The following is a 72,089-nucleotide window of genomic DNA, read 5'->3' on the forward strand; positions in this document are numbered from 1 at the left end:
CTGCTTCTTGAACAGGCTCACTTGCAGCCACAATGAGTACGGGCTCGGCCGAGTTACCCAACTGGCGAAAAGCAGGCGTAGGAGCCCTCTCCCTCCTTGATGCCCTCCAACCTATAAACAAAGAGAAAATAAGAGGATAGAAATGACGGCATAAAAGTCAACAATTAACGCCAAAAGTGACTCACCGGCCGCAGGTCTACGTCCAAACCTCTCATTAAAGTGCGACCACGCGCGAATCCCCACAGTATGGGGCAAAACTTGACTCACTCAGTTGCGAATGTCAACAACTGGTGAAGAAGGCTCCCGCTCGGCTGCAAAAGTAGAAAGAGAACGATCAGATTACCTCAAAATAATCAACGAAGTCATTTTGGAAGGGAAACACTTACGAGCAAAGTTCCACTCCTCGGGGAATCCGCTGGGTTTCGATACTACGTGCTCTGTCTTCACATAGAAGAAATTTTCCTAAAATCGACGATTAGTTTTATCATCCTTCTTTACCACCAACCCATTGGTCCCCCGATGGTGCATATGAATTATTGTACCCATGTGAAAACTTGGGGAGAAGAGGTGAAGCACATGACAGAGAGAAATACCACGGTTGGACATCTCCGCGTATTTGATAAGCATGAGTAAAAGCTTGAATATGTACGGAGAGGGCTGAGCCGGGCACACATTATAAAGATGGCAAAAATCCACTTCCAAGGAAGGAAGAGGAAGCATGTAGCCGATGACAAACGGGTACGCGTAAAATGCGCAGTACCCCGGGTGATGTATTTGTACTACATCACTACCAGCGGGAACGATTTCAACATGGGATGGGATTCGCCACTTAGCCCTAAATGTAGTAATCGCCGCAGCATCCATTATAGAAATGACAGGTTCAGGTTCATCCTCACGTAGGTTTTGGAGTCTAACCTAACCTTCCCGGAGCGTGGGATTATCTCGTCCATGGTGGGGAAGTTTTCATCTTCCACCATGGCCGCCCCTTCCTCATGAGGAGGTACATCCATAGTCGACGTCACAGGGTCAGAGGAAGCACTGGTCGTTTTTCTGATTGTGTGCGAAAAAGAAATATAAAGATAAAGGAGATGACAATAGCAAAAGATACTGAAGGGAGAGAGAAAACATAGAAGCTAGAAACTCAAAGAAGAAAAGAACTCAGGTTTTAAAGGCTCTAGAAATGCAACAATTCAAATGAGGAGTGCTTATCCCTATTTATAAGAATGCAGACACCCCAATCGAGAAAGCCAAATGCCGCCAGATTAACTCCAAAACAAAAGAAGCACAGAAAACAATGTAACGTATAGGGAACATGCGCCATAATGACGCGTGACAAGTTGACGTCATTTCAAACTGACGTAACGGTTAGGTATGGCTCTCAAAGTGTCACATCGTCATCTCGCTATGAAGGGTTCGCCCCTCGACCAAGATTTTCAGATTTATCAACTTGCAAACTGGCGGGGTTCGTCCATCGAGCTCGTCCAAAAACGACCTTGACAGGCGGAGGGACTAACTGTATAGGTCAAAATCTGATCAAAAGAATTCTACTTAAGTAAGAACGACCAGGAATCAACCAAGACAAAGTCACGTACATAAAGCAATATACTGGCGAATGATTTGGCTACGGTCGAGGTCGAGCACTCAGTTCAGCCCGAACGGCTAGTTCAACACTTATAGATATTTTAGAGAAATATTCTACAAGATATTCCAAGAACTTAGGTACTTCGATTAAAGGACACTAGGTAAGAAAAGTGTTTTGTATAAATATCGTGAGAGAGAGTAACAGAAGGGGGGCGAATGGAAACACTCACAGACACATACATCTCTCTGAAGGAGAAGAGTTCCCTCCTCTCAGGCTCTTCGCCGAAAAAGGAGAAAAGAGCTTAGAATTTTGGTATTCATTTGTAATTCAACTTTATCAAACGTACAGAGGTCTGTCTTGTTCAAGAATGGTGACTCTTTTCCTTTATGTATTCCTCGTTATTATTTGATATTATAGGAGCTATTATCTCTTTCTTACATTATGGAATTCAATCGCAACTATAATCAAATTTTTTGTTCAGCTATGTTTGTTTGTTCATATCTTCTATCTCAGATCTAGAATAAATTATCTCTGGGTAGAATATACCCCATATCTTCTTATTTAATTAGTTTAATAAAAAGGCTTAAAACTTATTTGTCAAACAGTTACATTACAGTTCTTCCTCATAAAAATTTAGCTAAGCCAGAACTTTGGCCTCCAAAAATATTACATCTATTTTGGTCAATTTTTCCCATTACAAGGGCAAATGTCCAAGTCCTTTTCTTTTTCCTTTTCAAGAAGCTAGTAAAGTAAAACTCAAAGCCACAAGTAAATCCCTTTGAGAATGGATGTTCCACACCCATGCAGAGATTTTTCATTAGGGCAAAGGTCACTTTTAGCCACGACCAAAACTATTTACATCTGGTAGCCGCAAAATCATATAAAATTTATCTATTTTTGGCGGAATACATACAGAGACACCTAAAGTTGGCACCATTTTTCATTAGACACTTAAACCAGGCCACTTTCCATCTGAACTCATTTCGTAGGCATATAATATACTAATTAGACACGTTTTGTGCATGTGGCATATAACATGAGTTACATCCTATTTAAGCGCGTGAGAAGGAATTTTTCCTTTCCCAATTAGACACGTAACAGTAACATCTGTGAAGTAAATATCTCTCTATTTAAACCCTAATCGCTTTCCCAATTGTTAAAAAATACAATTTTGCTGCTCCAGCACTTCTTCTTCTCTTCTTGGTGTCAATTCTTTTCATCTCTTCTCTTCTTTCTCTCATTTCCTGTTGTTGCCGAGTTTACTTTTCTTCTCTTCTTTCTCTCCTTTCTGTTGTTGCCGAGTTTATTAAGGTCTAAACTTAGATAATATCTATTAATGTCGAACTTATCGGAATTGACGAACTCGTCAATGTCATCTTGCGCTGCCGCTCGAATTTGTAAATGTGGTGTTTCTCCAAAATTGAATATTTCATGGACCCAACTAAACCCAGACGTAGGTTTTTTGCTTGCAAAATCGGAAAGGTAAATTTTTTGTTCTTAATTATATCATGTTTTATTTAAATATTTTCTTTGATAATAATTGATCAAATGTGTTTGTGATTTTTGTAGAAAAAGGTGGATGTAATTATTTCTGCTGGTATGATGATGAGATACCTACTCAAGCAAAGAAAATCATTTGGGGTTTATTAAATAGAGTCAAAGCTTTTGAAGAGGAGAAAGTTCGAGCACAAAGAAGACTGATCTTTTTGACCGTTGTTGTTGTATTGTTGCTCGTTTTATGGAAACTGTAGGGCTGATATCCGGCCATGATCTTTAGTTGTTGTTGTTGATGTCTTTAGATGTTGGTGCATTCTTGTGTTTTGATGTGGTTTGCAGATTAGTTTGGTGATTTTAGGTATTGTTGGTTGTTTTAGGTGTTGTTACTGCTGCACTTTTGTAATCTTAGTACTGCGATATAATGTTGTATTTTGAAAGTAATAAATATTTCAGGTGTTGTTGCTACACTAATTTTTTTGCATAGCTGACTTTTGTTAAAGTGTTGAAGATTGTTGCACTATGTTCTACTAAGAAAGTTGGCATAAGAAAGCCATCACAAAATCATCAAGTTTATCCAAGATTGTTGCTTGAAGCATTTGGTTAGGTACACTCAGTCCAAATAGAAAAGAACCAATTATAGGGTGTGTGCCCAAAACAGAACAAGGGTAGGCAATTGTGCATATTACAGCCCAATGGATGTTAGTTGTACTCCCTGTGACTACATAACCTAGTGCCAAAATAAAAAATGCACCAATATCATTGATTACTGCTATGTAACATTGACACAAAGAAATAATCCTTACCAAGTTTAATAAGAACAGGAAGATTACACAACTGAATGGAATCATAAGAGTTTAGTTCTTCAAAATCTAGATCCCAAAATATAATAGTTTGCTGCTACCTTAGAGTCAAGAATAGACCTTGACTATAGATAATTGTTTGCTACTGCATAATCATATAGTCCAAAAATAAGTTCCTAAGATACTACTTCTTGCTGAAGTTTGCCTTCATCTGCTGCAACTGGGAAATTGTGACAGCATCATAACCTTTCCACCTCTTATAAGTTGAACCACTTGCAAGAACTCTTTGGCTTGATGTTCCTGGCTGTAGTTTGCCAAATAATAAAGTACAATTAGTAAGTTATTCTAAGTCATATTATAGATGAAATATGTATGAATATATAAATTTAGTATTTGAGTTCCACTTGCATCTGTGTAGATGCCAAATGCAACATTTTTGGACCTTTTTTCTCCTCCTTTTTCAGCAACTTCTTTACCTGCACCCCTTCCTCTCTTTTGGACAGTAGTTCTTTACCCTTTGGAGGAAGTTGACTACCTAATCCTCTTCTAGCAGGCCTGCACGAATATGTTGAAATTAGTGGTGGTTGACTTGAGCTTCTAGCTTCATGAACCCTTCTAACCCTTGTTGTATCAAAGCACATAGAGTTTGTAGGTTGGCTTGAGCTTCCAGCTGCATCAGGTTGGCTAGCACCTTGTGAGCTTTGGCTACCTTGCTGTGAAGGCATCCAATTTTCAGCCTATATAACATTGAGCAACAACAAACCTTTGATAATGACAATGACAAAGGTGCATATAAACAATAATTCAGTAAAGATACAGAATAATTTACTTTACAATATCTTTTGTTATGTCCTTGTTGATGGCACTTGGAACATGTCATTTTCACTCCACACTTGGACAACTTTTTATATTTCTTTTTTGGTTCATCTTTGCCTTTTCTTCTATTCCTCTAAGGTCTACTAGGCATGGGTTTAGGTTTGGGAGGCTCTATCTTTGGATTGTTGGTTTCAGGCCACATCTTCATATTTGTCATAGGCTGGATGAAATACTTGTATGCTTTTAAGAAAGTATCCCTCTTATACCATTGCTCCACTGCCTGTTCAGGTTCTTTATTTATATGATAGTATGCAAGAACAACATGTTGGCATGGAATACCTCTCAACTACCAAGCTCTACAAGTGCATACCTTATCAGTCAGATTAACTACATGCTTATGCAGTTCTTCTCCAATCTCAAACCCTACATCAGCATTCCAAAAGACAATACATTTTCTAGCAAGCTCTTTGCTATCCTTTAACAGAAGCCTAGCCATAGGTGATATATCAGATATTCAGGTATCATTAAATTTCAACATATCCACTTGCCTAGTCATTATTTTCCTCCTAATCTCCTCCAACATAGTTATAATTGATTTATGTATAGAAGCTAAAATTCATGAATTAAAGGTCTCACACATATTACTTTCAACAACATCGCACTTGGAATGCACTTCAAAATATGCTCTAACCCATGACTTTTCTGGATAATATTACAAATCCCTACAAATATCCTTACCAAGTTTGTCCATTTAGTGAAGCTTCTCGTTAAACTTAACTTCATAAATAGCTTTAGAGCACCTCCAAAATTATTTTCTCCTTTCCTCTCCTTTCTATTTTTTATGCCAATTAGACCAGATGTGTCTGGCACACATTCTAAATTCAGCATTGGGTAAAATTTCCTTCAAAGTTGTAGCAAAACCCTACACAATAATGAATTCACATAATTGCCGCCATTTAAAAAATAGGAGCAGAAATTAGGGGAAAGCATCTGCCAATGCCAGTTGGGGTTTGGAAGGGGGAACCACACAAATTAGGAGTAGAAACTAAGGATGAAACAAATTAGGTGCAAATCATCTTTCAAGTAGTTGATGAAAAAACTCAAGCTATGCTTTGTCTCTTGGTCCACAATTGCCCATGCTATAAGAAACATTTGTTGATTTTCATTCTTGAAAACAACAACTAGAAGCTCACTTTTACAAGCACCCTTTAAGAAACAACCATCAATACATATGATTCTCTTACATCTTCCTAACCAACCTTTCTTCAATGCATCAAAACACACATAAAAGTAAAAGAGATTTTTTCCTGGCTCAGTTTCTTTGTCCATCCTTACCTAACATGAGCTACCAGGATTGGTATGTTTTATCATATCAGCATAATCACGTAACCTTGCAAACTCCATATTCCAATCACCCATGGACTCTCTGAGAATACACAGTTTAGCCCTATAACAAATTGTCTTGCCAACATACAATCCTAGCTTGTTCCTGCACAACTCCTATATTTCCCATATCCTTATGTAGGGTTGTTTAGTTATTTTATCTTTGAATTTCTTTGCAACAAACTATGAAGTACACAACTTATTCTTGTTTGAAGTATCACATTTGTGTACTGGGTAGTAGTTCTTTACTTTAAAACTGCCAGAATCTCTATCAATACAAGCATAGCACACCCATTTGCATCTCTTTGATTTACACTTAGCCCTCACCCTATGTGGTTCATTTGGTCTTAATTTAATCTGCACTTTGTACTCAATTGCATAATTTTCTAATGCTTTCCGAATCTCTATAACATTCTCAAAAATCATCCCAAGTTCAAATATAGCAACTTCACAATTAGGATCATACCTGACTTTTGTACTCCTCCTTCTTGCTAGTATATCAACACTAGGAATAGCTTCATGATCTAACTCTTCTGTGGTATCTTCACTATCAGCCTCTGAACTATCAATAAACTGCTCATCCCCACCTAAATTACCTACATATCTGGAAGCCTTTTTTCTTCCAATATCCTCAAATACTCTGTCAATGCCTGCTTCTCCTAGTGATATTTCCTCTGTTGCAATTGGTTTTTTCCTCTGCTTACCCTGCCTCTTGCTCCTCCTTTCAGCCCTTAAAAATCTCAATTCATCATCAACCTCTAAATCATCTTCTTCAGGAAGAGCATCTGCTTGTGAGTCACTACTGTCAACATTTTATTGCACTCCATTTTCATCAACATTATGATCTTGTTCATCACCATTATGAGTTGGTTCAGCACCATTCAAATTTGATTGAGCATCATTGAGATCTGAGATGTTTTCTAATTCTTCCTCAGGTGGCTCAATAGGTTCTTCAGTATTTATATTACTCTCAGGTGTTGCCCTAGCTTTAAATTGGTCATTACCACCCCCACCTACTTCTGTCCCACATAAAAGACCAACTACATTTTCGAGTACTTCAGGCTGACTCACCACATGATGCAAATAAACACCCAAAATATCATCATGTTGCAAATCTTTCACAAATTCAAATAATTGAAAATCAGATGCAACTTTGAAAAATTCACCATTTTTTTCCTTCTGACAAAAAAACCCTTCAACAACTGCATACCCAAGGTCTTTAGCATAAGCGGACAACTCAACAATACTGAAATGGTCTTTATCGATAGCAACAGAAAAGGCATCTAACTCCCCTTTTTTATATTGGGGCAGGTTCTTCCATAAATATAACCCCATGGTGAAAACGAGTTAAAATATAGTCATCCATAATATTCCCTTACATAAACTCCAAGGGACCACGCAAAGAAAAACCCCAAAAAAACCCTAGCTTTATCAAAAACTTAAAAAAAGAAGCCCTAACTGCAGCAATAGAAAATAACGAGAGACTGGACCTTTAAAGTGTTGGAAATACCGTAAGAGATCAGTAGAAAATAGTAGATTCCAACACCATTGACGGAAAGAAGAAGAAGCTTGTTAAGTAACATAGGTTTTTCTTTGTTTTCATCGATGGAAAAGGAACATGGATAATTTTGTTTAGATCGTTTTTTCATTTGTGTATTTGATTGGAAATAAGACTATATAAGTGAAGTGGACAATTAAATGATGTGGCACGATTTTAATGGTTATTTGTTCCACGTAGACGGAGATTGCAGACACGTGTTTGGTGAATTCATAAGCCGGCACAAAACATGTCTAATTGGTATATTTTATGCCTACGAAATTGTAACACTCCTCAAATTTATAAAAGTTTCAAGATACGTTAAATATAGAATTTAATTTTTTTTAATCTTAAAATTATATTTCTATTACGGATTTAAACCCTTGTGATTGATTTTTGAGTTACTTTTCTATTTATAAATAATTGGATATACAATTAGGGGAATATTAATAATTTTAATATTTTTAATTAGTAAAGGCGGATATCATTAATTATTAGTTAAGTTAAAACAAATAAAAAAAGAAAGAAAAGGGACTAAAGCCCATAAAGGGCTATTGAAGAAAAAGGGAAGGCTTAAGGCCTTAACGCAGCAGCTGGACGTAAAAAGGTCCAAAGAAAGAAGCAACAGAGTTATACGCACAAGAAAGAAAACACTGTTCTTTTATGCAGACAACAAAATAAAATTCTAGGGTTCTTTACCAATCACTAATTCTTGAACTTAGGTATGTAAATTTCCCTATTGTCAACTATCCTACAGTGGTAATAGACAAGAATTGATAGTTAATTCCCTTCTTTCTCTATATCAACAGTAAATTCCATGTTTAGGTGTAAAACTTTAAAATTAATTAAAATGCACTGGTTGTTGTAGAATCGATTGTTTGATTGGTGTCAACTGGACTGGGGCCTACGTATTGGCTCGAGAAGTTTTGAGGTGAGTTGATATAACCCTTTACTAAAGTGGTTTAATTCACAAAAGCACGCATACAAGATGTTTGATGAATTGCTTAAAAGAGTTTATATTTACTTAATTGGAGCGAGTGAGTGCCTATTAACTTAGAATTGTTCTAGCAAAAGTTTAGATGATTTATTATGATATATGTGTATGAATTTTCAGATTTTTGTGTTATTCTTATATGCTATTTTCATATTGAAAATTTATGAAGAAGCAAGAATCTTTAGAAATACTTTTACATATTTATTTCATTCTTATGCCATGCTTTACATTTAAGGATACCATCATGAACATATACATGATGTTCTATAAAGAAAAGATTTAGACTTGAAAAGTGATCACGCCCAACTATGACTTATAAAAAGGACAATGCGGACGTTGCAAATATAACCTGAGTATTCTGCCCAGGGTCGAATCCACAGAGAATTAACCTATAAATCACAATCTTTAGAACTACTAAACTCTTGAGAACCAATTTCCCCAAACGTTTGAATCACAGTTGATGGTTTCTTTACTAACTAAGATTGCAAGTAAATAACAAGCTGTAAACTAAAATGCTAAGGTTGTAAACAATAATGAAAAAAAGCTAAGGTAATGACTTCCCCTATTGATGGAATCCCTTCTGTTTATGCTTCATACAAATTGACCAACACACCTCTATCAATCATGAACACTTTTCTTACCGTAAATCTCTCCCGAGTAATCACAGTAATATACTATTGCACTCTCCCGAGATACACTAGCTAGCTTTAATTAACACAGTTCACTTAAGATTGCACCCAAGGCTTCATTATCCCTAATCCCGCCTTTAAACCCGCAGTTATAGATCCCTCTTATACTTTGGGCGTGGTGTTGCTCAACAATAACCTAAATATGCACTCTCTCCTGAGTTATGCACACTAAATAAGCACAGCTAATTGAGGATCCTGTCAATTAACTACAACATACACAAAGTTGAACAAATAAAGATTGAGACTAGCAATTTGTATTAACATAAACAAGAAGTTCATCCCCAAATAGGTTCCATCAAAACCTTAGACAAAGGATTTAGCTACTCATAACTATGGGTAAACAAACTAAAATAATATTCATCATAAAACTTGCAAGAAAAATAAAGAGAAGAAGAAACCAAGATGTTTTGGGTGATCTCTCACACTTGTTCTTCTTGCCAAAAATACTCTCTAAAACAATACATGCCTCTCTTGGCCGAAATCTAGTGCTTAAAGTAGGGTTTTAGGCTAAAAATTCCGTGTTTTGCACTTTAGTCCCTGAAATTTCCTGCCTCCGCCGCGGTTTTGCCGCGGTCGCGGTCAAACCGAGGCCAAACTTGCTCTCTGATTCTCACTTTGTCTGCAACCCTCTTCTACCGTGGTTCTGCCGCGGTCGCGGTGGAACCGCGGCAGTACTCTTTCAGTTCTGGCTTGAGCTGTTTCGCGTGGTTTACTTGACGGAATTTTTACGATCAACCTCTTTTTCTCCATATTTGATCCCAAAAGTACTCCATAGCCTTCTCTGGTCATATATAACCTGCAAAGCATGAAAAACACTAATAAGAGCATTTTGTTATCACTTTTATCATCCAAACTATACAAGAATGTGGTTATTTAGGGCCTAATTATAGTTAAATTCACCTCTTATCAACACCCCACACTTAAACCTTTGCTCGTCCTCGAGCAAGTTACACCACACTTCCAGCCCTAATTGTTCGATGCATTACCCAATTTTTATGCCCCACCCGCCATTATGAAGGCACAACCTAAGCAGTGCAACAATCACACCTCAGATGAAGACTCTACACCATGACACACTCATGCTCACTCTAGTTACTCTAATAGAGGTGAAAACTCACTTTTTTTTTCTTCCTGAGTCACATGCCCTCACATCATAATTCTGAGAGAAGTTCCACACACATAAAATTCAAGCAACAAGGAACCAAAGATAGGCAGAATTCACTCACTCTCAACAAAGAACATTCACATGCCACACAGACACACCATAAGCTTGTCCCTAGTGTAGTACTCTACTACTCGAACTATTCAGTCAAAGATCAAGAGGTCTTTATTTGGTTGTAATGGCGGCTAAGGGACGAGTAAGATATATTTGGATATAGTGACTAGCCTCCCTAAGAACTTTTAATACACACTTCCTTTTATTTCAATTTTCATGCTCAGCCCACTCGTTCTTCCACATTTCAGTTCATAGGTGATCCCCCACTTTTCTTTAGGTGCAATTGTTTTTTAATTTTTTATTTTATTTTATAAATCCATTGCACCATTCAAGTATTTCTTTCCTGATTCCCCTTTTTTTTCTACTTCCTTACCACCCCACACTTTGACTTTTGTATGTTCTTTAGCAATTCAAGTGCTTCTAGGAGGTACAAGGTCAAACAGTCAAACTATTCAAACACAGGGATATAGGTCATTATAGGGTTATCAAAGAACAGGCTTCAGGATCAAAGGGGTTAACTATGGAAATATATACAGGTGGATTCACAAATATACAGGCTACACAAAGAAATGCCTCAATCATCTCTAAAACCAAACAGCTTCTATTTCGCTTTGCAAACACACATGGCAAGTTCTAGGTATCACATGCAAGCATAGAATACAGGTAATAGCTCACACACACTTGGCATGTAACTCATTCCGAATCAGTTTATCAACACACTCATACGAGCGTTCAAGCAAGACAGGATGTGCAAAATTAAGGCATAGATTTATGAGTCTATAAACGAGCCTAGACGTCGTACCCTCATGTTCATTTTTTGTTATTCTCAGGTGTGTACATCAAGGGTTGCATTCTAGCCTTCACCCATTTTGGTCCTAAAACTACAAACAAAAAATCTACCTAACCCGGTTCAAGAAAAGCCCTTGGAAAAGAACCGTGGTAAAAAAAACCAAGGGAAAATTACTACACTACCTAGTTTTATTTTTTAAACTATATGGACTACTTCCCACAAGAGTACTATCCAAGTGGTCCGTCCTCAGGAAGAGTCCTCTAATTTTTTTTTTTTAAATCCGACTTTGACCCTCAAGAGACCCGTCGACAAGTGTGCGTCGTTGGGCCAAGTCGGTTACTTCTATTGTGAGTACAGTCAATTATACACAACAACACCAATCAAATACTACAACATACACCATGTCTATATACACTACAATACATTACCCGAGCAAGTCTCCCACCCCACACTTAAAATTATGGTATGTCCCTATGTCATATCAAAAATAACGAGCAGAAGGGTAAGAAGACTTTCCTGAGCCTCAATCAGAGCCAGAGACGATGCTGGGGTCCACATGGCACCCCTCCCCAAAGTACAGAACCAGGACATGAACCAGCTCTTAGACCTAGCTTGCCGCTAAGACATGGCATCCATACGTGTGTGTAGGCCCTCTACCAAGGTGCGAAGATTCGCGACCTCGTCCTCCATAGTACGCAACATAGGCTGGGTGGACTGTGATCTGGATAAGCCTGTCCCAGCATGGGGGCGCCGAGAGGGTCCGACACTGTCATAGGATCTCCTGGATGGTGCTATGGGAACCGGGTCATCCTCCTCATCTTTGATCTGAATGGTGGTGCAGGTACTCCTGCCCACTCTTATGCTGGAAGCTCTAAAAGCTGCTTTAGGGGGCAACTCTCCATCAATAGGATGGGTGGGGACATTCTTCAGTAGGCATAATGTAGTCACCAGGGAGGGGAAGTAGAATCCCTTTGACCTCAGCGGGGACCGTATGATCATTTCATCACCAATAAGTCTTGCCGCATCAAAATCTTTCTTTGTGACGAAACACCACGTCAAGAGGGCTCTTTGGAAGTTCACGCCAATCGTGTTTCCGGAGGGCAAGAACCGGCTGCAAATGACAGTGAGCCAACACTTATCCAAATGGGTAAATGAATTGGAGTTCAGGGTGATATGGTCACGTATCCAGATTGGTTGCCCCCCTGTGCATAGTGCATCAGTCATAATATCCCAAGTGACTCTTGGTGCGTCCTGGTAATAGTCGACGTCACCAGTAAACCGGGGCAGCCGCAACACCTGTTGAATAGTGTCAACTGAGGCATCTACCAATTTGCCTCGCACATACACCTCCCGCAACGTATGTGACGGGCAGTTCGCGTAGAACTCCCTTACAAGCATCCTGTTCACCGTTTCAGGTTCATCAAATAAGAACTCCATTTCCCTCCACCGGATTTACTCATACATCTCCTCCTTTTTTGCACGGAGGGCCGCCCTGTCAATCGGAATTTCAGGGATGAAGCTCTTTGAAGCCTTGGCATGAAAGTCGTCCTCTGCCAATTCTGAGTCAAACCTTGAGGCATCATATGTTGGCTGTTGGGACGTGCCTGCCGATCTCTTTTGCTTCTTACAAGCCATATGACCTGGGCCGATGGGGTCTACCGCGGTCGCGGTAGAAGCGCAGTAGATGAAGTTCAGAGAGAGTCTCTGACCGCGGTTTGACCGCGGTCGCAGTGGAACCGCGGTCTGGGCAGTAAAAAAAAAAATATATATATATATATATATATATATATATATATATATATATATATATATATATATATATATATATATATAATGTGTTACACTTACAACAGTTTTGTGGGTTGCCTCCCACGCAGCGCCTGATTTAACGTCGCAGCACGACGCAGGATGAGCGCATTTAAGGCTCGCTCGACCTCTGTGGGTCAGTCAGGTGCATCTCAGACACATCTTTTTTTTTGCTCATGCCCACATATGGCTTCAATCTCTGACCGTTGACTCTGAATGTACGAGAGTCATTCTCTGTGGAAATCTCAACAGCTCCTGAAGGGAAAACATCAACTACTCGAAATGGTCCAGACCATCGTGACTTAAGTTTACCTGGGAACAGACGTAGTCTTGAGTTGTATAGCAGTACCATGTCCCTGGGTTTGAAATTTCTCTCCACAATGTTCTGGTCGTGCAGCCTTTTCATTCTCTCCTTGTACAATTTTGTGCTCTCAAAAGCAAGATATCTGAACTCCTCAAGCACATGCAATTTAGTGACTCTTGACGTGCCCGCAGCTTCCATGTCTAAGTTCAGCTGTTTCATTGCCCACCACGCTTTAAGTTCAAGTTCCACTGGCAGGTGGCAGGCCTTCCCAAACACCAACTTGTATGGTGACATACCAATTGGAGTTTTGAAGGCGGTTCTGTAAGCCCAGAGTGCATCATCTAGCTTCCTCGCCCAATCAGTTCTTGTGACGTTTACAGTTTTGGTTAACGCACTTTTGATTTCTCTATTGGACACTTCAACCTGTCTACTAGTCTACGGGTGGTAAGGAGTAGCCACCTTATGGCGCACATTGTACTTAGCAAGCAACTTTTCAAAGGCCCTGTTGCAGAAATGAGTGCCTCCATCACTGATAATTGCTCGTGGTGTCCCAAACCGGGTGAATATGTTCTTCTTTAGAAATCCCACCACCACTTTTGCATCATTGGTGGGTAACGCTGCAGCTTCCACCCATTTGGACACATAGTCTACAGCAACAATAATGTACTTATTGCCATAAGAGCTGACGAAGGGACCCATGAAGTCAATCCCCCAGACATCAAACACTTCTACCTCTTGAATTGGGTGCATGGGCATCTCGTGGCGTCGGGAAATGTTCCCGGTCCGCTGACATTCATTGCAGCCCTTCACCCATAGGTGCGCATATTTAAACACTGTCGGCCAGAAGAATCCAGCCTCTAGCACCTTTGCCGCTGTCCTAACCCCTCCAAAGTGTCCACCATACGCTGATGTGTGACAAGCCTGCAAAATAGAAAATTGCTCTATCTCGGGGACGCATCTCCGGATCATATTATCAAGGCATATTCTAAACAGATAAGGTTCATCCCAGTAATACTGGCGGCTTTCACGAAAAAATCTTTTCCTTTGGATCGATGAAAGATCGTGAGGGACTATACCACTGGCCAGGTAGTTAGAAAAGTCTGCATACCATGGCATTTCCTGATGAGTGGTGGCGAGCAGCTGCTCGTCTGGAAAAGTTTCCAGTATTTCTTCAACCTCAACTACATTTTCAGCTCCCTCAAGTCATGAAAGATGGTCAGCGACTTGATTCTCAGTTCCCTTACGGTCACGAATCTCATGATCGAACTCTTGCAATAGTAACACCCAACGAATCAGGCGTGGCTTAGATTCTTTCTTTTCTATTAAGTACCTGAGAGCTGCATGGTCAGTATATACATTTACCTTGGACCCTATCAGGTAGGATCGGAACTTGTCAAACGCGAACACTACAGCCAACATCTCCTTTTCAGTCACAGTGTAGTTCAACTGGGCTCCGCTCAATGTTCTACTAGCATAGTAGATTGGGTGCATCAGTTTCTCTTTCCGCTGGCCCAGCACTGCTCCCAATGCATAGTCACTGGCATCACACATTAGTTCGAACGGTTGCTCCCAGTTGGGGGCAACAATGATGGGTGTTATGACCAGTCTCTTTTTTACCTTCTCAAATGCTACCCTGCAATCATCAGAAAACAAAAATGGGTGATCTTTTTCTAACAACTTATAGAGGGGGTTGGCAATTTTGGAGAAGTCTTTTATGAACTTCGGTAAAAACCGGCATGTCCAAGGAAGCTTCTGATGGTTTTGACTGAAGTTGGTGGGGGCAGCTTTGTTATTACATCAACTTTCGCGCGATCCACCTCTATTCCCTTACTTGACACCCGGTGCCCCAAGACTATGCCTTCTTGTACCATGAAATGACACTTCTCCCAGTTCAGAACCAAGTTAGTCTCGGTGCACCGTTTCAACACATGCGTCAGATTTATCAGGCACTCATCAAATGAATTCCCTACCACTAAGAAGTCATCCATGAACACCTCCATTATGTCCTCAACCATGTCAGTGAATATGGCCATCATGCACAGTTGGAATGTGGCAGGTGCGTTGCATTGGCCAAAGGGCATCCGTCTAAAGGCATAAATGCCATACGGGCAGGTGAAAGAGGTCTTCTCTCTGTCCTCTAGTGCAATGGAGATTTGATTTTACCCAGAGTACCCATCCAAAAAACAGAAGTGTGACCTCCCTGCCAATCTGTCCAACATCTGATCAATGAAGGGAAGTGGGAAGTGGTCTTTCCGGGTGGCTAGATTCAACTTTCGATAGTCCATACAAATTCTCCAGCCTGTGACGGTTCTTGTTGAGATCAATTCATTGTTATCATTTGTCACAACCGTCATGCCACCCTTTTTAGGAACACATTGCACTAGGCTCACCCTGCTGGTGTCAGAGATTGGGAAAATAATTCCCGCATCCAACCACTTTATCACCTCCTTCTTCACCACTTCCTTCATGTTGGGGTTCAGCCTCCTCTGATGTTCCCTGGAAAGTTTGTGCCCCTCTTCCAGCAGAATCTTGTGCATGCAGTAGGCGGGGCTGATCCCCCTGATGTCTGCCATGGTCCACCCTATGGCAGTTTTGTACTCCTTTAGTACCTGTAAAAGTTTTTGAACCTGCACATCTAACAAACTAGATGAGATAATAACAGGTAATGTGGAGTCAGGTCCCAGAAATTCATACCTGAGGTGGGCTGGCAATGGTTTTAACTCCAGCTTTAGTGGTTCTTCAATGGATGGCTTGGCTGGCGGAGTTTCTCTCTTTTCTAAGTGCAAGGGATCCCACTCTATATTTCTCTCCAAGAACTCTCTTCCTTCCAATGCCAACACCCATTCCGCCAAGTCCTCACCATTTACTTCATCTAAGTTCATCAAACATGCAGCAAGGGGGTCCTCAATTGTCAACACCTCATCATCAGACTCTACAATAACATCCACGACATCAATAAGAGAGCAATTGGCGAACTCGCTTGGTCGCCTCATAGACTTCTACACATTGAACGTTATTTCCTCATCATTAAGTCTCATTTTGAGCTCCTCAGTCTCACAGTCAATCAGAGCTCTCCCCGTGGCCAAGAATGGTCTTCCTAAGATTATAGGAATCTATTCATCCACTTTGCAATCCAAGATCACAAAATCTGCAGGGAACACAAATTTCCCCACATGAATCAGCACATCATCAAGGACACCGAATGGACGCTTCACAGTCCTATCGGCCAGCTGCAACAACATGGAGGTGTGTCTAGCTCTTCCAATGCCCAACCTCTTATAGATAGCCAGGGGCATGAGATTAATGCTGGCCCCTAAATCATAGAGTGCCTTAGCAAAGGCGAAATTCCCAATAGTGCATAGAATTGTAAAGCTACCTGGCTCAGACAGCTTTTCAGCAATAGGTCTCGTCACCACTGCACTACATGTTTGAGTAAGTGTAACCGTAGCCAAGTCATGAAAATCAAATTTCCGGGACATCAAGTCCTTCATCATTTTTGCGTACCTAGGCATCTCCTTTAAAGCTTCAATCAGTGGAATATTTACCTGGATTTGTTTGAGCATTTCAAAGAACTTTTTATACTGCTCCTCCTTTTGATGATTGGCCAGCCTCTGTGGAAAGGGTGCAGGAGGTCTCTTCTTCCCAATCACTTGGGACCTCTCTTTATCAGATTCTATTTCAACTACTGGCTCTTCAACTGGCTCAGCTACTAGCCCGGTCTCCTACTGAATGTTCTTTTCTTCCTGAGCAGGTTGGACTATCACTTCTGTCAGTATCGTAGACTCATCCAGCTCAATGGGCACTAGAATGAATATCTCAGCCTGTATATTTTCTCGAGCTCTCTCTTGTTCTACATCTAGATCCCTGCCATTACGGAGACTCACCGCCATCAACTGCTTTGGGCCCTGATCTTTTGGATTAATCTGGGTGTCTGCAGGTAATGTCCCCTGAGGACGATTGTTCAGAGACATTGAAATTTGGCCCAATTGCACTTCAATATTTTTGATTGTTGCGTCATGTGCATCTACTCTTTTATTTATTTTTGCATTGGACCCAATCACCTGCTGCATCATTGCTTCAAGTTTTGTGAACCTATCTTCTTACCTTCCACCATACTGTTGCTGAGGTGGGAGATACCCTTGCTGCTGATTGTTGTACCCCTGTGGTCTTGGATAAGGTGTCATATTGTTGGGAGGTCTCATACCTCCCATGTTTCCAGCGTTGTACTGTGGCTGAGGTGGTCTGTATGGCTGCTGAGTTTGCTGACCCCAGTTCTGATTGCCTTGTCTCTTGCCTCCATTGTTTGACACATAGTTCATGTCCTCAAGGTGCTGCTGATGATGATCATGTTCAGCATTCCATGGATTACTAATTGGCTGACTAATGCAAGATGTGCACAAGCCCCCATTGGTAGTATCTACAATGTGCACTTGCTGTTTCTACCCCGATTCCTCCACTTTTTTGGTGAGTATGCTCATCTGTGTCAAAAGGGTCGCCATATTTTCAGACATGGAATTTGATGGGTCAAAAGGCACTGAGTGTACCACTGGAGTGATAGGTGCATTCCTCGTCGTCCACCCCAAATTCTGAACCATTTTGTCAAGCAGACTCTGACCTTCTCTCCAAGTTTTGCTAAAAAATGCCCCACGAGCTGAGACATCTACAATGTTCTTCATGCTATCTGACAGTCCCATGTAAAATCGTTGTCCCAACATCTGATCTGGAATACCATGGTGTGTACATATAACCAACATTCCTTTAAACCGGCTCCATGTCTCATGTAGTGTCTCCATTGGTTTCTGTTTAAAGCTCACGATCTCATCAATTTGTTGAGCTGTTTTGTTGGGCGGGTGGAACTTGATGTGAAATTGCTTGACTAACTCATCCCAAGTTTCTATAGAGTTTATGGGGAGTGAGTTTAGCCATACCTGAGCAGCTCCTATCACAGAGAATGGAAATAATAACAGTCTGATTGCTTCCAGAGTTACGTTGGGTTGCCTTTGAGTTTTGCAAATCGACAGGAAGTTCTTCAAGTGCTGCTGAGGATCTCCGGCTGGTGTCCTAGAAAATAGTCCCTTGTTTTGCAGTAAGTGCAGCATGTTGTTCGTGATCTGGAACGATTCAGCTTGTATCGCGGGCACAACAATGGCAGTGGCCAGATTGTCAGCTGTGGGTTGTGCCCAGTCATATAGTGCAGCCTCAGGCACAGGAGGTGCCCTATCTCTGACGTTTCCGTTGACGTTGTCTACGTCACCTATGTCAATTTTGAGGTTGTGTGTTTGATGAGGTTGTTGAAGTCTTTTGTTGGCACGGTTCAATATCCGAAATGTTTTCTCGGGGTCTGAGAGTCCTTCAAGTACTTCTCCAGTCCTCGTAGAGTTTCTAGGCATACACCTGTGCAACCACGTCAACAACCGTCAAAATTTTCAATCAAAACTTGGTGTAGAGAAGACTGACTATACTAATTATTTTTGTATTTCTATCAATGGTAATTGATAATTCCATTAACTCCCCAGCAACGATGCCAAAATTTGATCACGCCCAACTATGCCTTATAAAAAGGACAATGCGGACGTTGCAAATATAACCTGAGTATTCTGCCCAGGGTCGAATCCACAGAGAATTAACCTATCAATCACAATCTTTAGAACTACTAAACTCTTGAGAACCAATTTCCCCAAACGTTTGAATCATAGTTGATGGTTTCTTTACTAACTAAGATTGCAAGTAAATAACAAGCTGTAAACTAAAATGCTAAGGTTGTAAACAATAATGAGAAAATGCTAAGGTGATGACTTCCCCTATTGATGGAATCCCTTCTGTTTATGCTTCATACAAATTGACCAACACACCTCTATCAATCATGAACACTTTTCTTACCATAAATCTCTCCCGAGTAATCACCGTAATATACTATTGCACTCTCCCGAGATACACTAACTAGCTTTAATTAACACAGTTCACTTAAGATTGCACCCAAGGCTTCGTTATCCCTAATCCCGCCTTTAAACCCGCAGTTATAGATCCCTCTTATACTTTGGGAGTGGTGTTGCTCAACAATAACCTAAATATGCACTCTCTCCCGAGTTATGCACACTAAATAGGCACAGCTAATTGAGAATCCTGTCAATTAACTACAACATACACAAAGTTGAACAAATAAAGATTGAGACTAGCAATTTGTATTGACATAAACAAGAAGTTCATACCCAAAAAGGTTCCATCAAAACCTTAGACAAAGGATTTAGCTACTCATAACTATGGGTAAACAAACTAAAACAATATTCATCATAAAACTTGCAAGAAAAATAAAGAGAAGAAGAAACCAAGATGTTTTGGGTAATCTCTCACACTTGTTCTTCTTGCCAAAAATACTGTCTAAAACAATACATGCCTCTCTTGGCCGAAGTCTAGTGTTTAAAGTAGGGTTTTGAGCTAAAAATCCCATGTTTTGCACTTTAGTCCCTGAAATTTCCTGCCTCCGCCGCGGTTCTGCCGCGGTCGCGGTGGAACCGCGGCAGTACTCTTTCAGTTCTGGCTTGAGCTGTTTTGCGTGGTTTACTTGACGGAATTTTTACGATCAGCCTCTTTTTCTCCATATTTGATCCCAAAAGTACTCCATAGCCTTCTCTGGTCATATATAACCTGCAAAGCATGAAAAACACTAATAAGAGCATTTTGTTATCACTTTTATCATCCAAACTATACAAGAAGGTGGTTATTTAGGGCCTAATTATAGTTAAATTCACCTCTTATCAAAAAGTCTCAAGATGATTTTTGGGAGTATCTTTTATTCTGAGAAGGGGTCATCGTCCAGGCCGAGGGTCCTGACCAAGGCGTTGACTTCCTGAAACTACTTGTGCCAAAGTAGGGAGCACACAAGCTGAGGGTTTTGTTGCTGAGAATTTACTTAGCCATGCTAAGGTATGATACATGAGCGCTGAGAACCATGAAGCGAGTGACACCTCGTGGATTGGACCTATTCGATCATGATGGGATCGAACCCTTGCCGATCATATGATGACTGAGACAAAATTAAGTCAGGATAGTTGGAACTCCAAAAGTATAAAGTGAAGTATTTTTTTTATAAGAAAGAAAAAGAAAAGAATTTCTTTTATAATATTCATAAACTGCGACTATACAATTATTTTAGAATTATTCTTATAAGCTTTATATTTTACATGTATTTAGAACATTTGCCGTAATGTATATGTAAAGTTTCGCCCCCTGTTGTTGAGACTCATTGAGTACAATTGATGGTACTGACGTTCTGTTTTGGGAACCTACGCTGGTCTGCGGTACAATGTAGGAACCGGTTTTGCAGGCGAGCAGGCTACGGGTTAGGACTTTCTTATCTTCTAGTTCTATTGGTGAGCTCCGCTTTTGTTCGTGGAGTATTCCTTAGAGTCATATTTATTTAGTTATTTCTTTGTTTACTTAGAGAACTGGCCAGGAAATCTCATGTCCTGAGCAGTGCGTCAGTTTATCAGTAGAGTCTTCATAGACATAGTCGTTGTGTGAAGATTCAGGTATTTTTGATAATAACTTAGCAGTAATTCAGTAATTACTATGAATAAAGTTTTGGAGTTGATTTATTTAAATATTTAAATTAATCAAAAGTATTTGGTTAGAGTATTGCCTTGCTGCATATAAAGTTTGGAGTTATAATAGATTTGATAAGCAGAGATGGTTCTCTCGGTCATGTTTAGTGATCGAGTGTCGGTCCCGGCTTGTTCGAAAAATGGATCGTGACAAACTTGTTATAAGTGCCTCAGGTTTATGGCGTCCTAGGGGTCTATGAAGCCGTGTTAGTAGAGTCTTGTTTATGGGTATGGAGCGCGCCATACTTATAAACAGGAGGCTACAAGCATTTAGGAAAAGTCTCATTTTTTCATACTTTAGATCATGCAGTAGAGCCTACCTCTAAGAAATTATCTAATGTATTCTTTTCTCCTAAACTCGCAGAAATGGTTCGTACTCGCAACTCTGACACCGACACTCAGGATGCTGCTCAAGAAACTATTGCTACTATTGTGGCTCAAGGCAGAACTAAAAAGGCTCCAACTCAGAAAAGGAAGGGTAAATCCACAAGGGGGGTTCAAGTACCCCGGGTTGAACATGAAGAAGGGGTGGAGCATGGTGATCCAGTGCCGCCCCGAACAGTAGCTCCGGCTCAGACAACTATATCTCCAGAGGTGAGTCAGATGTTTAATGCAGTCAACAATGCTATGGAGATTGTTCATACCCAATTTTTCCCTATATATTTTTCAATATGCAAAATACCTTCAAAATAGCACACACACACACACACACACACACACACACACACATATATATATATATATATATGCATATACAAGCATGTCCAAGGTTTTTATTATTATATTTTTCATAATTTTAAGGTTTTAAATTGATTTATTTCTCCTTTTTATCCATAAAATTCCCAATAATTATTTCCAAAATTATTGTTTTGATAATTCATCTATTGAATTTCTATTTTTATGCCAAAATATGGGTAAGGTAATTTTTATAATTACATTTAGTATTTTTAAAAGCTAAATTGCACATAATTGCAATATTAGCCCTTTAAAGATTTAATTATGTTCTATATGCATAAAATTGGATCCTATATTTTTAAAGTGTTAATTATGTATTATAAATCATTTTAGCATTTTTAAATTATTTTTTAGAAATTATCTACTATTTATTTTATAAATTAAATAGGAAAAACCTGGCTATTTAACTTATAGCCAAATTGGCTTTCAATTCTAGCCTAAATCCAACAGACCCCCAACCCAATTAAAAACCCACCGGACCCAAGCCCAAACACAAACCATACCCGGCCTAGACCTGAGTTAATCCTCGTTGTTAATCAATTTTGATCAACGGCCCGGATTCACTCTTATCATAATTAACCTAAGACTACCCCCCTAAACCCTCATTCTCTCATTCACTCAACCGACACTCATCTCCCTCTCTCTATCTCTGATTCTCTCTAGAACCTTCTCTTCTCCCATCCTCTCCGATGGACCTTGTCCACCTTCTCCAGGCACCTCCCTAGCCGGAAACTATGGCCTCTCATCATCTCCTAGCCCCAGCTTCACCCCACGCTGGTTTGACACTACCCTGAGGTCCTTAGGTGAACCTGGAGCGGTTCAACTCCTATCCATGGTCTTTCATGCCATTTTTCGGCCATCCATGGTTGTTCGAGTAAGATCCATGACTTTTCCAGCTAAAACCGATAACGTTCTAAGGTTTTCTCATCTTCTCTGGGTTCTCTGAAACCCTAACTTTTGAGATCCTCCGATTTCTTTAGATCTATCTTAGATCTGTGTGTATTATGAGCTTTTGTTGTTATCTTCGAAGGTTTTTTTCCGATTTTCTCTAAAGTAACCCTTCGTCTTCAAGGCTAGGGTTTCTTAACCTTTTTTATTAAACGACTTCTCCTCTGATTTTCAGTATTATCATATGATTTTACTACGTTTAAATGGTTTATTTTTATCTGACTCATTACGTTGAAAACCTTAATTTGTTTGGCTCTAGTTTGTGATTCTGAGTTCGTCTTTACTATTCATTCAGTCGATTTGTCTGTATGTGCGATTTTCATGGATATACTGTGATTAGTTAGAGTATTTCTATGACTTTCATCCTAGTGATGTCTTATTAAGGGTTCTGATTTGGTTCTTCCTGTTTGTACTCCGTTTATTGGTTTATTCATGGAAATCTATACTATTTCCCTTAATATTAGTACTATTTTTTCGATTCTTGAAATCCTAGATTTACAATATTGATGCTCTTATACAGATTTCCTGCTATTTTTCCTATCCCTTAAAATTATTTCCTACCTTGTTATGTGATTGACTATATTTTAATTGATTTCTACTGTTATTTCCTTAATTAGACCCTTATGTATCTAGCCCTAATTTACATATTCTGTACCTATGTTACTTGGATTCTTTCTTTATCTGTTTCCTGCTTTCTACTGTTGGTAAATTACTCCCTTAATTAACGGATACTTGGCTGATTTTCGTTCTTAATTGATACTAAGTTCTATAATTACTGAAGAATTGATTCTTACCTTATTTTGAACCAGTTTTCAAACTACTATATAAATGACTCTCTTCTACAGTCTTAACACATGAACAACTAGTTCAGAATACACACACACACACTCAAACTCTCTTTTCTTTCTCTACTACTTGTGCTAGCTGCTTGTCTAGCCGGCTGAAAGCCAAGGCTAGACTGTGGAACTCTACTTTTTTTTTTTTACTTTCTGCACTTTTGCTTCCTTAACTGGTATGTTTCTAGTTCAATTCTGAAACTCAACTCTATATGCGCCCTGTCTGTTAATCCATGTCTCCTTCTGTACTAATTTAATGGCTTATGTGTTCAATTGCCCTTCTTGTTTACTGCTTTATTCAACATGTTTAAGTTTTTCCCTCTCTTGTTCAAGTGTAATCAGCATGTTTACTTGAGTTCTTGTTTATTTCCCTCAACTAGTATGCCATATTAGTATCATAGACTTCTAATGTACTTGTTTAACACTAAGTGGCATGGCTAATTGTGTGTAATAGACTCTTGCCATCAGCGTGACTACTCCCATACCCTGTCTCTATGTCTTATTGCCTATTACTATTCTAATTTCAAGCATGATCCCTTTGTTAACACTTCGAAGTAGTAGTTTGTGGTCTGGAGGCCAATCAGTTCCTACTTGTTCTTTGTACTTGCTGGTCTATGTGCTTCTCCTCTTGTCCATGTTTATGTGTTTCAAAATTGGCCCCAACCCCGTACTTCCCTGTTTGTGACTTTTGAAATTGTACTATTCTTTGAACTTGTTTTGTGTGTGCTGGCTTGTTCTAAGTTGTTGTTGCTCTTATCCCCTCATCTTTTCAAAATTGTTTTCCCTAAGAAACTCTTCTGTTGTTTTTGCAAACTTATTTCAAACATGCTGTTTTAAACTGTTTTCAACTCAACTCTTTTAAATCTATGTCAAGCTCTCTCACACATACTCTTGGACCACTAGGTTCTGCCCCTTTTATGTGAGCCTTGCCTTGGGACCTTTGAGCTCCCTCTGAACTTGGACACATAAAAGCTGGCCTTTCCACACTGCACTTACTCTGTCTTGGCTATGAAGTCTGGGTGTGAGCACTGCCCGGGATCCCTTGAGGTCCTTAGGGAACTCTGACACACCCAGGTATGAGAAAGACTATGGAACAATCTTGGCACTTGAGGTAATTTATTACATAACTCGGGGAGGAAGTCCTAATCAGGTGTTGAAAGTTTGGGCCTGTTTTCAGGCTCTCTATAGTGTAACTTTTATCTTTCTTTCCTACTTATGTAATTCATTTCAGATTAGTTTGTAATAATTTGTAAACAAGTATTAGGGTTGCATAGTGAAAAGGGGTGGGTAATATGCATGCTGTAGTATAATCTAGGGTAGAAATCATGTTCCTAGGTTTACTTTTCTCTATGCACAATAGCAACCATGTTTAGGTACAACATGTCAAGCATGCCAAGCATTAGCTATCATGCTATTTAGGATTTATATGTACTGTTTTCAGCATCTCATCCACACTTAGAAATCCTGTATATAGGATAGATAATAACAATAAAATAAGCTGCTATTATGTGATTCTGCCCATGTAAACATGTTCTGAAATTTCATTTAGAAATCCTGCTCTTAGGAAATTCTACAATCATGTTGTGCATTTAGAAATCCCGCTCTTAGGAAATTCTGCAGTCATGTTGTGTATTTAGAAATCCTGCTTTAGGAATCCTCATTCATCTACGCTTAGTTAACTACTGATGCATGAAAAGGAGTATCAACAGTCTCATCCTGCTTTAAACAAACTGGTAATAATCCCTGCATGTCTTTGCAATATTTAGAACAATATGTTTTAGGAAAAAACAATCTCTACACTACTTTAATAACTCTGAATAACTGTTGTATATTACTTTACGCCTAGGCAAGCCTTAGGTAATAACTTAAAACCAAAACTTCCTTTGTTTAACTGTCAGCATGTTAAAATTAGTAGGCAAGCCTGATTCGGACTTCTTTTCTAAGTCATGTAATAAATCTGGTTCTACTGTTATCATTTAGATACCATGCTTAGGATCTGAATTCAGACCTTATCTGTGTATGAGTCGTGTTGTCTATGTGCATTACTTGTGGAGGTATATCTGAGCCTTCTATCTGTTTTTGTGTTTTCCCCCTAAATGCAGTCCTATATGTTCTTGTTTGTCACTTAGTATTTTGCCTTTAAACTTGAGGGTCTGCCTAGAACCCCCCATCTTATAGGATAGGAGTCCTAAATTCCTCCGGGACTGATAAGAAAGGATGGGTAATAGCATGCAATAGGGGTCGAGACCAACCCTCGTTTTAATTACCTTCACGGGGCGGGAAAGAGTAGATATGGATATGATAACCGGTGCGTTAATACCACGTGTAACCCCTCTCTGAGGAGTGCCATACCGGATATTGCATTGATGTGATCCATATTATAAGCAAACCTAGGACACCCCCCTTTACATTCCCAAGTATATTTAGATTGCAATTCTTTTAAAAATCTTGCCTTTTATATGTCCTTTTTCAAACACTTGTGTGTCTAAACTTAAATCCCCTAGTATTTGAGCCATACTTGTTTGTTTGTTATTTGTAAAAATTCACAAAAACTGTTTGGCCAGGAATCACACTAGTGGATCTTGAGGGGTGCCTAACACCTTCCCCTTAGGATAATTTCAAGCCCTTACCCTATCTCTGGTTACCAAACGTAGTTTCAAATGAACCCTATAGGTGCCCTAATACACCTTAAATCGTTAGGTGGCGACTCTTCAAAATTACAAACCCCCTTTCCCAAAAGGAGAGAGTTGTCCCATAACTAAAATGTCATGAACCCGATTCCGCGAAGGAATAAAGGGGGTACGGTAGCATGGTGACTCTGCTGGGAATTTTTAGGCTTTTACCATTTCATACCATTTTTGTGAATTTGTACCTCTCCTATGTGCAATTACTTATTTAATTCCTTTAAGCGTTTAATTTCTTTTTCAAAAACAAAACTAACATATCTTTCTTGTTTTCTTCCTTTATAATTGTTTTAAATTATAAAACTGTTGTATTTACCACTTTTTTAACGTGCAAATACATGTCAACTTGATTTTAATTACTGCATAATCATGCTCGACATCATACTCCACTCGTGCCAAACAAATATATAGCAACGCTTGATGAGTGGTTGCGCCCTTCCTATATCATTATCCCCTAAATTCGGAAAGGCTTATTTGCGGTAAAACTATTCGATCAGCGGTGCAGTCGATAGTTCCGTGCCTTCCCCCTTGAGTTGTCCGCTCAAGGATACCAGTCTAAACCCCCATAGAAGCCTTACTTTGTTTAAATTGTGCATGCATCATGGTCAAACCTAGCCGGGTCAGTTATGTTGTCCACATAATGATCCTTTAAGATAGCCTTGCCCAAAAGTCCACTGGGTTTTCCAAAACCCAAAGGGACATCATCACGTTCTGTGCATATATTTGGAGACTAAATATTTCATGCTAATTGTTGATATTAAATAGTTGAGTCAGGTGGGGGTAATGGCCTAACCTTGTTTGTCTTGCAGAAATATGAGGCACGAAGTCCCCAGATACGGGATGGTCACCAATATCCACCCAAGATTGCTAATTTGGTGGGAAGATTTACATTGTAGTGATAAAACCCTCGTCAGAAAATATCTGGGTAATCTACCATCCCTCTTGGAGATTCAGCCTAACAATATGATAATAGAAGCTGCTACCTTATTTTGGGATTGTGAAAGGGCCGTGTTTCGCTTTGGGGACATCGAAATGACACCTTTGCTGGAGGAAATAGGAGGACTGGCCGGTACAGTGTGGGAAAACCCGGGTTTGCTAATGCCAGAGAACCGCACAGACAAGGGTTTCCTAAAAATGATGGGTTTGAAGAAGAATACAGAATTGGTATGCCTAAAGGAGACATACATCCCTTTTGACTACCTGTATGAAAGGTGCAGCCATAGAAAATTATATTGTACCTACCATGACGAGTTTTCCATCACGTCCTTGGGACATATTCATCGTAGGGTGTTCGTCTTCATGTTTTGCTTCCTGGGTCTGATCGTGTTTCCAATGAAGAAAGGGAGAATCCATACTAGGCTAGCTATGGTAACCAAGACCCTAATAGAGGGGATTGGTGGGCAGACATTTAGTATTGTACCCATGATCATCGCAGACATATACCGAGCATTAGAGAAGTGTCAACGAGGAGCGAGACACTTCAAAGGTTGCAATTTACTACTTCAGCTTTGGCTCATGGAACATCTCCAAAAGGGCGAATACCGATAAGAAATTCAACGAAGGGACTGGGATGATCACATTGCTTTCCACCATCCAAAGCGAATGAATTACATCCCCGATATGTTCGCTCAGCCTAAGAATGCCAAAGGATGGGTTTAGCTCTTTGATAATCTGATTGAAGAACAGGTTCAGATGTTCGAGTGGTTTCCGACAGAGGAGTTCATTGCCTGATCCAGAGATGCACCTTGCCTGATACTGATTGGTCTAAGAGGAACATACCCTTACATCCCTCTTCAAGTTATGAGGCAAGCAGGTAGGAAGCAAGTCATACCTAGGGTCGACAAGATGAGCCATCTTCGAGCTGACTTCCAAAATGATGATAGTCCCCACAAGTTCCAAGCCCAGCACATGTGGTACTACAAGATCGTAAAGGGGAAAGACACCATCGAGCCAGATAGATATCATGCCAGTTGCACCCCTTTCTATTCGGGTTGGTTAGAAGACAATTGGGATGGTCTGGGCTAGCCAGGGTTCGTTCGAGGTCACGGAATTATAGATGAAAAGGCCGAGGCGTAAGTCAAGTACAACCAGCTGCGCAAAAGGATCCATGAATGCGAGAGAAAACACCACGAGATACAAGAGTCCAACAAGAAGATGATTTAGGAGTGGAAAGGCATGGCTATCAGTGCCAACAAAAGGCTAATTTACTTGGAGCGAGGCATAGTAGAACTAGAGGAGAAATTTCTTAAAAGGGTTGAAGACTGTCGAAAGGCTGAAGGGACCAAAGGTGGACATCTAGCCAGAGCATACCTGTTGCTGGGACTTCGCAAATTGGGGAAGCTGTTCGAAGGAGCCAAGGATGCCGAGTCTGGGGAGGGTCCTTCTGGGACCAAGTAGATGGGAATTTACTTTTTCTCTTTATGAATGTAATAAGGCCAATGGCCATTAGTGACTTTTATTTCTTGCTTATTTAGTGTTGTTTGGGGTTCGTCTATTTTTATCAATAAAATGAGGCATTTAGCATTCTAAGTTCTCCAAATCTATTTGTCGCTAGGCCTACCTTGGGCACAAAGAGGTTCCCAAATCAGGACACGCTTTACATTCCCGCACCATGTGTTTAAATATTGTAATAATTTTTATAATCCTCACTGACTTGATTACCTTTTGTTTTTATTTTTTTCTTATTATTCCCCTCCCCAAAGGTTAGTTCGTGCACTCTAGCATCTTCTTATTTCACAAGATCTAAGGGCCCTCCACCCTCTCCTCCTCTTAGTCCTCTTAAAGGCAAGAACAAAGGCAAGATGGAAGATTTAAATAACATCAGGCAGTGAAGTTCGAATGGAATCACCAGGAAATGATCATTCATGGTGACGGTAGAAACCCTATATACAGTCACCAGACCATTCCGGCGATCGAGCGAAGAAAGAATCTGGGAGGAGAAACTTACCACCACATTGAGTGGGTCAATGCTATCGACAAAGACAAATGGTGGGATAGCAAAATCAAAAGTATACTGAGTTGGAGTAGGTACAAACCCGGCAAAGGGCTCGGCAAGAACCTCCAAGGAATCTCTAAACCCATAAAACTCAAGAAACATGACACTACCTTCAGTTTGGGATATAAATACACTTGGGAAGAATTCAATAACTGGTCGCCACCATGGCACAGTCCTTACTATCCACTAGAGCAGCTAATACCGCATCTAGAACAGACCTTCCAATAGGCCAACATTATTTATGGGTCAGATAAAGAAGAAGCACTTGCAGCAGTGAAGAACTTGTTTCTAGAGTACAGTGATATGGACTGTTAGTTATTCTCGAGGAGGAGGGGGAGGAAGGCCCTTCCGTACAGGCTGTGAGTAGAAGGGCACATCTCAAGAATTGGACTATCAGGACAATTAAAGCCCGACGAGCCTCACGGTAGCAAGGCTAAAACAAGCATTATTCACTATTTTTACTAAATGATTTTCTTTTCGCATTTTTCAATTCCCACAATAAGATCTTCGATGTTCAAAACTTAGTATATCAAAGGCATTTTTTATTTTTCTTATGAATTAATATTTATTGCTATCGTTTTCTCTCCTTGCTTTACCAATACAACATTACTATTACTTGTCTTGATGAACCAATGACTGTGACATGCAATGAGACAACGCAACAAACGGACATTGATTCAGAAGAAGATGACATACCTGACGAGATTGTCAAAGAAGTTGAGAACTTTGAGAACAGACCTAAGTCCAACTTGGAAGAGACCGAGATTGTCAACCTGGGAAATGCATAAAACATTAAGGAAACACGAATCAGCATTCACCTATCGCCATCAGAAAAGAAAGAATATGCAGAATTTCTAAAGGAGTATGAGGACATATTCGCCCGGTCGTATGATGACATGACTGGTTTGAGTACGTCTATTGTGGCTCACAAACTACCAACCGATCCAATGTGTCCGCTTGTAAAGCAAAAGCTCAGAAAGTTCAAGACAAATATGAGTTTAAAAATCAAGGAAGAAGTCACCAAGTAAATCAAAGCTAAGGTTCTCAGGGTAGTAGAAGACCCGACATGGTTAGCTAACATTGTGCTAGTGCCAAAGAAGGATGGGAAGGTCAGAGTCTGTGTCGACTACCAGGATCTCAACCGAGCCAATCCGAAAGACGACTTCCCTTTGCCAAATATACACATCCTAATTGACAATTGCGCCAAGCATGAACTACAGTCATTCATAGATTGCTTCGCTGTTTATCATCAGATCTGGATGGATGAGGAAGATGCTGAGAAAATGGCTTTCATTACGCCGTGGGGAGTGTAATATTACAAGATGATGCCATTTGGCCTAAAGAATGCAGGGGCCACCTAAATGAGGGCCATGACTACCATCTTTCATGATATGATACACAAGGAGATAGAGGCATATGTGGATGATGTTATTATCAAATCCAAAAGGGCCACTGACCACATAGAAGATCTAAGGAAGTTCTTCAATAGACTGCGGAGATATAACCTGAAACTAAACCCCGCAAAGTGCGCATTTGGGGTTCCTGCTGGGAAATTGCTTGGGTTTATTGTGAGCCGCCGAGGAATAGAACTGGATCTATCGAAAGTCAAAGCCATTCAAGAACTACCACCGCCAAAGAATAAGAAAGACATGATGAGATTCTTGGGAAGGCTTAACTACATCAGCCGATTCATAGTACAGTCTATAGTTATCTGTGAGCCAATCTTTAAGATGTTGAGGAAGGACACCGCCACCAAATGGACCAATGACTGCCAAAAGGCCTTCGACAAAATCAAGGAGTACCGGTCAACACCACCAGTCTTAATCCCTCCCGAGCTAGGTAGACCCTTATTACTCTACCTTGCAGTGTTAGATGGAGCTTTCAGTTACGTTTTGGGGCAGTATGATGAAACACGGAGGAAAGAACAGGCCATTTATTATCTCTATAAGAAGTTCACCCCATACGAGGCCCGGTATTATCTATTGGAACGCACCTGTTGTGCTTTGACTTAGGTAGCCCAGAAGCTGAGACATTACTTCTGCGCCTATACTACATATCTCATATCGAGAATGGATCCCTTGAAGTACATCTTTCAGAAGACCATGTCCACCGGCAAGTTAGCCAAGTGGCAAATCCTGTTGAGTGAGTTCAACATTGTTTACGTAACTCAGAAAGCGGTCAAGGGACAGGCACTAGCATACCACCTTGCTGAAAACCCCATGGATGGAGGATACGAACCCCTGAAAATGTATTTTCCTGATGAAGAGGTATCATTCATAGGAGAAGACATTGCGGAATCCTATGACAGTTGGAGAATGTTCTTCGATGAAGCAGGAAACTTCAAAGGAGTTGGCATAGGAGAAGTCCTAATATCCGAAACCAGTTAGCATTATCCAGTGACTGCCAAACTCAGGTTCTCATGCACCAAGCCGAATATGAAGCCTGCATCTTAGGACTCAAAATGGCCATTGACATGAACGTTCAAGAGCTGTTAGTGATTGGAGATTCAGACTTTCTTATACATCAGGTACGAGGAGAATGGACAACCAAGAAATCCAAGATACTCCCATATCTGCATCATGTACAGGAATTGAGAATGAGGTTCATGAAGATGGAATTCCAGCATGTTCCCAGAATCCAAAATGAGTTCGCTGATGCATTGGCTACCCTATCATCTATGATACAACATCCCGACAAGAATTTCATTGATCCCGTTCCAGTGAAAATCCATAATCAACCAGCTTACTGTGCCCATATTGAAGAGGAAGCAGACGGAAAGCCTTGGTTTCATGATATCAAGGAAAATTTAGCAAAAGGAGAGTACCCGGAGCTTGCTAATCCTACTCAAAAACGCACACTTTGGAGATTATCCAACTTCTTTCACAGTGGAGGAATCCTGTATAGGAGGACTCCGAATTTAGGATTATTAAGATGTGTCGATGCAAAGGAAGCATCCAGGCTACTAGAGGAAATTCATGTTGGGACCTGCGGTCCACATATGAATGATTTTGTCTTAGCAAAGAAGATACTCCGGGCTGGTTACTTTTGGATGACTATGGAAATGGACTGCATCCAGTATGTCCAGAAATGCCACCGGTGTCAGATACATGCAGACATGATAAAGGTACTTCCAAGAGAGCTCAACACAACAAGCTCACCGTGGCCATTCGCCACCTGGGGAATGGAGGTTATTGGACCAATCGAGCCTGCCGCTTCCAACGGACACAGTTTTATCCTGGTAGCCATCGACTATTTTACCAAATGGGTCGAAGCAGCATCTTACAAAGCAGTGACTAAGAAATTCATGCCAGACTTTGTCCGCGACCGCATTGTTTGTCGATTCGGAATTCTAGAGTCAATCATTACTGATAATGGCTCCAACTTCAACAACGACTTGATGAAAGCTATGTGCGAAACTTTCAAGATCAAACACAAGAATTCTACAGCCTACAGGCCTCAGATGAATGGAGCTGTAGAAGCTGCCAACAAGAACATCAAGAAGATATTGAGGAAAATGATAAAGAATCACAGATAGTGGCACGAGAAGTTATCATTTGCTCTTCTAGGGTATCATACCACAGTCCGCACATCAACTAATGCAACCCCCTATATGCTGGTTTACGGTACAAAGGCTGTCATTCACGCTGAGGTAGAAATTCATTCCCTAATGATCATACAAGAAGCTGAGCTCGACGATGCAAAGTGGGTAAAAAGTCGTTATGAGAAACTAGCCCTTATAAACGGAAAGAGAATGAATGCAATCTGCCATGGTCAACTCTATCAGAACAGAATGTCCAGAGCCTTCAACAAAAGAGTCAAGCCAAGACAGTTCGCACCGGGACAGCTGGTGTTAAAGAAAATTTTTCCGCATCAAGATGAAGCCAAAGGGAAGTTCTCTCCCAACTGGCAGGGTCCATACATGGTTTATCAGGTTTTTACAGGAGGAGCCCTCATACTTTCAGAAATGGATGGAGAAGTCTAGCCAAAGCCGATCAATTCAGATGCAGTCAAGCGTTACTATGTGTAATCTTTATGCTTTCTTATATGATGTAAATTGAACTACGCCGGACCTGATTCCCGTTTAAGAGGGGATACGTAGGCAGCCCTATCAGTTCGGTCACAGTTCAAAAAAAAAATCATTTTCCCCCACAATTGGAAACTAGGGTATACTTTTGAGAAGGACCCTCAAAATTCCGAAGTAATTTCAGCCAATCGCCGCATGAGCAACGGTTAGAAGTGTCAACCCATCAAACTGGAGAAGAATTTTAAGGAGGACCCTCAAAATTCCATAGAAAGAGAGGATGTAATGTCCCGAGCTACGTCACAGTCATCGGTTCATTTAAAAGTTATTTTTAATTTATGTCATACTTTTACAAAATCATGCATGCTTATTATTGAAACTGCTTGTTTAGCAACGCTACCCCAATAATATAGACGATATCACCAGATCAAAGCCGAACGAGTCAAGCAAAAGCCAGCGAGGATACGAACTAGCCTCCCCCTTACAAAACTCACGATTTTTCTTTGGATGCAGGCACTAGGATCGCGAAATCATTAAACACACTGTACACCCATGGGACAAACATTGTTCAAAATACGACTCTCAGAACCGTTGCACTTGCCAACATTTGCTATCAGCACACACCAGTGATGTTCCGTATGTCATAATGCTCCCAGTAATCACAATGCTGCAATCTATTATCAGCTAAGAAAACTCCACTGTCATTTGTTATTTTATTTCTTACATAAGGCTACCATTCTGCCTTCCGAGACTAAATGTTGTCTCCATCTGCATTTGCATTACATAAGGATACTATTCTGCCTTCCAATTTGCATAAGGCTACTATTCTGCCTTCTGAGGTTAAGCTCTACCTCTATATGCATCTGTATTGCATAAGGCTACTATTCTACCTTCCAACTTGCATAAGGCTACCATTCTGCCTTTAGAGGTTTAGCTCTACCTCCATCTGCATCTGCATTGCATAAGGCTACTATTCTGCCTTCCAATTTGCATAAGGATACCATTCTGCCTTCCGATTTGCATAAGGCTACCATTCTGCCTTCCGAGACTAAACGTTGTCTCCATCCGCATTCTTGCATAAGGCTACCATTCTGCCTTCCGAGACTAAACGCTATCTCCATCTGCATTCTTGCATAAGGCTACCATTTTGCCTTCCGAGGTTAAGCTCTACCTCCATCTGCATTCGCATTGCATAAGGCTACTATTCTGCCTTCCAATCTGCATAAGGCTACCATTCTGCCTTCCGAGGCTAAGCTCTGCCTCCAATTTTCTTCAAAACTAAGCACTATCCCAAACATTATTATCTCACTTCTCTTACGGGCTAAGCTCTGCCCTTCTATTCGCAAGAGTAAGCTCTGTTTTGCCCGCACCATACTACTGCATCATTCATGGGCTGAAATATCGCCATCTCATCCAAAGGCATCATCGTTCAGAGGAACCATCTTCATAGCCCGAGAACACCATGTCATGGCCTGAAGATCCCTTTCAATCTTTGCATGCCATTATTCAAAGGCGTCATGGTTCGGAGGCATCATCCTCAAAGCCCGAGAACATCATTTCATGGCCTGTGAATCATTTATCATACGCTTCATGGCCCAGGACATCATGGTCTAAGGACGTCATCCTCATCGTCCGAAGACAACATTCGTGGTCTAACGAGAATTTGCATCATGTTTAAATTTATGCACAATATACGCTTGTATTGCTTCTATTTGCAGGTAAGCCGGCGAGCAACGGCTATCCCAGCAGGAGCGATCTCGCTCCAGTTCCCTCATCCATATCAAACCTAACCATTCCCGTAAACCGTCCACTCACCCAGCCCTAGATGTTGCGTCCGTTCTTGAAATCGCTTCATCGGTACACTCCACCGTTGGATCCTGAACTACATACAGTCTGATTCCTGTAAAACCAGGTATATATAGGCAACTCAGAAGCCAGGGTGCGGCCTAACCTTCTCAAACCATTTTTCTCGGTCAAAATTGGCCGACATTTCTTTACCCAGAAACTCTTTCATTCTTCCCGGGTAAAGAGGCAGCTGTTGATACCCAATTTTTCCCTATATATTTTTTAATATGCAAAATACCTTCAAAATAACATATATATGCATATACAAGCATGTCCAAGGTTTTTATTATTATTTTTTTCATAATTTTAAGGTTTTAAATTGATTTATTTTCTCCCCTTTTATCAATAAAATTCCCAATAATTATTTCTAAAATTATTGTTTTAATAATTCATCTATTGGATTTCTATATTTATGCCAAAATATGGCTAAGGTAATTTTTATATATTTTTATAATTACATTTAGTATTTTTAAAAGCTAAATTGCACATAATTGTAATATTAGCCCTTTTAAGATTTAATTATGTTTTACATGCATAAAATTGGATCCTATATTTTTAAATTGTGAATTATGTATTATAAACCATTTTAGCATTTTAAAATTATTTTTTAAAAATTATCTACTATTTTTTTTATAAATTAAATAGGGAAAAACTGGCTATTTAACTTATAGCCAAATTGGCTTTCAATTCTAGCCTAAATCCAACGGACCCACAACCCAATTAAAAACCCACCGGATCCAAGCACAAACCCAAACCATACCCGGCCCAGACCTGAGTTAATCCTGGTCGTTGATCAATGGCCCAGATTCACTCTTATAATAATTAACCTAAGACTACCCCCCCTCCAAACCCTCATTCTCTCATTCACTCAACCAACACTCATCTCCCTCTCTCTATCTATGGTTCTCTCTAGAACCTTCTCTTCTCCCATCCTCTCCGATGGACCTTGTCCACCTTCTCCGGCCACCTCCCTCGCCGGAAACCATGGCCTCTCATCATCTCCTAGCCTTTGCTTCACCCCACGCCGGTTTGACATTACCCTGAGGTCCTCAGGTGAACCTGGAGCGATTCAACTCCTATCCATGGTCTTTCATGCCATTTTCCGGCAATCTATAGTTGTTCGAGTAAGATCCGTGATTTTTTCGGCTAAAACCGGTGACGTTCTAAGGTTTCTTCATCTTCTCTGGGTTCTATGAAACCCTAACTCTTGAGATCCTCCGATTTCTTTAGATCTATCTTAGATCTGTGTATATTATGAGCTTTTGTTGTTTTCCTTGAAGGTTTTTTCCGATTTTCTCTGAAGTAACCCTTCGTCTTCAAGACTAGGGTTTCTTAACCTTTTTTTTAAACGACTTCTTCTCTCATTTTCAGTATTATCATATGATTTTTACTACGTTTAAATGGTTTATTTTTATCTGACTCATTACATAGAAAACCTTAATTTGTTTGGCTCTAGTTTGTGATTCTGAGTTCGTCTTTACTGTTCGTTCAGTCGATTTGTCTGTATGTGCGATTCTCATGGGTATACTGTGATTACTTAGAGTATTTATATGACTTTCATCCTAGTGATGTCTTATTAAGGGTTCCGATTTGGTTCTTTCTGTTTGTACTCCATTTATTGGTTTTTTCATGGAAGTCTATACTATTTCCCTTAATATTAGTACTATTTTTTCGATTTTTGAAATCCTTAATTTATAGTATTGATGCTCTTATACAGATTTCCAGCTATTTTCCTGTCCCTTAAAATTATTTCTTACCTTGTTATGTGATTGACTATATTTTAATTGATTTCTACTGTTATTTTCTTAATTAGACCCTTATGTATCTAGCCCTAATTTACATATTTTGTACCTATGTTACTTGGATTCTTTCCTTATTTATTTCCTGCTTTCTACTGTTGGTAAATTACTCCCTTAATTAAGGGATACTTGGTTGATTTTCGTTCTTAATTGATACTAAGTTCTATAATTACTGAAGAATTGATTCTTGCCTTATTTTGAACCAGTTTTCAAACTACTATATAAATGACTCTCTTCTACAGTCTTAACACTAAGTGGCATGACTAATTATGTGTAATAGACTCTTGCCCTCAGCATGACTACTCCCATACCCTGTCTCTATGTCTTATTGCCTATTACTATTCTAATTTCAAGCATGATCCCTTTGTTAACACTTCGAAGTAGTAGTTTGTGGTTTGGAGGCCAATCAGTTCCTACTTGTTCTTTGTACTTGCTGGTCTATGTGCTTCTCCTCTTGTCCATGTTTATGTGTTTCATAATTGTCCCCAACCCGTTACTTCCCTATTTGTGACTTTTGAAACTATACTATTCTTTGAACTTGTTCTGTGTGTGCTGGCTTGTTCCAAGTTGTTGTTTCTCGTATCCCCTTGTTCCAACCCCTCACACATACTCTTGGACCACTATGTTCTGCCCCTTTTGTGTGAGTCTTGCCTTGGGACCCTTGAGCTCCCTTTGAACTTGGGCACATAAAAGCTAGCCTTTCCACACTGCACTTACTCTGTCTTGGCTATGAAATCTGGGTGTGAGCACTGCCCGGGATCCCTTGATGTCCTTAGGTAACTCTGACATACCCAGGTATGAGAAAGACTATGGAACAATCTTGGCACTTGAGGTGATTTATTACATAACTCAGGGAGGAAGTCCTAATCAGGTGCTGAAAGTTTGGGCCTGTTTTCAGGCTCTCTATAGTGTAACTTTTATCTTTCTTTCCTGCTTATGTAATTCATTTTAGTATTGGTCTGTAATAATTTGTAAATAAGTATTGGGGTTGGATAGTAAAAAGGGGTGGGTAATATGCATGCTGTAGTATAATCCAGGGTAGAAATCATGTTCCTAGGTTTACTTTTCTCTATGCGCAATAACAACCATGTTTAGGTACAACATGCCAAGCATGCCATGCATTAGCTATCATGCTATTTAGGATTTATATGTATTATTTTCAGCATCTCATCCACACTTAGAAATCTTGTCTATAGGATAGATAATAACAATAAAATAAGCTGCTATTATGTGATTCTGCCCACGTAAACATGTTCTAAAATTTTATTTAGAAATCCTGCTCTTAGTAAGTTCTGCAATCATGTTGTGCATTTAGAAATCCCGCTCTAAGGAAATTCTGCAATCATGTTGTGCATTTAGAAATCCTACTTTAGGAATCTTGCATATAAATCATTAGATACCATGATTAGGTTCTCGTTCATCCTCATTCAGCTACACTTAGTTAACTACTGATATATGAAAAGGAGTATCAACAGTCTCATCCTGCTTTAAACAAACTGGTAATAATCCCTGCATGTCTTTGCAATATTTAGAACAACATGTTTTAGAAAAAAAACAATCTCCACACTGCTTTAATAACTCTGATTAACTACTGCATATTACTTTACGCCTAGGCAAGCCTTAGGTAATAACTTAAAATCAGAACTACCTTTGTTTAACTGTCAACATGTTAAAATCAGTAGGCAAGCCTGATTCGGACTTCTTTTCTGAGTCATGTAATAAATCTGGTTCTATTGTTATCACTTAGATACCATGCTTAGGATCTGAATTCAGACCTTATTTGTGTATGAGTCGTGCTGTCTATGTGCATTACTTGTGAAGGTATATCTGATCCTTCTATCTATTTTTGTGGTTTCCCCTAAATGCAGTGATGTATGTTCTTGTTTGTCGCTTAGTATTTTGCCTTTAAACCTGAGGGTCTGCCTAGAACCCCCCTTTATAGGATAGGAGTCCTAAATTCCTCCGGGACTGATAGGAAAGGATGGTTAACAGCATGCAATAGTGGTCGAGACCAACCCTCGCTTTAATTACCTTCACGGGGTAGGAAATGGTAGATATGGATATGATGACCGGTACGTTAATACCACGTGTAGCCCCTTTCTGAGGAGTGTCATACCAGGTATTGCATTGATGTGATCCATATTATAAGCAAACCTAGGAAACCCCCCTTTACATTCCCAAGTATGTTTAGATTGCAATTCTTTTCAAAATCTTGCCTTTTATTTGTCCTTTTTCAAACACTTGTGTGTCTAAACTTAAACTCCCTACTATTTGAGCCATACTTGTTTGTTTGCTATTTGTGCAAATTCACAAAACCTGTTTGGCCGGGAACCACACTAGTGGATCCTGAGGGGTGCCTACCACCTTCCCCTTAGGATAATTTCAATCCCTCACCCTATCTCTAGTTACCAAACGTAGTTATAAATGAACCCTATAGGTGCCCTAATGTACCTTAAATCGTTAGGTGGTGACTCTTTAAAATTATAAACCCCCTTTCCCAAAAGAGAGAGTTGTCCCATAACCAAAATGTCATGAACCCGATTCCACGAAGGAAAAAATGGGGTGCGACAAAGACGTTTAAAGCCTTCATGGCCAACTAGAACGGGAGAAGAAATGAGATTCCACCTCAATCAAATAGACAGAACAATTCTGAGTCCTCAAGAGTGAATGAATTTTTGAAGTTGAATCCTCCAGTGTTCCATGGTTCTATAGTTGATGAAGATCCAATGTTGTGGCTGGAGGGTGTGAAGAAAGCCCTTCGAGCGATGAAAGCATTTGATGATGAAGATGTGGAGTTGGCTGCTTACCAGCTTAGAGATATGGCCGGTGATTGGTTTGAATGTGGGAAAAGGGAAGAGATGAAGATGATGGTCTGCCTACTTGGGAAGAATTTGAAGAGGTCTTCATGGCTAACTTTATCCTAGAAGAGGATAGAGAAGCTAAGGCTACAGAGTTTGAATAGCTCAAACAAAGGAATAAAAGTATGCAAGAGTATTACATGGAATTCATAAGGTTAGCTAAGCATGATCCTCACATGGTTAAGATAGAAAAAACAAAGATTCGTAGGTTTGTTGGCGGTTTAGCCTACCACATTAAGGATACGACATCAGCTACAGCGGTAGGGATGACAACCTTCTCCTCTATTGTGGGATTTGCCAAGAACTTAGAAAAAGACAGACAGCAAAGGAGAGAAGAAAAAAAGCATAACAAGAAAGCCGGACAGCGGGCAGGTTTAATGGTGCATCCAGCGGAGGTGGAAGGGATTCCTCTAATAAGGAGTCATTAGCACCAGCTCAGTCCAGTCATCAGTCATGTGGTGGGTCTTCCTTTAGACGTACTCAGAGTTATGAAAATCAGTCTTTCCAGAATCAAAATTTTAGGACATCATCCTCACATAGCCAAAGTCATGCTGAGAAACATTCACACTAACAAGGTCTTTGTGGAACATGTAAGTGGCAACATTCAGGTTAGTACAAGCTCGAGTTTTATGGTTTCTATCATTATGGAGACATTGGTCATATAAAGGCCAATTGCCCAAAGTTGCGACATAATATCGGTGGTGGATCAACTTGACCTTCTAGTTCCTTAGCTACTGTAGTTGCACCACCTCAGGCTCGTGGGTCTCATAATCAGACCAAGCATGGGGCGGACAGAGGTGCAGATCGAGTTACTCAGGGAGGGGGACAACCCCGTTTGTTTGCTACACTTGATCGTCAAAGTGCAGAGGCATTTGCAGAAGTTATTATAGGTATACTTTTAGTCTGCTCACATAATGCTTATGCCATAATAGATCCAGGTTCAACGTTTTCATATGTGACTCCATACTTTGAAATTAACCTCGGGCTAGAAATCGGAACAACTTAGTGAGCCATTCTTAGTATCTACTCCGGTTGGTGAGTCAGTGAAAGACACAAGGAATATAGAGGTTGTATAGTTTTAGTCCAAGGTCGCAACACCAATGCCGATCTCATAGAATTAGAAATGGTGGATTTCGATGTGATCATGGGTATGGATTGGTTGTCTTCCTGCTATGCTATGTTAGATTGTCATGCCAAGATAGTCAGGTTCCAATTTCCAAATAAAGAAGTCTTAGAGTGGAAAGGTAGTTCAACATCATTTTATTAATTTTATTTCTTACCTTAAGGCACAACGAATGATTAGTAAAGGGTGTCTCGCCTATTTGGCTCACATCATTAATCCAGAATCAGAACCACCAGCTCTTTAGTCTGTGCCAGTTGTTAGAGAATTTCTAGAAGTTTTTCCTGATGACCTCCCCGAACTTCCTCCTGAAAGAATCATAGACTTTGGCATTGATCTCATACCAGACACTCAGCCCATATCTATACCTCCTTATAGGATGGCTCCAACAAAACTTAATGAGTTGAGATAATAGTTGAAAGACCTCCTTGACAAGGGCTTCATCGGGCCGAGTGTTTCACCGTGGGATTCTCGGGTCCTATTTGTCAAGAAGAAAGATGGGTCTCTTAGAATGTGCGTCGACTATCGGCAGTTGAATAAAGTTACCATAAAGAAAAAGTACCCACTGCCAAGAATTGATGATTTATTTGATACCCTTTAGGGTGCAAAGTACTTTTCAAAGATAGACTTGAGGTCGGGGTACCATCAGTTAAGAATCAGAGAAGAAGATATATTTAAAATAGCTTTTAGAACTCTCTACGGGCACTATGAATTTCTAATGATGTCCTTCGGGTTGACAAATGCCCCAACTGCATACATGGACCTCATGAACAGAATTTTCAAACCATTCCTGGATGCCTTTATTATCATGTTTATAGACGATATTTTGGTGTACTCTGAGAGCAAGGAAGATCATTCAGCACACCTCAGAATAGCCTTGCATACCTTGAAGGAGAATGAGCTTTATGCCAAGTTTTCAAGATGTGAGTTCTGGTGGCAATCAGTGGCATTCTTAGGCCACGTGGTATCTACTGAACGCATAAAAGTATAACCTCAAAAGACAGAAGCAGTCAAGAACTGGCCTAGGCCGACAACACCAACCGAAATCAGGAGTTTCTTGGGGTTACCTAGCTACTATAGAAGGTTTGTAGAGGGGTTTTCCTCACTTACAGCTCCATTAACGAAGTTGATTCAGAAAAAAGTTAAGTTCCAGTGGTCAGACGTTTGTGAGCAAAGTTTTCAAGAGTTAAAGAAGAGGTTGACCACTGCACCTGTGTTAACCTTGCCGACAAGTTCGGGTGGTTTCACAGTGTATTGTGATGCCTCCAGAGTGGGCCTTGGTTGTGTTCTTATGTAAGATGGAAAAGTTATTGCGTATGCTTCCAGGCAGTTAAAAAATCATGAAAAGAACTACCCCACACATGACTTGGAGCTTGCAGCAGTGGTGTTTGCATTAAAGATATGGCGACACTACCTTTATGGCAAGCAGTAAAGTGTTTACATATCACAAAAGCCTCCAGTACATTTTCAAGCAAAAAGAATTAAATTTGAGATAGAGAAGGTGGCTCGAGCTATTGAAAGATTATGACATCAATATCCTTTATCACTCGGGCAAAGCTAATGTGGTAGCAGACGCACTTACTAGGAAGTCAATGGGTGTCTTGGCCCATCTTGCAGTACAAAGGCGATCTTTGGGTCGAGAAATTCAAAAACTAGCAAATGATGGAATTAGATTGGATGAGACCGAATAAGGAGGTATAACTGCTTATGCCTTAGCGCAATCCTCCCTTGTTGCGCATGTTAAGTCTAAGCAAGATGAAGATCCGTACTTAGTGAAGTTAAAAGAAGGAGTCAGTAACAAAGAAATCACTGCTTTCACTCTAGGAAGTGACGGAGTTTTGAAGTTGAATGATCGGTTATGTGTGCCTGATGTAGTTGGTCTTAGGAAGGCCATAATGGACGAAGCTTACAGTTCGAGGTACTCTATCCACCCAGGTGCTACCAAAATGTATCTGGATTTGAAAGAGTTGTATTGGTGGAAAGGCATGAAGAAACAAGTAGCAGATCATGTAGCTAAATGTTGAATTGCCAGCAAGTCAAAGGCGAGCATTAGAGGCCTGGTGGCCTAGCTCAAGATATAGAGATACCACAGTGGAAGTGGGAGATGATTAATATGGATTTTGTAGTAGGTCTACCTCGCACGTACCGTAAGCATGATTCAATTTGGGTTATTGTAGACCGACTGACAAAGCATGTGCATTTTCAACCAGTAAAGATGACAGATTCCGCAAAGTAGTATGTGCAGTTGTAAATCAAAGAAATAGTCCGATTGCATGGTACTCCAATTTCAATCATATCTGATAGAGGCCCTCAGTTCACGGTGCATTTTTGGCAGGCATTTCAGAAACGATTAGGTACCAAGGTCAATTTGAGCACCGCTTTCCATCCATAGACCGATAGTCAGGCAGAAAGGACCATTCAAACACTCGAAGATATGCTGCGAGCATGTGTTATAGATTTTGGAGGTAATTGGGATGATCACTTGCTACTTATAGAATTTGCTTATAAGAACATCTATCAGGCCAAAATTGTTATGGCTCCTTATAAAGCATTGTATGGGCGAAGATGTAGGTCTCCAGCGAGTTGGTTTTAACCAGCAGAGGTGCCATTGATTGGTCCAGAGTTTGTTTGTGAGGCCTTAGAAAAAGTTCAACTAATAAGAGAAAGATTGAAAGAGGCTCAGAGTCGTCAAAAGTCCTATTCTGACAAGAGGCATCGTGACTTAGAGTTCATGGTTAGTGACAAGGTGTTTTTGAAAGTTTCACCAATGAAAGGAGTTATGAGGTTTCGTAAGAAAGGGAAACTTAGTCCTAGATTTATTGGACCTTATGAGATTATAGGAAAGAAGGGAAACGTGCCTTATGAGCTAGTGTTGCCCATTGAGTTGTCCTCTGTTCATCCTGTCTTTCATGTGTCTATGCTTAGAAAGTACATTCATGATGAGTCGCATATAATACCTGCCGATATCATAGAAATTAAAGAAGGCTTGACTTATGAAGAGGTATCTATGGAAATTCTCGATAGGCAAGTAAGAAAGTTGAGAACAAAAGATTTAGCATTGGTAAAAGTTTTGTGGAGTAATCATGATTCGAAAGATGCTATGTGGGAAGTCGAGGAAGATATGAGAAAGAAATATTCATATTTATTTGAAGAAAAAGGTATGTGAACCTAAGTTTGGTTTGACATTTATATTTTATTTATTAAACACAAGTTAGCATGTGTTTATGTCCTTGCTAGATTATACTTAATTGTTGAATTTAGTTTTTGTCTGAGTATATTTAGTTATTTAACAATTTATTGCCACGCCAGAGTACATTTGACTCATTAAAGTGATTTACTTTTGCTAAAGTGTTTTGCCTTAGATTCTTGTTGGTTATTGTGGTACCTCCTTGCCGGAGTGTGAGTAATTAATTTATGAGCTGTGTATGGTGTCTATGAATGGTCTGTTATGGTATATTTGGTTATTGTTGGTGCAGTTGTGGTATTTGTGACAGAGATTTTTTTTTTTGATAGTCCAATTTACAAGGGAAACTCTGCCGAAACTTTTAAAATTTTAGGGAGTTAGCCAAAATTTTGAGACCCTTGCAAGAGTGAGTAGTGCTAAGAAAACTTAAGAGGTTCAAGGACCTAAGAAATGATTGTTAGCTTAAGAATAAGGCCCTAGCAACATTCGAGGACGAATATTTTTAAGGAGGGAAGATTGTAACACTCCTCAAATTTATAAAAGTTTCAAGATATGCTAAATATAGAATTTAATTTTTTTTAATCTTAAAATTATACTTCTATTATGGATTTAAACCTCTAGGATTGATTTTTGAGTTACTTTTTCTATTTATAAATAATTGGATATACAATTAGGGGAATATTAATAATTTTAATATTTTTAATTATTAAAGGTGGATATCATTAATTATTATTTAAATTAAAATAAATTTTAAAAAAAGGAAAAGGGACTAAAGCCCATACATCCCGCTGCTGGTCGGCACAGCGGGGCGTCAAAAGCAAGTTTTTTTTATTGCCCCACGGACCTTTTCTAAAAGCACCTTGGGTCGGAGGATGGTTGTAAAGTAAAGAAGGAAGGGCTGTTGAAGAAGGGATTTTTTCATTTCTATACACTATTGGAAACTTTATTATCCTTAATGTCCATGTTTAGCTAATTACCCTACCTACACATGTTTTGTTTACAAAATATATACATTCCACCTTAAAAGGCTCCCAATCTATTATTAGTGCCTTCAATTAAGGGATTTAGTTCCACCATTTTTCTTTTTTTTTTCTCCTCTCTCCCCTTTCTCTCCTGATCTTCCATTATTTGTGGCTTCACATTAAATATTATCCATAATCAAAATACTTGCATTCAAACCTCATTACATTGTTTCTATGTCAAAGATCAAGACTTCGTCTCTATTAAATTTCCTTTGTTGTATCACTATAAATCCCAGCCTTTGGTGAAGTCTTTCTCCTGCAACCAGAAAACCTTAGAACAATCCGTTATTTTTAAAACCCATAAAGAACTAAATTAAATTGCTTCCAGGATTTTTGTTCATGTTTGGAAACTGTAGGAATTCTTATATATCATATATAGTCATCATCTCATGCGTACTTTAGATCATTAAATTCATTTCATGAATATAATCATTCTTACGTATACATGGTCACGTAACATCATAAAAGATTCATTTATTTTTCCAAACACTTTATGTAAATAATCTTAGAGAAAATATTTTTACAGAGTAGGTTTCATTTATTATAACGAGCTGAAATTACGATTCCAACGTAACAGACATCGTCTAGCTAGGTTCAAATTTAGCGAACCCACGTTTATGCTACTCTCATTTCATTTAGTCCTAAAACGACAACCTTTGCACTCTACACACTCTCCACAGTAACACCACCCACCCCCAAACCCCTAATCCCTTCCCCCTTCCCAAAATCGTCCTTCATTTTCTCCGTCCCCATTTTCAGATCAAGCCCAAAAAAAAAAAACTGCAAAACATTCCCCTGAAAAAAAGTTAGAACATCATACGACTACAAGCAGAGCTGAAGCAGAAAGATTATTAGGCGTTGCAGAAAAACTCCTCCGCGAAAAAGATTTTGAACCTTGTAAAGATTTTGCCCTTTTAGCAGAAGAAACAGAGCCTTTATTAGAAGGTCCAGATCAGATCTTAGCCATTGCTGAAGTTCATTTTAAGTTGTAGTTGTATTTAACGGGGTAAAAATAATTTTTATACAAATTTTAGACAATATGTCTTTTGTATATTTTGTATCTAATTTATACATAGTAAAAATAAATTTCATACAACTAATTATATATTATACAATTTATCTATAACTTTCACACATTATTTCTACCCAGTTAAATACAGCTACAATAACATACAACTTAAATACAAATTTTATACAATATGTCTTTTGTATATTTTGTATCTGATTTATACATAGTAAAAATAACTTTCATACAACTAATTATATATTATACAACTTATCTATAACTTATCTACAATTTTCATACATTATTTCTACTCAGTTATATACAACTACAATATCATAAACTTAAATATAATTTTTATACAATATTGTTCAACTTTCATACAATAGTTAAATAAATAAAAGAAAAATATATAAACAACATAATACAATTTTTCTATAATTTTACTACAATTTCTGCAGTATAATGTATGTCATGTCTTCTTCTTCTTCTTCTTCGAGTTTCAATCTGAAATTCAGTCAAAACTAAGTCTAATCTTCACCAAAACCCCTCAAAATTGAGATATAAACTCCAAACCATATTCCCAATTATTTGAAACAACACCCAATCCAAACAAATAATGATTTTTGAAAACACAAATTCGAATTCAAAGCCTCAAAGATTTTTAATGGCTGTCAATGGTAGAATTGATGCTCTCTTTTCCTTTGCTTTATATTACTGAAATTAGGGATTGAGAGATAGAGAGAGACGTAGAGAGAATTCTCAATTCTTTGCAACAACATCCAATTCAAACAAATAATGTTTTTTGAAAACTCAAATTCGAATTCAAAGCTTCAAAGCTCTTGTATACGTGGGGGAGGAGGGTGGGATGTGGAGAGAGAAACATAGGGGAGTGGAAGATATGTTAGAGTAATTTTAGGATACTAATTATTATCATTAATTCCCTTAAAATGTACATAAATGGTAATTGGGTATATAAAATGTAATTATATTAAAACTTGAGTAGGGAGGGTAATATAATTTCATATAATGTATAGGAATGTAAAAATTCCATTGAAGAAAAAGAGAAGGCTTAAGGCCTTAAAGCAGCAGCTGGACGTAAAAAGACCCAAAGAAAGAAGCGACGGAGTTATACGCACAAAAAACAAAACATTGTTCTTTACGCAGACAACAAAATAAAATTCTAGGGTTCTTTACCAATCACTAATTCTTGAACTTAGGTATGTAAATTTCCCTATTGTCAACTATCCTAAAGTAGTAACAGGTAAGAATTGAATAGTTAATTCCCTTCTTCCTCTATATCAACAGTAAATTCCATGTTTAGGTGTGAAACTTTAAAATTGATTAAAATGCACTGGTTGTTGTAAAATCAATTGTTTGACTGGTGTCAATTGGACTGGGGCCTACGTATTGGCTCGAGATGTTTTGAGGTGAGTTGATATAACCTTTTACTAAAGTGGTTTAACTCACAAAAACATCCATACAAGGTGTTTGATGAATTGCTTAAAAGAGTTTATATTTAGGTAAAATACATATTTTACCCATCGACCTTGTACTCAAATTTCTCTTACACACCTATTAAATACGGGAATAGTATTACACACCAAAACTTTTAAAAGTGTGTCAATTATACACCTATTTTGCCATGTGTCACACGTGTGTATTACACATAAAAGAGGCGCGTGAAAACTACAAAATTCATCTGAAATTAAGTTTTTTATTTTATTTTTTCCTTTTTTAACTATTTTCTTTACACATTAAAGAAAAAAATATAACCCATGTCTTCTTCCCCAACCCACACCCCAGCGATTCCTCCCCTCCCCCCCAATTTCCGTTTCGTCTTCTTCCCCAACCTCCATCCTAATTTTGTATAGCCCCTCATATTTCGTCTCTTCAATCCCCATGACTAAGAAGAAAAAGAAAAGGAAGAAGAAAAGAGGAGCTATTAGTTCTTGTAAAAGTCACAATTATTGACCTTTTTGAAAAAGCTTGAAAATTTAATCGGATCTTGTTGATTTTGATGTTCCATGACCTAGAAAATTAGTTTGAATTTGTGATTATTGTTGAATAAAAATTTACTTAGGTGATTAATTTTGATAAAATTCAAAAAACACCATTAACAAGTTTGAAGCTTTGGGTTTGAGCTTGATTTTGAAATTTCTATAAGAATTTGTGATAGATGTTATTAAAACTTGTTAAAAATCGGGAAAAGAATTGAGTCTATAGTTGGGAAAGAAGGTGCTTGTAGTAGAAAGGTTGGTGGTAGTATAATGGTGGTGGAGAAGATGATGGGGTTGGGGAGATGATGAGGGGGTGGGCTTTTTTTTCTATATTTTTTTCTTTGGGAAGATGAGGAGTGGGGATGGGGGCAGAGGTTTTTTTCAGTCTTTTTTAACGATTTATGATACGTGTCAGACGCTGATTGGCACGTGTAATAGCAATCTTTAAGCAGATGTGGTCAAACACCGAAGTGATGTGTAATTGACACACCTTTAAAAGTTTTGGTGTGTAATATTATTCCCGTCTTTAACAGGTGTGTAAGAGGGATTTGGGGACAAGGTCAATGGGTAAAGTATGCATTTTGCCTTATACTTACTTAATTGGAGCGAGTGAGTACCTATTAACTTAGAATTGTTCTAGCAAAAGTTTAGATGATTTATTATGATATATGTGCATAAATATTCAGATTTTTGTGTTATTCTTATATGTTATTTTCATGTTGAAAATTTATGAAGAAGCAAGAATCTTTAGAAATATTTTTACATGTTTATATCATTTTTATGCATGCTTTACATTTAAGGATACCAGCATGAACATATACATGATGTTCTATATAGAAAAGATTTAGACTTGAAAAGTCACAAGAAGATTTTTGGGAGTATCCTTTATTCTGAGAAGGGGTCATCGTCCAGGCCGAGGGTCCTGACCAAGGCGTTGACTTCCTGAAACTACTTGTGCCAAAGTAGGGAGCACACGAGCCGAGGGTCTCGTTGCTGAGAATTTACTTAGTCATGCTAAGGTATGATACATGAGCGTTGAGAACCATGAAGTGAGTGACACCTCGTGGATTGGGCCTATTCGATCATGTTGGGATCGAACCCATGCCGATCACACGGTGACTGAGACAGAATTAAGTCAGGATAGTTGGAACTCCCAAGTATAAAGTGAAGTATATTTTTTATAAGAAAAAAAAAAGAATTTCTTTTAGAATATTCATAAACTGCGATTATGCAATTATTTTAGAATTATTCTTATAAGCTTTATGTTTTACATGCATTTAGAACATTTGCCCGTAATGTATATGTTATTAAAATTTCGCCCCCTATTGTTGAGACTCACTGAGTACAACGGATGGTACTGACATTCTCTTTTGGGAACATACAGAGGCCTGCGGTACAACGTAGGAACCGGTTTTGCAGGCGAGCATGCAACGGGTTAGGGCTTCCTTCTCTTACAGTGCTATTGGTGAGCTCTGCTTTTGTTCGTGGAGTATTCCTTAGAGTCATCTTTATTTAGTTATTTCTTTGTTTACTTAGAGAACTGGCCAGGAAATCTCATGTCCTAAGCAGTGCATCAGTTTATCAGTAGAGGCTTCATAGACATAGTCGCTGGGTTAAGATTCAGATGTTTTTGATAATAACTTAGCAGTAATTCAGTAGTTACTACGAATAAAGTTTTGGAGTTGATTTATTTAAATATTTAAATTAATCAAAAGTATTTGGTTAGAGTATTGCCTGGTTGCATATAAAGTTTGGAGTTATAATAGACTTGATAAGCAGAGATGGTTCGCTCGGTCATGTTTAGTGATCGAGTGTCGGTCTCGGCTTGTTCAGAAAATGGGTCGTGACAGAAATGAGTTCAGATGGAAAGAGGTCTAGTTTAAGTGTCTAAATGAAAAATGGTGTCAACTTTAAGTGTTTTCGTATGTATTACGCCTATATTTTTTATATATAACATTAAAAAATGCATATATATATATATATATATATCGACTCTTATTTTGAGAGTGGTTATAAAAATAACAACAAATACATGGAAAAGGGAGGCCAGGAACCTTTAAGGAAAATACCATTCCAAATTTGAACTATTTGGAGTATAACTCTCTCATAGTCAGAAACTCCAATGAACGCCAACGATCAAAATAAGTAGGAAGGCATTTTCTGTTGCACAACACACGAGATTTTCTGGGAAATGTTGCACAATATTTCAGTTGCATGTGTAAGTGGGGAAGGGGGAAAAACGAAATACAGACGCTGCAATTTTTATACTGTATTTCTATATAACAATGTGCAACCAATCTCCCCAGATACAAGAAAATGTTGGACTTCAAGTTTTAAAGTTATGTAATCATATGCAAAATATGCTGAGAAGACTGAGATTAGTATCATTTTTCAAAGTATACCAAAATTGTTCTTCATGGTCTATCTCTGTTTTACATTATCAAACTCATAGCTTGGGTGTCACATCCGCAAAAAACCAATCTCTTCATTGCGCAGACAACATTGCAGCCACCTTTTGAAATGTTAGTGGTCTATCTGTTGCCACACAGTTTGATGCTGGAAAATCAGGAAGTAATCAAGAGTAATAACACTTCTCTAAACTGCATGTGGGATTGGCAGAATCACCAAATCTTATTTTTTGCCCAGAAGAGGAGAAAGACAACTCCAATGACAATAGCGACAGGAGCCCATTTCCGAATCAGAGCCTAAGTTATGAAGATATGAGTCAGTATATTAAAGTAATCGCAGATAAAAAAAAATAAAGAACGTATTCCATGATAAGATAGGAAGCAAATCTGATACATGCCTACATGTTTATGCTAGTGCAAGGATCTAACAAGACACCTAAAACTAGAACCAGACGGGGACAAAATTTCATTCCCATTCTGTTGGTTTGTCCTAGTCACAAATGAGAGTGAAGCAAGTGCAAGTTTCGAGGAGTAATGGCAGGAAACAGAAGTCCTCAATGGTGATACATCATGGTTTAATATTTCTCCATCCTATTTCTTAACCATAGGCCTCCAAATGGTCTGTTCAACGATAGAAAATTTCCATCCACAATCAACTGGAGATCGAGCCCCATAATCTTCTACAGTGCCATCCTACATGATATGAATCTGTGTGTGCATTAGAACTTAAAGAACAAATCCCAAGTTTCATGTTCCTTGAAACATCACCACTTTGCATTCTGACTAATGAAAAGTGGAAAGTACACTTCCTGCCAAGAATATGAGCACATTATCTTAAATTTCCATGGCACTAACCTGACGATTTAAATCTCTTGCTTTATCAGCATATATGCGGGATTCTGATGTCAAGCGACTGGACATCTGACTGACCTCTGCAGAAATTCATATTTGAACAATCAAATCTCTAATATCAAATATAAACTATAGGAGATAATCCCATGAAAATAAGAAGGATGAAAAAAGAGAGAACCAACTACATGACAAATGATACATGATAGCAAGAGTATTTGCTGATCGATATTAAAGCTTAGAGTCTTATGACTGACAGAAAAACATATGTGTTTGGATTTATATCAATCAATCAACTATTCCTGATTCTCATTAGTTGGGGTAAACTAAATAAATCTCTTTTTTTTAAGGTGCAGTGCGCCAGGCCTAGACTGTAGTGCAACGCCTAGGCGACACACGAAGGACCGGATAGCAAGCTACCCTAATGGACCTTCCCCCTTAAAAAATTGAGTTAATATCGTGTGGGCCGATGACCCACATATCAGCTATTAAACTGATAAGAAGTTAAGAACAGATAAATCTCTGCACCATTCCGCTTTATTCAGATTTATTTCATTCCAACTGGCCCTCAGGATTTCTCGGTTATAGAAAAATTAAATAATGTCTATTAAAACAAATTAAGAGCTCTCCAAAACTAGAAGTTCTCTATATCTCACTTATTCCTAAAAGGACGTACATGTCTCTAACTAGAATAACAGGACTCCTGACAAACACATGAACTAATGTGATATAACAACTAATAAGCCTTAATCCAAATTACCTGGACTTGAAATCAGTTATATGAACCATTTGCTTCCATCACATTCTATTCTTAGTTGTGCTTTCGATTACTGTGATGCAATAAAATGTCACAACTGACGCAACTCTTAACTTTAATTTGACAAAGGTTGATTGTGGCCCACCCTTTTGCACCACATGCAGCATAGGCTTTGTGAATATTAGAGCAATAACCTACTTTTGAGAATATGAAGACTTCAAGGATAATAGCTCATCTGACAAATATATGCCGTTTGGAGGAAAAGGCAGAGGTAATACAAGAAATACATGGAGGCTTTAATTTGGTAGCCTTATGATCACTGAAATGACGAGTATAAAAATTTGCTTTCCAGGTGTACAGAACGGAGAAAAAAAAGGAGGAACGAATACTTCACAAGTCATAACAAATAGGCATTACCTCTAACTAATATTTCAGGATGACAAATAAACTTAAAATTAAAAAGCAAAGTAATAGCATAAAATACTCGTGAATAAAGAAATTGTCAGACAGTATTTGGTAGCCTTTCAGGGCTGAATTAAAGCAGAACACACTAAGCATCAGTAACTTCACAGATATTTACAAGATGAATGAGGAAGTGCTAAGGTTAGCACAACAAACTTTTCCAAATATTATGGGATGGTAATGAGATCAGGCAAATACTGGAATGAGAGACTTACGATCCAACTTTTCACCAACACCTAAAACATCTTGTACATTTCGAGTCATTATCTGATGAACTTCGTAAAGTTCATCATTCAACTTTGTAATATTGCGCTGAGTTCTGGTGTCCTGGTACAGTTTCTTTGTCCTCTGTATAAATGTATCTTTTGAACCGAGAAAAATTACAAATTGCAAGAAGAAGAAAAATTAGTATTCAAAAGAAGACCAATTCGAAATTATAAAAGCACAAAGTATAGGTAAGACCATACCAAATTTAATAAAAGCATAAGGCCTAGCAGCAGTTTCAATTTGACTCCCATTGACACGCTCAAACTCATTCTTAAGATCTTCCAGGTATTGAAAGGCAAGTTTCTTGGGATAAGAGCGATCACACATTGTCAAATAACAAACACGGCCTTCAATGATATAACTGAGGTCATGAGTTAAGAGAGCACTGAATCCCCAGAGAGCACCTTACTTTTAGTTGGTGGAAAGAAAACTTTAGTATGAAACAGGCAGTAGTTAAGTATGTTTATTTTGTAAAGCCTAGCGCAATCATAGGTGTAACTTGGAAAGAAAATCCTGAGATTTTGTTCAATAAATCATGCGTCCATCTATAAGCTTAAACCTGCTATTTTAATCTGGAAAATGGATAACATAATGCTTAAATAGATAAAGTGCATACCATGACCAAAAGCAGAAAACAGAATCACAGTTATGATATGCATAAAATGCATCATGCCTATTGTTCAGCTTCTCCTTTTCTAAATGTATTTACCAGTTTCTGCAAATCCAAGGTTAGATGTCATTCAAATTATTACTTACTTTAGATTGAAAAAAGAATTGTATTGAAAGAGAAAAGGAGAGGATATATGGTAAGGGGCTAAGGACAAGGAGTCCTCCAATAGGAAAACAAGAAAGATCCCCTTAGCTCATCTAAAGCATTAAGCTGGAGCACTCTTCATCCCTTTGGCTATTATGTGGGTACTTTGAAGGGAAAGAATAACGGCAGTCTATGAATGAGAAAATTGACTTTGTACAGATGAGGACCTGTCTTTTGTTTCTTCATAAATTTCGGTCCAGTCCACCCAAGAAGAAGCCAGAGATTTGAAGAGAAAATTGACTTTGTACAGATGAGGGCCTGTCTTTTGTTTCCTCTTAAATTTCGGTCCAGTCCACCCAAGAAGAAGCCAGAGAAGCCCTCGGTAGTTATACTACTTCTGTTTATATCATGAAAATTCCCTGTTGTCCCTAACTTTTGCAAAAATAACTTCAGGTGCTAAGCAATATACTCAAGCGTATACCAAATTGTTGTTTCCCCATAAACTGTTGAAAAACAAAAAGGGAGGGGACAAATCATTGAATTCTTGAATATTCATTAGGGAGTCTCTAATGGAACCCCCTTCCACCCAAAAAATAAAATACAAAAATTAAAAAATGCAGTCCCACTCACAAGTGCATAAACAAAGTGACAAAATTCTGCGTCTTTCTCTGAGCTGGAAGTGTCCCTGTTGTTAGTGTTTAGTACTACTAATTCCTCCCCCCCCCCCTTCTTTTTTCTTTTTTTTTTCTTTCTCTCTCTCTCTATATATATTTCTTTTTTTCTAAAATTGTTTTTTATTGGATTTTTTTTTCTTTCTTTTCCTTCCCCTTCTTCCTCATCTCACTCTATCTAAGCCGAGGGTCTATTGGAAACAGCCTCTCTATCTTCACTAGGTCTGCGTACGCACTACCCTCCCCAAACCCCACTTGTGGGAATATACTGGGTTGTTTGTTGTTGTTGTTATTATTGTCTCTGAGCTGGAAGTTGTTACACATCATAATGTTGAATATAAGATTCAGTGAAGTTATCTGGAAAAGACAACTCTGTTACTTAGCTTGTACCATCTCACAATAAAATAAAATAAAATAAAATAAAAGGTAACTATGTGAGAAACTTCCATGAGCATGGCAATGAGAGATGTAACACACCAGTAACATCGAAACAGATGATATATGAAACAAAATAAAAGGATACTGGAAAATATAAGGCCCAGTTTCCACGGACATCCTTGATGCGTCAATCTGGCCCATAGAGAGGTTCTTGAACAAGGACTTGGCTTGCTGTTTATAGAAATCTGCATCTGGAACATCACGACCATCATCCAGCCCCTCAGCTAAAGGAAGACCATCAGTCACACGAGCAACCATTGTCAATTTCACCATCTTTCTTCCACAAGCATACAACTACAAGCAAACACAATAAGGTAAGAGCTAAACTTGCAGATTTGAAGCAGGAAATGTTACAAATAAGTTCATACTTTCTATTTTTTTTTAATGGTAACATTTTATACATCAACACCAAGAATATGCTGGCAACAGTATTTACACAAGGCTTCCAGAAATTGTAGAATAGATTTTGTATCTCCTATACAAAACTCTTTACACCGAAAATCAAAATTTAAAATACAATTCATTTAACTACTTGTATAGAGTTACTCCTATCTTCAAAACATCTGTTGTTTCTTTCCTTTGTCCACCAAATGCAGGCTGGGATGATCTTCCACCATTTTTTCTGTTTGACCCATCTACCAGCATAGTTCCAAGCTTTCAGTAGGTCACATGTGCAACAAGTCCTTGGACAGTTGATTCCAACAACGCCTTTTTATGGGACTTTCCTACTTTCAGGTCCAATAAGTCTCAGGCTTTTCTTGTGCAAGAGTAAAAAGATAGCAAGTAGCTTCTCTAAGATGCATTTTATTCTTTTACTTTATCTCTTGGAATCCAATGACTTTTGCTCTCATTTAGAGACTATAACTTCAATCCAATGACTTTGTACTATGTTAATCCAACTAAACCATTCAAAGTTAGCAAAGATGTATGACTTTGAAGGCATTCTATTAAAATTTATCAAACTCTTCAATGCAAGATAAAATCATCTAAAATGTATAGTGTATGAATACTGAACAGAAAATTTGATATTCCTAAGGGAATTAGAGGCGATTGAGATCAAATTGATATAATGATTCAAATGAGCAGAGTAAGTTGAAAAATTATGTTGTTCAGAACTTCAGATTAGGACTTCTAGAGATATTTAACACTCCCTACGACTTTGCACTGGTGTAGTCCAATAATTTTCTAATATCCTATCATTCCCACCTTATATAACATACTCCCATATATGATAATAACTTATGCATTATACCCTGCTGATTGCAACGTTCCATTAACCTATGAGCGTGTCAATGACCTGCCCCAAAATGAAGCAGCTTTCCCTGCCCCTATCGCCCTTTGTGTAACTTAACTATAGAAAAGAACAAGGTATAATGAATTCAAATTTTCGAGAAAGCAAATCCATTGCAGAACTTAAGAGGTCACCTTGACCCGTGGCAAGTTGAAGCTATTTAAAATTTCATAAAAAGGATTCACCCCCAAAACAGTTTCCTCTTTGAACTTATCAAAGACCTACTAAAATGAGCTATATTCCTCAAATATTACTCAAGAGACAAAAAATGCATAATTCGGCACCAACTAATTGGGATAAAAACTTAGTTGCTGTCATTAGATTTACACTAGGTCCAGTTTTGCCTAGAATTTAGAGAACCTCTACTTTGCTTTGGAAGACAAATTACTTAGTGTTGGAATGAAGTGAGTCCCCATAAAGCAAAATAAATTATTTTGATAAGGTAAATTGTTTTAATGAAAAGGAAGAGAACTCCCGTATACAAGAAGTATACCAAAAAGTAGAGAATTTACATCAGAACATGATTCTCTATTAAAGACGCCCAATCTTCTATACAAATAGGGGCTATACGAGTGCACCAAAAAGCGATCAAATATAAAAGACTATTCTTAAGATGTGAAAAAGGAGACTCAATCCCCCCAAGCTCTCCTATTTCTCTCCCCCCAAACTATCCACATGAGAGCTAACGGAGCGAACTTCCATGCCTTTTGCTTTCTTCTTCTACAGAAACCGGCTCAGCTATATAGCATTTCCTTTAGAGCAAAATAAATATACATAATTCATAAAGCTGATCCCAAATCGTTGGGATTTAGGCGCTAAGTTGCTCTGACACGACAGTTTAGGTGTCACACCCATCTCGACACGACACTAGTATGGGGTGTGGGTATGGGATCCATACCGGATTTGGTCAAACAATTTTGGGTACTTTGACCACGGCGGATGAAAAAATTTGGGACGAGATACAATTTGATTCCCGAAATCAGAACCAAAACTAGGGTAAATTTGAAGAAATAACATACCATATCTAGGAAATTAATCCTTTACTTATCTATAACTTGAGAATAAAAAAGAAATTCACACTACAAAATTTCTCATAACTTAGAGATATTTTTGTATTTTTATTTTTTCGAATTATTTTTAGCCGGATCACCGCACCCATATCCGTACTAGGATCTGTATCCCCAAATCTTAGAATTTACATCTCGAAGGATCCGACCTCTAGATCCGCACCTGTGTCCGAGCAACTTAGAATCAGGCGTAGTAAAGTACATAATTCAAGATGTACAACATTGTGAAATTAGTTGCATAACAATTGAAGCACCCAAGGGTCTGGCTAGTGATCAATGAAGTCGCAGGAGAACCATCAAGTCTCAAGTTCAAATCCCAACAGAGGCAAAAAAATACTAGGTAATTTCATCCAATCTGCCTATAGCTGGTACATGATGAAATAGGCAGGGTGCCCACAATCTGGCCCAGATACCACCATCATTAAGGAAAAAAATTGCAGAATAATTATCTATAGAACAAAAACACCTTTGCAAATGTAACCTAACATTTCACATATGCAATAAGATTCACTTACAGAAGTTCCATAAAATTTAAATTAAAATAAAAAAGATGATTAAGAAGATCGAATGTGAAAAAAAAAAACAATTAACAGGCGATTTCAGTCCCGATCGAACTGTATGAATACTAGTATTTGAATCCTCTATATCAATTTCGTTCTAGTGGGACCCATTTCATCAGAATACTCAACCATTTAGGTAAACGAAGCACATTGACATAAATAAATTGCAAAAAAAAAAAAACGTTAAATCTGTGACAGATCAAATTACCAATCATACGCGTCTTGACTCTTGACTACTACGTTGGTTGATCGATGGATGTAGTTCCCGATCTTCGGTTGTATTGGAAGTTTTTGAATTTTCTTCAGTTGATTTATGTAATTAAAAAGAGTAATTAAAAAGAGTAATACAGGATTCAGGGAAGTGGGGAAAGAAGAGGGTTTTGCATAGATTTGGGGAAAAATGTGTTCTAAAAGACGTTTGAAGCGTTGCGGAAGTATTTGGGACACCCTTTATCATTAACAAAAGGCTGACTAGTTAACTAGGATTAGGGGTGATTTGGGTCAAATTAGAAATAAAAAAAATTTGGGGTAAAATTTAAAATATTACAAAATAACAAAACTCAATCTTTTAATCTCACTTTTCAAATCAGTCTCTCTCCTTTTTCCAAACCAGACGTTACTACTCATGTGATTTTCCCCCAAACTTCTTCAATTTTTCTCTCAAATTCAATATCCAAATTCAAGAGTACTATAGGGCTTCAAAAATCGACTTCATTCCATTCATATTTTCTTTAAAGTAGAGATTTCATTATCAAGTTAAGTTTTTTTCTTTCTTTTTTCTACCATATTGATAAACTCTAAACTTGTTATTTCAACCCTAAATTGATTTTTTTGGGTGTTTTTGTATCTTCTTGTTGTTGTTGTGTAGTTTTTGTGCATAAATTCTAGAGTTGTTGTGTAGTTGATATTTTTTAGCAGAAATTTGGTATTTTTATATTTTTTAATTGTAGCCGTTGATTGGTTGTTCCACGTGCCCATAAAATTAGTTATTGTGATGTTGAAACAGTTATATTGCTCTATTTTGGATTTGTGGAACGCTTTTTTGTCCAGATGTTTCAAACATGCCAGTTTTTTGCGCAGATAAAATGGCAAAGGGACGTAGGGTGGGACGTGTGTCAAAGACAGGTGGAAGAGGAAGAGATAAATCTCCTTCCAAAAGATCTAGCAAAAGAATTAAGACATCTCAAGAGGATGAGCTACAAAAATCAATTGTAGCTGAAATGGAAGTCAAACCTCTTCAGGTAGTAGAAGGAGGGAATGCTGGGGAAGAAGAAAAAGAGAACGAAAATGAAGAGGAAATTGAGAAGGAAAAAGAACAGGAAATAGAAAAGGAAGAAAAAGAGGAAGAAAGGAAAGTAAGAGAAGAAAAGACAAATGTTGAGGAAGAAGAATCAAAAGAGGAGACAACAATTGATGAAAGACAAGAGGAGACAGATATTGATGATGAAGCATCAGTAGAAAATACTGAAGAAGAAGCTTCAAGAGAAGAAGAAGAAGAAGAAGAAGAAGAAAAAGAAAAAGAGGCAGCGACAGAAAGAAAAAAAAAAAGAGAAAGAATGATAATGCACCTTCTCAATCTATTGAGGTAAACTTAATACGTTTCAAACATCTCTCTAGATGTTTGAAACATCTCTGTGGATGTTTGAAGTTTATGTCTAGATATTTGAAATATTTCCTAGGATGTTTCACTAAACATGACTGTTCGACATTGCGAGGTACAGGATGAGATGCCTGAGGATGAGTCTGGCAATTGCGAGGTTGAAATTGTAAAGCTTCGATCGGAACTTCCACCCTTAAAGTACAAGACATTTTTAGATGATAATGAGACATTCAACAAGAAGATCACTGTGAGATCCTCATTAGGATTAGCAGGTATGGGTGAGTTCCGAAAGTTGTTGCAGGATGAAGGCCTCGAAAACAAGTTTAGGAATAGTCCTTTCAGGCATTTTTTGGATTTTCCTGAGAGGCCACTGCTTCAAGCATCTATAGTGCATGGCCTTCTACTCCGTAGAGTATTGTCTGAGAAGACCAGGAGTTATGGTTTGATTATAAAAGATTACCAGTTTGCTTCGGCCTTCGTGAGTTCGCCATAATGACTGGACTCAACTGTGGACATTCTTACACGAATTCGAAGCTTCAAAAGTACCTTTTTGATGGTGAAGAGTTGTGGAAAATTATTGCCAAAGGAAAAAGGTCTGTGACTGGTAAAATGGTGCTTGAGTTGATCTTATGGATAATTATATGTCAACCTATTGAATACTTCAAATAATTGATCGTGAACCTATTGACCTTGCGAACATCAACCTATTTAATACTTTGAATAACTGATCGTCCACTTATTGATATTGTGGATAATTAAACATAGAATAATTGAATACATCAAATAGTTGACCGTGAACCTATTGACCTTGCGAATATCAACCTATTTAATACTTCGAATAATTAATCATCCACTTATTGATCTTTTGGATAATTATACATCGACCTATTAAATTGATTAGTAAATAGGTTTGATAATTGATAATCAACCTATTGACATTACGAAAAAGTAAATATCAACCTATTGAATACTTCAAATAATTGATCGTCAACCTATTGATCTCGTAGATTTAACGACAATCGATATCAAACATCTATCAGGATGTTTGAAGAAATTAGACGGTAGTAACATCAACATCAAACTACCATTAAATATAAACCTACTTAATACTTCAAATAGTTGATCGTCAACCTAATGATCTTGTGATTAATTAAATGTTAATTATACAGATCTAGATATCATTTAGTTCTCCAATAAAATCAACATCAAATTATCAAAACAAGTACAACAACAATGTCATTAAGCTACAATGGAGTTGCTTGTTCCTTCAGTTCTCTTCTTGCAAGTAGTTCTTTTGTGGCCAGTCCTTTTGCACATGGAGCATCTGTTTTGCTTCTTTTTTACTTCCCCGCTTGCTGGAATCCGCTTTGTCTTCCTTCTTCCCAGTTGAATTTCACATGAAGGTGGAGGTATTTTTCTCTCAACAAGCTCCGGAGGAACATCCCAACATTCTTCAGAAGGCACTGGATTAATTTCTATGACATATGCATTCACGTATGTGTCTATATAATAAAAGTCAGAAGTATAGTCATAAATGCTTGTTCCGTATTGATCACCAAACTCAACTCTAAGGGCTGCCATAGCATGTGGGCAAGGTATTTTGTCTAGGTCGAACTCTCTGCAAGAACATGTTCTGTTGTGTAGATCAACCTTTGCAACCACACCATGGCCGGTGATGCTGAAATCTTGTTGCCTTATTGGATGGACCAATAGCTTGTTGCCAAATGTTGCATTTTTATTAATCTTCTTTTCAACTGAAGGGACACAAATGGTTGGAGTGTCGAGGAACTGCATACGCCTCTCATGGAATTTTTGAGCAAACCTCCTATTAATAGCATCGAATAGGGCAGTGATGGAGAATTCTCTTTCGAGTAGAAACATTGAATTAACAGACTCAGCAATATTTGTGGTCAATACTTCATACCTGAAATAAGGATATATAAGACTTTTTGAGAATTTGGAATATAAGAAATAAGGGTCAAACATCTTGTAGAAATGGGAATGCAGTAACATGTTTCATGTCAAGTATGAAACATTTTAAGAGATGTTTGAAACATCTTAAAAGATGTGTGAAACACCTTCTTAGATGTTTGAACTGGAAAGTCCAGTAACCTGTTTCATAAGAGATGTGCCAAACATCTTAAGAGATGTTTCAAAGATATTTTACCAGGGGAGTTCACATTAACGTACCTGTTACCAGGGAAGTGCGCTCTGCTCCATTTGTGAAACCCAACATCCTCCTCAAGATATTTGGCAACTCTTACATCGTTAAGTTTGATTTGTTGAAAATGATCATTGAACTCATCAATCTTATATGCTTTAGCTGCAGAATAATAATGGTGAAGCAAATCTCCGCAACGAAAATTTTTGCGAAGATTTTCAGCAAAGTGCCTCATGCAAAATCCGTGATGAGCCTGAGGGTAAAATTTTGAGATCCCATTTGCTATGCTTATGTGCCTATCAGAAATTATACACAACTCAACACTGTCGGGGTGTATGCTAGACAATTGTTCAAAAAAATATTCATATGCGACATCACACTCCTTTTCTACTACACAAAATGCCACAGGAAAAATATGGTTCTCTGAATCTTGTGCCACGGCAGACAACAACACTCCACGATACTTTCCCTTCAAAAATGTCCCATCAATAGCTATGACTTTCCTCATAAACAAAAATCCCTGAATCCAAGCTTCATAAGCTACAAAAAAATACTGAAACTTCCCTTTGTTATCAAGCTTCAGTGTCGTCTTGCTTCCTTCATTTGCCTTCCTAAGCGCGTATCGGTACGCATCTAAAATTTCATACCGTGCTCTGGAGTCCCCCTTACCATAGCCTTTGCAATATGACCTCCCTTCATACACTTTCAATAACTAACATTATAACCCAAATCCAAACGAACTGTTTCCATAATTTCTTTGTTAGATGGACCCTTGCCCTCTTCAAACTTAGAATGGATGTATTCACCAATGACATCCGCTGAGGCGTGTGGATGCTTTTCTGTAAGATGTTGTGACCCGCATGTGTGCTCATTCTTGTATCTCATAATATAAAACCTATCAGTACTTATATATTTGACGGTTCGCAACCACCACTTGCATTTATTGTCTACACATTTGACGCAGTACATAAATTTAGTACTCTTCACTGATTTGAAACTGAAAGGAGCCTTCAAGGAAGCAAGCTTCAATGACACAACTAGCTCGCGCTTGTTTTTGAAACTTAAACCCTTATAAAACTTCGTGCCATCTTCATAATTGTGGCTGCTTTGTGTTGTCGGTTCTACCTCTTGTGAGTTGCTTTCAACTCCAGGAAAGTTTGCATATTCTTCTTCTTCGGTTTCTGGTATGTCCATATCCAAAGGATCCATTTTTGGAATATCGCTATTCAAAAGATCTTCTTCAATATCATGCAATCCATGACTATCATGTTGTTCCATTAGAGGTGAATTTGGAAATTCTACCAATCTTTCAACCACAGATACCCTTAGAATGGGCTTATTTTCATCTTCCAAATAATAGCTCAAACAATCATAATTCTTTATTTTAAAGGGAGCTACTTTAGTGTGCTTTTCACCAATGCTATGCATGTAAGTTATGGACATATCACTCGGATAACAAGTTAATTCACAACCAGCAATAATCTTGTCAACAAACTCATCATACGTAACATCTCTATGCACCTTTATTAGAACCGTCTCTTTACTCTTCGAACGCCAAGTAAAACGTGTAGAAGACTCCACCCATTCACCATGACAATCAACTCCCAATACAATATAATCAACAATTTTGTAATGGAATACCTGCAAATATCACAAGTAGATAAAGAATTGGTATAAAGAATCAATTTTTTTTGCAAACATCCGAATAATGTTTCAAACTTTCTAAGAAGATATTTAAAACATCTTGAGAATATACTTAGGATGTTTGAAATATCCTGAGAGGATATTTGAAACATCCTGAATGGACTTTCAGGATGTTTGAAACAATTACCTACAATTATATAAGGATGTTTTAAACATCTCACAGAATGTTTTAAATATCTCACAAAATATTTTAAACATCTCACTGGATGTTTGAAATATCTCGTCAAACATCTCACCGGATGTTTAAAGAATCACAAAAACCTGATATCTGTAGACGAAAAAAATAAGATTAAACATCAATCTTTACTTCCCAATAGTGACGAATAGACTGAATATCTCCCTTGAAATAATGCACATGTCAATGTAGCAAATCACGATCAAGTGTTTATCAATGGTGCAAGGGTCAATCTTCAATTGTTCTTGTTCTTTTTTCACTAATCTTTCTCAACAAAGAACAAGAACCTCAAAGAAGAAGACCTGTGAAAAATAATGTCGGGATTAAAGAAAGAAGAAGAAGAGATTGAACACAACAGAAGAAAGAAGAAGCAGAAGAAGAACAAAAGAAAAAATGTAGGTTTTTGTGAATTGGGAATGAGGAATGGGGTTGGGAGCGGGAATGGGAGCTGGGGAGGGTTTCTGTTTTTTAGAGAGGGTGGGCCCCATTTGGGGCAGTTGTTATAATTGTAAAAGTTTGGGGTTTTTTTTAAACCTAGTTATAAAGATTAAACACTAATAATAAAAGTGTCCTTTTTACACCAATCTTAACACTTTTGTCTTATAAATTGCTTTAAGTGTTCAAAAGTCCTATAAATTTAAATCCCCCTAGATTTGGCATTTATTGAGGGTACATCTTACCCTTCCCACAACCCACTTTTGGGAAATTAGTGAGTTTGTTAATGTTGTTGTTTGTTGTTGATATTGCACAAGGGACTTAGTTTTCCTTATATATAGAAAACTAATGTGTTGCATGTGCCTTTTCTAGCAATTCTAGTATAATTTTGTTTTGCGATCGTAGAAAGTGTATAGAATGATTAAATGATATCAACCATTTTGTGACGTTAGCATCATATGATGGTAATCAATTAGCTCCCTATTCATGTCCTACTTAAATCTACTTCTACATAGATTCCATCTCCATAGATGCTTAACAACAATAACTACGCCTTAATCCCAAGCAAGTTGACTTATTTCGTTCCCAAAAGACATAAAAAACAAAAAATACTCTACAGATTTCAACTATTAAAACGTTTTTTTTGTGTTTTTGATTTTGACCGGAAAAGCAATTTTATCTAACAGATATTGTTTTGTTTCTTTGTCACTAAACGCAGTTATCTAACAACATAAACATTTGTTGACCAAGTATGGTATTATAGCAAGCCACTAGGCAGTTGCTAGCTTGCAAATAAAAGTGATGATGATGTTTGCTAGAAAGAAAGTTTTTTTCTTGTTCAAGGTTTATCTGTTTAGATGCATTCTTCTCACTTTGAAAATCAAATTGGCCAGCCTCTATAGAGAGAATATTTTTTCCTGTATCTTAATTGCTTTAGTACATTTGATGATTTTGTAGTCCAACGTGGTGGGTTGCCTGCCTTTGTACTCTTTATGGTACAACAGCTCGTTTTTAACAGTAGACTATCTGCTCAGCAATATACTTTTCCTTTTTGGCTCAACAGTCACCAAACCATAAAAGAACCATTCTGCTGCTTAGCCTTCTGGATTATAAGAAGACAGTATATACAATACACTAGATCCAAAGCGAAAAGAAAAGGAAACAGGAAAAAAGATCAACCAACCATCCATCCAACCACAAAAGAATTCTTAGTGGGACGCATTGCTTAATGCTATTTATTCAAGTAATTGCTCGTATGTGTGCATTGCCAAAAGCTTAATAAAGCAAACAGCATAAGAAACAAAAAGGTTGCTTGATACTCCACCATTCCTCAGGCGAAAGCTGATGTTTAAGTTCATGAAAAACATTAGCAACTTGTTACAACATGTATGAAAGCGCTGGCTATTTAAGCTGGAGAAGCAGGGCACTTGCTGGATTACGCTGACCTTCGATCTTCTGAGAATTTTGCATGTGCCCCGATCCTCCAGCTTAAATACCCCCTTTGCCTTGCTACTAATTATTCAAATTCAACGTCTAATCAGTCGCGGAGTCCTAACGGAGTTCATCCAAACCTCTGTAGTGGGAAACTATAGATAGAAAGAGGCAAACATCTTTGCACAAAGTCCTGCTACGCCATTGAACCCGAGTATTGCTACATAAAGGCAAGACGACGAACAATGCAGGTAACTCCTTAATTAACTGTTTTCTCCATCCTTTTCGAATACATTGAAATAGTTAAGTTTACATTTAGTCACATGAGCTGATTAGTTACTATTAAGTAATGCCCTTTTAAATAGCTTCATGCAACAGCATAAATTCATTAGGATGTAAGTAGAACAGTAACTCTTAAAAACTTGGTTTTCCAAGAGCTGAAGCGGCTGAATCCACATGAAGCAGTAAACATGCATAGAGTTTTTGCTTCAATCTATCAACTGTCTCGACCACATCTTTATTCAAGGTTGACTTGCATCTTAGCTTGTCCAACCAGTCATTCGCATGCTTAAGCTGTGACAATGCAAGAGCAATTTGGTTGTTTGAATCCTTTTGTTGTACAGCGCGCACTTTCTTTTTCTGATCCTGCTCATCAAGCCGAAAGCCAACATCAAGTGCTTCCTCCAAGAATTTCAGAAACCAGGACTGTATTTCATTAAATAGAACCTCTCTTAACTCTCTCATGCCTCTAGAACCATCTCCTTTTGTCCACTCTACCTTTTCAGCGACAGAAACTTCGATTAAAGGCTTCATAGACTTGGGAGTACTTTTACCATTAAAGGAACGTGTTTCCTTTCCCACTTTCTCCTTCTCTTGTAAAGATAACTTTGAAGCAAAGTTATCTAGGATTTGGTCATTTGTCTTAGTATTTGGTTGTTGCATGAGCTGGTTGAGTGTGAAAAATTTGGCCAAGTTGAGATGGGGGCTCTCTGGTGATGCAGATGAGCACAGTTCAGCAAACATTCTGGAAAGAAGAAATCGAAGCGCATCAAGAAAATAGAAGGTGAATAACTTGATGCAATTCCAATTGAGGCCATGAACAATCCTTTGACTCGCACAATGGCATGTCACGACTGAGTCAACAACAACAACATACCCAGTATATTCCCACATGTAGGGTCTATGGAGGGTAGTGTTGACGCAGACCTTACCCCTACCTAGTGAAGGTAGAGAGACTGTTTCCAATAGACCCTCGGCTCAGAAAGGTAGGGAGTAGGACATGTCACGACTGAGTCAAAGTCCAATATAGAACTTACCTAAAGCAGTGAAGAAGATTGGTTGCTGTTAATGCTTCTTCTTGAGCTTCTGCTGCTATTAAAGAAGCTAACTTTCTCCTTCTAAGGATCCCCTTATTACAAAGACAAAACAATGAGAAAGCGTAAGCACACTTAGATCATGTGGACTCTCTATTGAGTCCTCTAAGTCTTCTTCAAAACCATTTAATCTTACTACTATTCATTAATTTTTCCTTTGCTGCATTTTTATGAAGTGACAGTCAATACCTAAAGTCTACATCTATCCAGGGAAGAGAATAGCCTCATTGAGAGCGCTCGATGTTAGACCTTTAAGTCAGTCCTGCTTTTGGAAATAGTGCACTAAAATTTAAGCAAATTGGGTTCTAATATTAACAATGGCATGATTATTAAAGGAGAACGTAAAGAAACAAATTTACCTTCCCTGGCTTTGCGAGGTTAGCTGGTAGTGAGGACCAGGGTATGAGTTTTTCAGAAAATTGACCGTTCTCTGTAATGTTTTCTTGTTTGCTGCTAGTGCGTTTTAACGTTGAAATATTTGGAGTTGTCAAAAGCTCCCTGCTATTTAACACATTGACATCTGAGTTTGGAGAAAATGCATCAGATCGACTACGTGAAGGAGTTGTAGGCCGTGTCTGAAATTCAAAAGCAGAAAAAATCCTCAGCAAGCTCAGAATAGAAGTGGGATCATAACTGATTCGCATCAAACTCCCTCTCGTTTTCCTTTTTAACCAATGGATGCCTTATAAGTTCTGGCGTTTAAAAGACGATTCGAATGAGTAATAAAGACATTGAAACTTGTTCTATAGAAGCAAGCATATCATACATGTTAATTATTACTGTCTTTTATACAAGTACATTGTTCCAGAAATAGTCAAACAATAGCGAAAATTCAGTTCCGATGCACAGGCTGTTAGGAACTGTTTTGATAAGTGACTATTCACATTTAACTTTCAACTAATACAACAGTTATCATTTACTCCCGGAATACAAGTTTTGGCAAATTTAGCAAAATTTATGTCAGACTATTCGATTCCTCATCTTATGAGAAGGAGTAGTAATTTTGGTACTTTTGCTCTTTTATATTGGTTAGAGTGGAATTAGTTACAAGAGCGACAAAAAATGGGCACTTTTATTAATTACAAGTTAAATGTGCTTCACTGAACATCAGGTGAAAATTAAAAATTATCAATAACTTAGGGATCAAAAGCGCAATGATCACTTGATTTTATGATCCCGCTAGCATTAATAACTTTAAGCAAGTGAAACAGATGAATAATGTGATGGAGGATCATACCTGACCTTTAGCCTCTGGTTGTTTCCCTTTCAAAGGTACAGCTTTGTGATCTGATCCATTACTCTCATTTTCAACGCCTTTCGCACCATTGCCTTGATCATTTCCACCAGACTTTGTGTTATGGTTTGATAAACCTTGCATATACCTCGATGCAACAACCGCCTTCTCTTCTTTGATAACAAGTTTCTTCTTTCGGTTCTCTTTTTTCAACTCTGCCAACTCATTGCACTTTTGACCAGAATTATCTTCCTTATCAGTTTTAACAGAAACCTCAGATGATTCCAACATTTGCATCAGATCCTTCGGGTTACCTACAAATGGATGTCGCCCTGGAATTGGCCTCACTCCAACTAAAACCGGGACTGGTGTTCCAGCCTCCATTCTGTCAACATAGAAGAACTGGCCAAGTTGCAATTTGTTGTTCAAAATGAGCTCATTATCTTCTTTTGACAGTGTAACATAAGTCGAATGAGAAGAATCGGATACTTTGATAAAGAAGCCGTGGTTTGGCCACAATTCTGAACCACTCAAGGCAGGGACAATGCTGATTACTTGTAAAAGAACTGATCTATACTCCCCCCGAACTTTTGCATTGGAGTTCATACTCTGAAGAAGCTTAATCAATACGTCTGGTACGAGGGATGCCATCTTTTCCCTTCACCCTGTTGCCCCCAAAACCAAAGATAATTCATGTTAACAAAATTGAACCAGACTAATCCAAAAATTGTTACAACCTTAGTGCCCCGTAAAAGCTCATTTCGTTCATCTTAAAAAATTTTACTAGAATATTTCTTTCATCGTACTAAATTATACCAATGGAAGGGGAATCTTGGCTTAACTGGTAAAGTTGTTGCCATGTGACCAGAAGGTCACGGGTTCGAGCCGTGGAAACAGCCTCTTGCAAAAATACAGGGTAAGTCTGCGTACGATAGACCCTTGTGGTTCGGCTCTTCCCCGACCCTGCGCATAACGGGAGCTTGGTGCACCGGGCTGCCCTTTAAAATAAATAGACCCTTGTCTGGCCCTTCCACGGACCCCGCGCATAGCGAGAGCTTAGTACACCGGGCTGCCCTTTATACTAAATTATATCAATGCGCTCCATAAGAAGAAATGAAACTTTTAGTCATGCAATGGAAAAGGAAGAGTTTTAACTATAGATAATTGTTACTACCTCTAGGAACAACAAGTTGGGGTAAGTTGACACCTCTAAGAAATAGTTAAACTACGATCATAAAACCCAGAGGCGGACCCAAGATTCGGCGGCCGGCGAGTACCATGACATTCCATATAAATTTATCACTGCTCATAAAGATTGGTACGGGCCTACGTTAATATCTGTCTATTTCTTGAAGGCATTTACAAGTATATATGGAGTTTTTACTGAAGTTCCCCGGTGCCGGTGATCCCTCGTTCATCGGCATCTGATAAAACTGAACCCAACTGAAAATTGAAGCATAGTTGATATATAAAGTAAATAAAGCATACCTGAAGAATATGGTGCACCAGGTAGCAGGTACTCGGAGAAATAGTCGAGCAAACTGGCCAAGACACCACTGTTATCGGAAGAAACAAAAATGGTGCACCAAGAAACAGTAAGACAGAAGAAGGGAAGAAACCAGAGGCTGAATAAACACAATGGCAAATGTAAGAGCAATCCCTGTGCAACAAAAACAAAAATTCTTAAGAAGCAAATTTGTGTATCTTTCCATAGCAGGCACGTTTGTGTCAAACTTCCCTTGGCTTCTAAGCCAAGACACCAACTTTCTGGTCCTATTTGACACCTTCTAAGGGTCCCTTACATTCTTTAAATGATCATTCTGCCCCATCTTTGATTATGACATTATGACTCCTTTGACAACATTCTTACCATATTTGGTGGGTAATCCAGTCAGTTTGCTATTGTTGTTCTGCTGGTCACACTCGACCATTTTAAGGAAGAGGGGATGGAAAACATTGAATTTTTCTTTTGTAAGTCTATGTAGGACTATTGAAATGACAACAATTTCTTGGCGGAATACATCACACCCCTTCAACTTGTTAGTATATTCCATTTAGGTACCTGAACTAATGCATGTTTAAATAAAGTGTGACCGTATGATAAAGTTTTTCTATTAAATAGGGGGCGGGCGGGCGGGTAGCTCACAAGTAAAGCAGCTGAACCAAGTGTTTTAGGCCCCGTAATTGTGGGGCCCAAATTTTCTAATAGTTAGTAGGTGTATATGGGGGCATTTGCATGTATACCCGCTTTTTGTGTCACGTTTTAACTTGTGCCCCGTTTTTTCGCATAACTTCAGCATACATGGCTGAAGTAGCAAAGACAATCACGCAAAACTTCAGCATTCTAGTAGCCGGGCCTGAAGTTCAGCTCTAGAGCTGAAGTTTTTGTTTGTAAGCTTCAGCTCTAGAGCTGAAGTTTTTGTATTATAACTGGGAAACTTCAGCTCTAGAGTTGAAGTCTGAGGCAATCACTACTGTTTTTGGTGTTTCGCGGTTGATCAACTAGAAAGAAAAGAGAACTAAATAACTTCAGCTCTAGAGCTGAAGTTTTTGTTTTGTAACTGTCGAACTTCGGCTCTAGAGCTGAAGTTATTTAGTTCTCTTTTCTTTCTAGTGCTTGTGTGTTCCAGTTCTTTTCTTTCTTCTTCAGCTTCTGCTTTTTTGTCTTTCGTTTTGTAATTTTAAACTTCAGTTATTTCTTGTTTACTGAATTATTAATACTCTTGAATTCAAATTTTATTTTAAACAAGTTCCCTTCTAAACCTACCTGATAAAGATAAAGAACTATCAATATACAAGCGTATTCAACATAAATTCTTATTATGAGTAGAACAACAACTTCAAAGGTATTATATTACAGAATACAGATGTACATTTAAAGCAAACATAAATTGTTTCAATGTGTGCTGAGCACCAAAAATAAATACGTACTACATAAAAGGTAAAAGTTAGAAGGAGGAGGAGAAAGGGGAAGGAGGAGGAGAAATGGGGCTGACGTTATTTAAAAAGCGGGTACAAGTTAAAAGTTTTTTAAAAAATGGATATATGTTAAATGGGGGCGACCAAATAGGATGCCCCGTGCAATTTTTACGTGTATATGTCAATATTTCTTTAAAATATTAGAATAAAGTACAATTTTCATTAAAAAAACTTGACACTTTTCCAAATGTCTATATATATTGCTCGTAGAATAATGGTAACAGATCATGTAATAGTTGCTTCAGTAGAAAGAAAATCTTCTAAACTAAAATCTATAAAATATTATCTAAGATCAATAGTGCTTCAAGAGAACTAAATAGCTTAGTCATACTATCAATTGAAAAAGAATTATTAGAAGAAATCAATATAAGTTTTTTTAAATAATTTTGGATCTCAAAAAACTAGAAAATTGACTTCAAATAAGATTATATATATAGAAAAAAATAAAAAATAAATAAATAAAGACTCTCGTTGAAGTTCGAGCTTTAGGCCCCCAAATTTACCGAGCCGCCCCTGTTATTAAATACTTCCAGGGCTCGAGCGCCCATTACGTGGATAAGTTAGCCATTTAAAATATGCCACCTCCTTTAAACCGGCGGGTAGCAGATTATATCTGCCTCTGTCACCAGCGGCTAAGGAAGAGTGTTATTTACGGGTTCGGATGAACTCAGTAACTTTTTACTTATACCCTGTATTTGTATTAGAAAATCTATTAAATATATATAAATACTTGATTGTGAACCCAGTGACTAACGAGCTATGAGTTTAATTGCAAATTTAGAACCCATAAACTTTAAATCTTGCCTCCGCCTCCGATTATAACAAACTAAAATGAGATCCTAAAGAACCCAATTAATTAAAAATAAGACCCTCCGTCAAATAAAAAACATGCTCCACTAAAACAGGGAAATCAGGAGTCATTTTTCCAAAATCTCCTCAAAAAAAAAAAAAAAAATCTAGTGTCTACTATGAATATTTTATCATGTGTTCAAGTGTTTAGTAGGACCAAACCTTAGTTTCAGGGTCTAAATGCTATACTGTCATGTATTCCGCCTAAATTTTTGTATATAAGCTTTCTAATTCGATAATTTCCGTAACTTTGATTCCTTAAAAGCTTTTTTTTTTTTTTTTTTTCATATAGTGAAATCATTTAGTGTTGTTCATTTATTATTCTTGATGCTAGGTAAAGAGTGTTCAGTTCATAGAGATCGTAAGGACATGAGAAAATGTAATTTTCTGATATCAATTTTGCTGCTTCGCTGTCGAATTGTCTTCTGCACATGCTACTTAAGAAAATATTAATTAAATTAAAAAACAATATGATTAGATTATCCGTATTTATTCTTTGATCTCAATTTAATACTACTATTATTTTCACTACATTAATCTCTTTGCATATTTATTAGAA

General features: G+C 38.2%; 3 protein-coding genes and 1 pseudogene across 5 annotated transcripts; all 4 read right to left on the bottom strand.

The window, feature by feature from the left end:
* Positions 1 to 13,222: 13,222 nt before the first annotated feature.
* LOC142174555 (uncharacterized) lies at positions 13,223 to 14,530 on the bottom strand. The gene is made up of 3 exons (XM_075240375.1): positions 14,206 to 14,530; positions 13,874 to 14,061; positions 13,223 to 13,624 (listed from the first exon to the last, which is right to left on the bottom strand). The coding sequence occupies exons 1-3, from the start codon at positions 14,528 to 14,530 to the stop codon at positions 13,223 to 13,225; spliced, it is 915 nt and encodes a 304-aa protein (XP_075096476.1).
* Positions 14,531 to 50,364: 35,834 nt separating this feature from the next.
* LOC107801311 (25.3 kDa vesicle transport protein SEC22-1) lies at positions 50,365 to 58,051 on the bottom strand. Of its 2 annotated transcripts, none has more exons than XM_016624621.2 (6): positions 57,798 to 58,051; positions 54,757 to 54,965; positions 53,009 to 53,169; positions 52,757 to 52,903; positions 51,329 to 51,405; positions 50,365 to 50,770 (listed from the first exon to the last, which is right to left on the bottom strand). In XM_016624621.2, exons 2-6 carry the CDS (start codon positions 54,942 to 54,944, stop codon positions 50,687 to 50,689), a joined length of 657 nt encoding a protein of 218 aa, XP_016480107.1. In that variant the 5' UTR covers positions 54,945 to 54,965; positions 57,798 to 58,051; the 3' UTR covers positions 50,365 to 50,686. The 2 variants fall into 2 exon arrangements, with proteins under 2 accessions (XP_016480107.1, XP_016480108.1); XM_016624622.2 differs by lacking the exon at positions 50,365 to 50,770 and adding an exon at positions 50,815 to 51,181.
* On the bottom strand, positions 51,673 to 51,853 carry LOC142175023 (U2 spliceosomal RNA; annotated as a pseudogene).
* Positions 58,052 to 65,341: 7,290 nt separating the features above from the next.
* Positions 65,342 to 69,403, bottom strand: LOC107801309 (uncharacterized). 2 transcript variants are annotated; one of them, XM_016624618.2, is made up of 5 exons: positions 69,191 to 69,403; positions 67,706 to 68,367; positions 66,828 to 67,043; positions 66,412 to 66,503; positions 65,342 to 66,119 (listed from the first exon to the last, which is right to left on the bottom strand). In XM_016624618.2, the coding sequence occupies exons 2-5, from the start codon at positions 68,351 to 68,353 to the stop codon at positions 65,510 to 65,512; spliced, it is 1,566 nt and encodes a 521-aa protein (XP_016480104.1). In that variant the 5' UTR covers positions 68,354 to 68,367; positions 69,191 to 69,403; the 3' UTR covers positions 65,342 to 65,509. The 2 variants fall into 2 exon arrangements, with proteins under 2 accessions (XP_016480104.1, XP_075097426.1); XM_075241325.1 differs by lacking the exon at positions 69,191 to 69,403 and adding an exon at positions 68,545 to 69,175.
* Positions 69,404 to 72,089: the final 2,686 nt, after the last annotated feature.

This window comes from Nicotiana tabacum, chromosome 20, assembly GCF_000715075.1.
Source record: "Nicotiana tabacum cultivar K326 chromosome 20, ASM71507v2, whole genome shotgun sequence".
NCBI classification, from domain to species: Eukaryota; Viridiplantae; Streptophyta; class Magnoliopsida; order Solanales; family Solanaceae; genus Nicotiana; species Nicotiana tabacum.

Bases quoted from the DNA above. Each gene is read 5' to 3' on its own strand.
- LOC107801311 (XM_016624621.2), bottom strand. From the start codon at position 54,944: ATGGTGAAATTGACAATGGTTGCTCGTGTGACTGATGGTCTTCCTTTA. The intron at 53,170-54,756 runs GTATCCTTTTAT...TCATGACCTCAG, and splicing joins ACTGGGCCTTATATTTTCCA to TTATATCATTGAAGGCCGTG. The intron at 52,904-53,008 runs GTATGGTCTTAC...TCGGTTCAAAAG, and splicing joins TTATGCTTTTATTAAATTTG to ATACATTTATACAGAGGACA.
- LOC142174555 (XM_075240375.1), bottom strand. From the start codon at position 14,530: ATGCCATGGTATGCAGACTTTTCTAACTACCTGGCCAGTGGTATAGTC. The intron at 14,062-14,205 runs GTCAGCGGACCG...TTGTTGCTGTAG, and splicing joins GGTGAAGGGCTGCAATGAAT to ACTATGTGTCCAAATGGGTG. The intron at 13,625-13,873 runs GTGGCTACTCCT...GCAATGAAACAG, and splicing joins AGTACAATGTGCGCCATAAG to CTGAACTTAGACATGGAAGC.
- LOC107801309 (XM_016624618.2), bottom strand. From the start codon at position 68,353: ATGGCATCCCTCGTACCAGACGTATTGATTAAGCTTCTTCAGAGTATG. The intron at 66,504-66,827 runs GTAAATTTGTTT...CTTTGTAATAAG, and splicing joins ACCTCGCAAAGCCAGGGAAG to GGGATCCTTAGAAGGAGAAA. The intron at 66,120-66,411 runs GTAAGTTCTATA...TCTTCTTTCCAG, and splicing joins AATCTTCTTCACTGCTTTAG to AATGTTTGCTGAACTGTGCT.